At 32.1% G+C, this 72,089-nt stretch overlaps 1 protein-coding gene and 1 non-coding gene across 2 annotated transcripts; one reads left to right on the top strand and one right to left on the bottom strand.

The window, feature by feature from the left end:
• Positions 1–35,916: 35,916 nt before the first annotated feature.
• On the bottom strand, positions 35,917–57,539 carry LOC143076006 (SH2B adapter protein 2-like). Its single transcript, XM_076251612.1, has 7 exons — positions 56,710–57,539; positions 51,562–51,663; positions 44,760–44,893; positions 39,878–39,915; positions 38,302–38,451; positions 37,250–37,458; positions 35,917–36,450 (listed from the first exon to the last, which is right to left on the bottom strand). Exons 1-7 carry the CDS (start codon positions 57,415–57,417, stop codon positions 36,052–36,054), a joined length of 1,740 nt encoding a protein of 579 aa, XP_076107727.1. The 5' UTR covers positions 57,418–57,539; the 3' UTR covers positions 35,917–36,051.
• LOC143077118 (U6atac minor spliceosomal RNA) lies at positions 36,875–36,995 on the top strand. Its single transcript, XR_012978886.1, has one exon. It is a non-coding gene; the product is annotated as a U6atac minor spliceosomal RNA (small nuclear RNA).
• Positions 57,540–72,089: the final 14,550 nt, after the last annotated feature.

The raw sequence follows: 72,089 nt of genomic DNA, 5'->3' as shown, positions 1-72,089 counted from the left end.
CCTTAGAATTACGCATTTTAATTTAAATTTTGAAGAGTTTTCGATAATATTTTTCTGTGTCTTTTCAGAGTCTGCACTATCTTTTTTGGGATCATGTGTTCGTTGGAAAACAAGTATGTTTGATTAAGTAATTGTTTTAGAATGTAGTGTACAGGTTTCACATATTCTAAATATATTTTTATAAAATATGTAAATGTTGTATATGCGAAATTTGTTCAGGGAAATTGGATAGGATTACTCAAGTTGCAAATCCAATATTGATTAAACAGCACAAAAACTACCTAATAATACTTTTAAAAAATTTGGAAAATAATAAAATCTACAATGGTAACAATGAAACAACAAGTTTTGCTGACATGATGACTAAAGTGTAAAATATAAATTCAACTTTTTTTGTAAACGTTTAAGATGATGAATTTAAAACAAAAAAGCTGAAAGTAAATAAGTTTATCAGTATCAAACCGTGTTATTCTCAAAAGTGTTCGGTCTAAATAAAAACTTAAAACATCTACGTGAAAGTCCTGCAAAAATGTATCATACTGAGTTGTTTATCGTAAAACACATATCGAGGTCACAGTAACAAAACCAGGAGTATTTATTACTGATAAATGTTAAACGTGCATACAAATACTTTGTGTTTGCTTTGAAAGAGTGGTCCTTATGGTCTCCTGTGTATTTAATGAATGGCTATTATCTATTTTGAATTTATTGAACCATAAAACTAATTTTTGACTCTTCACATTGAATATTCGCGGATTATGTAAAATGTGAAGAGTCAAAAATTAGTTTTATGGTTCAATAAAATCAAAATAAATTATTGCCATTCATTATAAATAAATTTCTATAAAAAAATAAGGCTTAAAGAACTTTTTATATTATTTATATTAACAACAACGACGTACACACATGTTGGCGTATGAATACACAACGTCAGAGTGGACGTGTCGCCATCAAAATTGACAACATTGAAAATAAAACTAATAATTTTAACCAATCAGAAAACAGTAAGTACACCAAATTTATTTATTATTTTTCAAAATTAGTCTAATAAAATAATACTATATGGTTATTGATATTTGTGCTTTCCCGTTCAAGCATTCTCATAATTTGATAATCCAAAGGAAACACCAATGTAACATATAGGTATGTTTACTGAGTTTAGATATTACGAGTTAAACCATGGTAAATTGACTTGATATAACATAAGTAGATTAACCATGGTTTAAAAAAAAAAGGTAAAACTCTGAAACCTGTTAACAATTTCTACATAATATCATAAACTGGTGCTAACAACAACTTCAGACAATTGGTTCGAGTTCAACGTTGAGACAACAAATAAACAAATATTTCAATTTGATAAAAGAACAAATCCACTTTTCACCTTAAAGGCTTGAGTTTTCGAATACTTTTGAACAGCATACTGAAAGGTACAATCTAAGTCTCCAATATGCTCTGCACAAAATGTTATGATGTCTGCCGTCCATGTTGCATAGCTATGCTTTATGTTCAAGAATATTATTTCTTATAGTTTTGGTTCTCATTTCATCATGTTCCGGCTAAAACTTTTGATATTGAGTTATGGTTTTTTGAATAAAGTTGTTTTGTCAAAAGACAGCGTTTAAAATATATCACGACCTTCGTTTGAGCTTTGCATGTTTAATGATGTATAAAATAATCAAATATCATCGTTTTATACATTGTGCGTACAGGGCTAGCTTTTCTTCTTAGCATTACGGGTGTGTCACCTCGAGACAATGACTGATCTACTAGTATATCCACTCCACCACCGTACATGCATATTCTAACATGTTCTAGCATGTTATGTGCTTCTATTTCATCATTTATGTTGACTTGAGCAGTTATTGTCTTGCAAAACATATCATCAACAAGCAGTTGCTATCTCTAACAAAACTACCAATTTACCCTTTAATATTGGCAATAAGAATACCTTTTCAAGTTAATGAATGTCTTTAGTGCGCTGATAATTACCGTAGTGACATCTTTACGTGCATTAGATAAAAGGATACCTGACTGTGTATTCGTCCAACCGCTCCACCTGGTAAAATTTATCAATTTATCAACATTTTCATAGAATTAAAGTGAAAGGGAAAACAGGGGTTTTTTTTGTGACAAAGCATTGTCGTTATTCGCCGTCTTCTGAAACATTGTTTTATATGATAACTTTGTAAACATAGCCTTTGCTGGTTCCAAAATAAGATAGTTTCCAATATAGGGAGAAGGTCAAATAGTAGCATATTAATCTATAAAATGTAGGAAAGGCATGTCGTTGAATTTGATGTAGGATATTTGGTTCTGAAAATGTAGTAGCTTAATCGATATCTTCCCAAATAATGCCAGCCTTAATGTTAAATTGATTTAACAAGCCCTGATTTGTGAATCTTATTTTCAAATTATTTTCTGTTGTAAACCAATAAGGCGTGCAATCAATTATAAATGCACTTCTATCTCATTTACTCATAATAGATAAGGCATATTTTAAGGTTTTTTCTTGTTGTAGAACACACCTCGGGTTGTCAGGATTGTTCAAAGAAAGACCTCCCTCCGGTCGGTCTTTCATTTGATCAATCCTGACACCCCTCGGTGTGTTCTACGACAAGAAAAACCTTAACCTGACTTATATACCGTCAAAAAAAGAGAGCCGTGGTGTAGTGGTTAGTGCATCGGACTACTAACGCAAAGGTTCCTGGTTCGATTCCCGTCTGGGATGAAAATTTCAGGGACTGAATTTTCGGCTCTCCCTTGACACCATTTGCGAGTATGGTCTTGAGGAAACGATGATAGTCCGTCGGACGGGAACGATAAATGGCTGACCCGTGTTAAGAGAGAGCCATATCTCTTGCACGTTAAAGACACCCTTGTAGATTTCGAAAAAGAGCAGGTTAATGCCGCTACAAGGCAGCACTCGCACCCGCAAAGTGGAAAGGGATTAATATAAGTTGCAAAACGTGTTTCCCAATCCACTATAAATAAATATGTTTAAAAAAAAAAATATATCAATTTTATAAAGATTTGTAAAATTTAGTATCCTATTTTACCGACAACACTTAAGTGGGTTATTCCTTTCTAATGCGTTCAGGTTTTAATACGCCCTGCGGCTCATTTAGAATGTGAAATAAAACTCACTAAATAATTTAGATATAAATCTTTTAAAATGTATTATCCATACACAATAAAAATATTACTGTAACTGCTTAAAGTAAGACACAAATGTATTGTTACCATCCCATAACGGTGAATGACAAATACAAGACACATTGTAAGTAATTTATTGTACCACTTAGCTTATGGAAAAGGGGGAGGGGGTATGATTTTTTTCTATCTGTTATTTTATTCCTATCGCGGAAAAGTGGTTATTTTTTTAACAATTTTACTTGAATCGAATGAAAAATTCAGAAAGATTGTCTTTTGAATAGCAATACATTTTATTAAAAGATAATCAGGATACTGTAGCAGGAACAATTCTGCCTAAGATTCGGGGATGCGGACCGCAGCTAATTCTAGTTTGTAAACTGATGTGTGCGGAAAACGACTGATGCCAAAAGTGATGCGCTATAATATATCTAAGTAAATGAAAACCAAAAACTGAAAACAATATATAATTTAATCAACAAAGTACAACTTTTATTAAGTAAAGCCAAAAGTGTATAGAAATGGAGCATTCAATGACTTCATATTAACCCGTACTAAGGAGGAATGTAGCAAATGCACTAACCTAATGGATACTTGGTTGGAAAGCCTGGCTTTCCTTGGTTGGACTGAATGTCAGTCCTCAGAGGATTCAACAAAATGATCTAAAACAAGTTATATAAAATATATAAGTTTCTCGCAGAAGGTAACCAAAGGTTTTGAGATGATGCAAATATTCAACTTTACAATATCAATAAATATCTTTAACCAATGACTTCAAATAGCAAAAGCTATGTTATTTAACAAATATGTACTGAATAAGTTTCATGTAAATCCTTAAATAAAGAAATATGAAATTTATAGTTTTAAACAAGGGAAATAATAATAACATAATAATCCTAACTGCCAAAATACAATTATATTTCCTCCGCACCCGACCCTTTCGGGGAGTTTTTAGTGAGTTACGTTAATGTTATTCAATAGAATATAAGATTATTTTATTAGTTGATCATTTGATAGAGTAATAGGTTTACATAAATTTTAAAAAGTTAAGAACTGACACGAAGACGAATATAAATACATGTAGGTCACATGTGGTATGATTTCCTATTCAGTGTGTATCGTTCTGAACATGCATGAAATATTTGCCACTGGACGTTAAGCAAGCAACTAAAAATCAAACAACCTATTCAGTTTGACTCAATAAGATTTTCAAAATCTTACACACGAATATGTTAAATCTGGATTTATTTTATGAAAGTCTACATTAAAATTCATCTGACATATATGATAATGTTTCTTTATTGTAGCGATAGATTAACAAAACTTCACGTACTTCGATCACGTTATTTGTTTCTAAAATTAAATACCGGGACTTCAATGACGTTTTTTTTTTACACCTATCATCGATTGAACTTTAAAAAATAAATTTCCAAATCGGCAACAAAAAACTATTAGACGAATAAAGTTTTGAAGTAAACCATAGATTGCATGTTTATCAAGGAAAATAATGACCTCACACAGGTCATTATTTTATGCCTTGGAGCATAAATCATTAAATAAAAATAAAAATAAAATATGGTATCGTCCGGGTTGATTCTGAAAAAGAATGACCTGTCGTTTTGAAAGAAAATAACTCCATATAGGTATATAAGGAATTTAAATTCATGTCGTTCGGTTTTTTACATTTGTCCACCGTGGAGAAAAAAAACAGGCTACTATCTTAATTAACTTTATTCTTTTACGGTATATGTTTTACGTTTAGCCAACACTCTTTCATATCAAAGTGTCTCTCTAAATATTTTATCAATTGCTTCAAGTTGATCCACTTGTACATCTTGTCGTGAATATGCATTGCTCTTTAGAGCCTCTAGTTTTCAATTACGATTGTCGCAAAAGTCGCAAAAAATTTGTTAAAATCAGTCGTGCGATTTTTTTGATAATTTAGGTGTTTACATATTTTAATCATTTAACTTCTGCTTTGGTCGTATTTCCTCCTTAGAGAATTATTCAAATGGTTCTTAAATATATAGATATAGATATCGTGGAAATCTCAATACACCAAGCATCTGATATACAACATTTATTTCTCGACCGTACAAAGCTGCGTATTTATACATCCGAACAGCAAAACAGAAGCAAAGGTATACTGTCAGACGGGAGAGGTCCAAAGATGTTAATATTTATATACCCAGGTCAATCCTTTGGTTTTGAATAAAAGGAGATAAAGGTATACATCAATGAGACTGCAAGCAAATGACAAAAAAAGAAAAGCAATACATGAACCTAAGACCGCTGACTGCCGTGTCACCAAAAGATTGTTGCTGAATTTGTGTTTGCTTTTGAATTGAAATAATTGACTGTGAATAGAAGAAGCCAGTTGAAAGTATATATTTACAGCTTCTACTTCAAAAGTTATTTTAAAGCTCGACTATTTTATATATTAGTTGGGAATGTACATAATTTTCCCGATTATAACCATTTGGCAAATCATAATTTCTACTAACCGGATGACTTATGAAAATTGCACAAACCTATCGCAATATAAATTTATGCACTCAGTTTGCTTTGTAATCTGGAATTCTGGATGCAATCATTCATATCTAGCATATCTTTATATTTTTTTCCCTACATGAATGCCTTTATATTCTCAACTCGCATTTGAAGCTGTCTTTACTGATGGTAGATATTGTATGCGGTGAAACCTGTGGCATGCAATTGATTTGGACCCATAAAACATCTCAAATTTTAAGGGTTTCCTGATTTTACTTAAATCCATTCAAACATTCTACAGGAAAACTTTGTTTTGCCGAAGAATTTCTTAATTCAGAAGTTTATGAATACCTGTACACACTTTCAAAATAACCAATTTATATAAAAAGGTATGTAGATGTAAAAAGATACCAGAATTAAAATGATGTACACCAGACACGAGTTAAGTCTACAACTGAAAAAGCATCAGTGACGCTCGAATGAAAAAAGTTAAACGTCTAAATACATTACAAAGTTAAGGAATCTATTCCTTGGGTAGACAATCCTTAGCTTTTCGAAAAGGTTAAAGTTTATAATAGGACAGTGACTCAAAAAAGAAACAAAGATAAACAACTCGAAATCAGAATACCGTGAGTAATGATGACCGTGCTTGAAAGTCACATGTAAAGCTCATTCTGCCGTGTCCTGAATTTAGATAACAAAAACGAAAATAAGGTTTCATGAGTGTTATTGCATGCAAATAGTAAATAGAAAGCATCTCATTGATACTCAGGAAAAGAATACGCATTTGCGTCATCACATATCTTAATCTAATAGTTGTCAAACGGCCTACATTTTTTAAATGTTTTGACTCCGGATTCATTGACATTTTATCCGGAATTTTTGAGAACGCAAACCGATAGTGTGCTTTTGAAATATGATCTGTGAATGAATTAAGACGTGCAGGATAGTTGGTCAACACAATGAATACCATTTTCAAAACCGTACCATAGTACAAATATGTAGATGCTATAAGGTTAAACTATTAAAACAAACAAACAAAAATTGAATTAAATCTTTATAATAAACTAACATTTCTGTTAGTATTTTTTTTTCAAATTCTTTTGAATATATATAATATCAATAAAGACAATAACAATCAATCAAGGAGTAAACAAAGACTCACAAAACCAAAAGACATTTACATCAACAGTTATAAATATTTTTTAAGAAACAACACGAACTCCACTAGAAACCGGGAGTGAAATCGGGTGCTCCGGAAGGGTAAGCATTTCCTGCACCGTATACGGCACCCGTCGTGTTATTTCTTTGTTCAGTTTGGTAATGATGGAAGGTTATTATGACTGGATAGAATATCAGATATGATTTCTGACACACTTTTCTCATAATGGCTAATCAGCTCATGATGGCGACCGTAAATTTTCTTGAGTGATGACCTTAATTTGATTGATTCATAGCCCTGTCTTAAACACAAACGTCAAGTATTTATGGATGGACATTTTATTTATCGAATGAATCTATTTTTAAATTATAACATTCCACTTTGTGAATATATTACTATACAAAATATATGCAAAGACTTCTAAATCCATACTAAAACAGTATGAAATAATCAACATTATGGTTGTTATTAAATTTTGTTGTGATTATTGTAAATTATTTTTACGGTTATTGTGAGCTGCAAGGATTTAAAATCATGCTTTATGAATTGAAAACACACAAGTATTTTTATTCACGACCGTTTTAAAATTTAAATATTTAAAACATTTATCTTACCTCCCGTTTTATTGATATATTACAATACAAAAAATAAATAATAATTACTCATAAAACTTAAATACTAAAATGGTATGAAATAATTAACGCAGAAGTATAATGATTATTGTTTATAAACATTTTTTTTGTAGGATGCAAGAATTTATTTAGATTTAATTTTTATGTTTCCTTTACAAAAGAATATTTAAAAATACCAAAGCAGACGATCTTGTCATATAAAATACTTATTTTTTAATTGCAACTCTGAAAATATTCTGATTTCAATCATTGTTAGTTTCTTCAGAAACATAGATACAGTATATATTTTATATATATATTTCTTTGATTCCGATTGAATTCAATACTTTTGATGATATTATTATCGTTCTGTTTTCCGATCTAATATTTTAACCAGAATGTTCTCTCCCGTAAGTCTATGATGAAATACACAGTATCCCGTGGTTAAATCTTCAAAAATAATTAGTTTACATGTTATCAAAACAACAGAAAATACCACGTTTTAATTGACCCAGATACACATAGTGTACAGTGGTCGTTTTAAAATAAATATAATTGCGTAGTCAAGGGCCATCAAGGGACCGTATCAAAGACGTAGATAACAACCAGTTAAGACCTGTATAAATGACCGAAAACTTTCGAGACGTTCCGAGAATTTTATTCTGACTTCCGGCCGAGAGATATCGAGTGGCCCATAGACACATCCAAAACTCGCCAATATATAAGCATGAACCCCTCAGGGGGTTCATGCAAAAAGGTGGAGTTAATTTAATAATAATTATCGCCAAAGATATCCCTAAAGAAACATTTGATTTAACATTATTTGCCGTTAAAGAAATCCCAACAGGCAAAAATGTTTAGTTGAAAAATATCATCTGCCCTTTCTTTTAATTTCGATCGATGTAAATTGAAGAAGCTGTTATACATTGTATAAACCAGTAGAATAAAAACACTCCACTTTAAAGTATAGCGATAAAATAAATGATGACAACAACAGACGTCAAGAGGCAAACTAAATGAATATTCAGGTCGATAACATTTTCAATATAATATGAGTATTAGCCCTGTTTTGTACTAGACCAATACGCTGAGCCAGTTTTTTTTAACGCGTAAGATAACAAGATATCAGTTTGCTGGAAGAAAGGTCAAACCCGTAAACATTTCTGACTCTGAGCCGACAAGTCTGTGCTATTACTCTTAAACGCCGCTAGTTAAGTGTTGAAACAGCAAATACCAATCTTAACGTCTTTCGTTTGACCCGGTCGGGATTCGAACCAACAACCTCCCGCTCTCGAGGCGAATATACTCCCACAAAACAAACAAAAAGAGTGGAAGTACAGAATGTCCTACTAAAACTACTGTTTCACAGCATTCTCAGTTTTTTTAAGCGATCTTAAAGTATCTAACCTACACCAGATGCATTGAATAAAATCGGAAACTACATTTAAATATGGCTGGCCAATTTCAGAATAGATTTCATGGATCAACGCTCTATTAAAGCAAAGTAGAAGCTCTTGTACAAATATATTATGGTATGTTGATACAGCCGGATGTGACCATTTGTAGCAAGGCTTAATTTGTGTTCAATATGCCTTCAAATTTGAGTGGTATTCCAAGTTCCATGTCCTACCTCACTGTCGAACTCCTACATATGTATTACAAGATGTGTGTGTTCTCTTCATGAAAATGCATGAAATATTTGCCACATGACGTAAAGCAAGCCATAATACATTATTTCATGTATAAAGTACGTACATAAAAACGAGATCTTGTCAAATGATATTATGTAAAATGTCATTTAAATCACTCAATAATAGTGCAAATTATGTAATGGTATTGCAATGAACTACATAACTGAACGTTTATATAAAAAGAACGTAAAATTATTTCTTAAAAGAGGGACGAAAGATACCAAAGGGACAGTCAAACTTAAATGTAGTTCGGAACTACGGTTTTATTACAATTTATGATATATGATTTGGTCAAGCGAATTTAAAACTAAGAAATGTTAAAGCTTTATTTTCAATTTGTTTGTCTATGCTACATTTAGACGTTAAAGAACAAAAGGACGACTAAAGTAAAAGTGTTTGTTTTCATAAAACACGAATTTTAATGTATTGGATTGAACAGGCAATACCTATTTTATTTGTATTTGCATGTAACGTATTCACGACCGACACTCGGCTAACCGAGAGTTTGGTCGGTTAATCTATATTGAGTATGCGGCTATATCGGCGGTTGGTCTGTTAATCGGGTTGGCTAAAGTCTGTTAATCAGGTGTTATCGAGAAAATCATTGAAAGTTCAGCATGTTTCATTGTATAACTTTTTAAATATATTTTTATCATAAAAAATATTCATGTCTAACAAAACAATTCAATGCACTGAATCTAGTGCTGTAATTATTATTTTTCTAGCTTCAATGTACGATCTATAAAATGAAAAGCGGGTTACTCATCAATAAATTTATACACATTTTACACACACAAACTGTACACAAAATGACACGTTGGTTGAATTTACGTGCATGCAATATTTTGAACACTGAAAAAAGACAGGCATTATGTTTGTTAACCATACTGAAATCATTGTATAAAAATCTTCACGAAAATCTGTATTTTGGTGAAATAAATCAATCTTTATTTAAAACCAGGTCTGTTAATGGGTCGGATGTATAAAACCCGGTCTGTTAATTGGTCTGTTAAGAGTTATGAATGGCAATAAAAGTATAATTGTATTGCTATATGGGATGTTATCGGATCAAATGGGTAGGCTCAAGACGAGCGGCTAAAATATATGGAAACAACACATGAGCAATGAAACATAAAATATACGTAAACAACACATGAACAATGAACAATGAACAATTTAAACAATGGAAAGTAATGTTAATTTCATTCAAGAATGGTCGCACATGTCATGTGGAATCTGTTTAATTGTCATGAATGACACCAACTTGTCATCTACATTGGTAACCAGTATATAAATCAGAGATAAACGTTGTAATGTAACTAAACATCAGTAAGTAAAGTATATTGGGATTCTAAAATATAAAGAATAGAAAAAGAATAATTAGTAAGATAAATAAAAGGTAAAAGGAAAAAAATCACGGAAGAAACGTGACATAACAATTTAAAGAATACAGAAATTAACAACACCCCCAATCCGAACCCTCATGGTATACACGATAATCTGGATGGAGTAGCAGAATATAGAATAATAGATAAGGACAGTAGAGAGTGATGCATTGCTAAAAAAGAGAGAAAAAAATAATAATTGTTTAAGAATACAGACATGAAACACCCCTGGGTGTTGAAACAGTAACGGATTGCGATGTACTCATATTGGTAACAAATGCTAGAAGTTTACATGCGGACAACTGCCGTTCTCCTCTACACTTATGAAGAAAGGAACTAAACGGAATAAATGTATTAAAACTTAGGATGACCAAATGTAGATGCATTCGCTCCTTTCCATTTACTTCTTGAGAATGATTTGTAAACAACATATGATTAAGTAATAGAAATAAAGAACCAATTGGATATCATGATGCTTACGAATTAGGGTTTAACGTCCAGTGACAAATATCATGTACATATGAGAATGACAATTAGTTATATGCACTGGACAGATGTACAGTTTATATTTATTTTACCGGTACCCTGTGTTGTATTAGAAAGACACTTTCAGTCGGATTTGAGAACGTGCTACTTTGAACAGACACAAAAATTGAGGCTGATTGAAAACGTTAATAATAAATTCATGCATATTCCAGCGGCCAATCCATATCTCGCTATATTGAAGTGACACACCCTTCAATAAAATGCAAGGAAAGTCAAAATAAAAATGCTCTTACTAGTAAATCACAACCGTAATGAATGACAGACGTTTATTTTTTACAAAACTTAATGAACAATTGAAATCAAGATATTTGAAGTTTGCGTTATTTCGCAAAGGTTTGCATTACAGCGCAAAGGTCTGCGTTTTATCGTAAAGGTTTGCGTTATAACGCAAATATAGGAAGAAAAATTTAAAAACAAATGTGTGGCGCTAATTCGCTTCCGTAGGATACTGTTGCACCGTATTATCATTTTTTTTTACTTAGGAATATCTCATTCTTAACTTTTTCTATGGGAAAATATAAAGGTAGCAAAAATAACTGTGGCTAAATAACTCTTAACTGACACAATTTCAATTGTCCAACCCATTAACAGACTTTATTCCCATAATTTTCACTAAAACGTGGTAATATTCACGTTATATTACAATTATGAAATATTTACCAATGTAAATTTATTTTTTAGACCCAAAGTACTATTTTGTGTCCTTTAAATGATATCTAAAATTGTTTGTTTCGACTTTTATTAAAAAAAAATTGCTATGCGTATAAGCATAAATACTACATACTTGCGCGACGCCTTTTAATTTTACTGAAAACTGCGTAGACTATGAAATTTTTTAACAAGTGGAAAATGTTCTATGATAGATATCATTTTGTCAGACACTTTTCTTTTTTTGATTTGGTTCTTATAATATGCCAAAAATATGTATATTTGATAGAGTTTAACATTAAATTGTGCGTTTTACTCTTAACAGACGTATAACCAACCCGATTAACAGACCAATCTCCCATATAGCCGCATACTCAATATAGATTAACCGACCAATCTCTCGGTTAGCCGAGTGTCGGCCGTGGTATTGTAGGCAAATTACATGTACAGGAGCAAAAATGTAATTTCAACCGTTTGAAGGAACTGAATTAGATTGAAATTAATTTCTTCTAGTTGTCTCCCATAGCCCGTTAGTTGTTTTTCCGCGCTTCATGGGATATAGCCATTCAGCACGACAGGGCCGACTCGACTAGACGTGTTTCTCAGTTAATTTTTTTATCTTGCTATGTGAATTTATTTGATGTTATATGAAATATTTGATTTCAGTAGTAATTATGGATTACTTGACTATATTTTGTCGACGTGATATTATGAATCATAATGTGCAATTAAAATCAGCACCTGGCACTGTCGTGTGGGTATTCAATTTGAACTTTTAATTAGTTTGGTTTTTATTAGTATTATGTGCTTAGAGGTAGTCTATGGGCGTAGTTATTGTAGAAGAACGAGAATGAACATTTACCTGAATAATGGTGAAGGGTTTTATGCGTCGAGTTCTGTTCGATTATAAGTTGTTGAAACAATCTACTGAAATAGCTAATTGTTGGAATAGTTCACTTACTTTTTGGTCTGTTTTTTACGAGTCTATAGTATGATTATGACAGATTAAAAACACCACATATATATAACAAGAAGTTATTGTGCAGAACATTCATTGGTAAGATGTAAATGAGGTCTGTATATGGTTTTTATTTCTTCATGTATAAAGTAGAAAATCGTTATACATGTATCGATATTTACTAAAGAAAATATGAATTTACCGCCTAATTTTATAAAACTATTCTATGCTGGTATTATATTGCTTAAAAACAATCATCAATAAATAAGTAAATATGATAATGCTATTTGAACGGTCCGTTTTCAATGCAATTCGGTAACTGTGCTTGTCTTTGTTAGTCTGTGAACTGTTCGCTTAACTATTATTTGAGTTGAATATATTTAGACTCGTTAAATTAAGGGGAATTAGGCTTTTGCAAGTGTTTTTTGTGTACTTTTCTTAAGTTTTTGACGTTTTGTAAGTTATTAAAAGTTCAGTGATTAAGTTAATATTGACATTGAAAGACCTCCTCATAAAAAAGGGCTGTTCACATCCCTCACCCTTCGTTCCCTTTCTGCTCGATTGACTTTTAATATCAATATTAAATTATCATTGAGCTTATATTATGACATAATGCATATTTATCTTGCCCTCATACAACCTTTTCAAAAGCAACGTTTTTGATTTCGGCGTGTGACATTTGACTTGAAGAGGTTTCAACGGAGGACGGCGGGTCGGTTATCATCATAACCTTTAACCGATCATGACCTTAAACCTCAGGTCAAAATAATACATTTTTATGACTTTTCTTGACTTACGTTTCTTTGACAAAGACTAAAGTCCTTGGTTTTAACTCTTACAGACAACGTGAAGCGTATAATCATTACAACTTTGAAGTTGATCTTTAACCTCCAGGTCAAATGACTGATTTTTTTTATATGTTCACCCTATTAATATAAAAATAAGAAAATGTGGTATGATTGTCAATCAGACAAAAGAGGAGCGAGAGATACCACAGGGACATTCATACTCATAAATCGAAAATAAACTGCATCGCCATGGCTAAAATAAAAAACAAACATACAAACAATAGTACACAAAACACAAGATAACAACCATCACTCGAAGATAACCAAACAAATTGTCTTCCCTTTTCTGTGTACAGGTTTTAGTAACCCTGTAACCTCTAATTTCCAAAATATTCTATAGATACACCAAATAAAAAAAGAATGGTTGAAACACACAAAATATATGTTTATGACTCAGAATTTGTTGACTGCAATGACAGGTAGAATTAAATTTTTAGAACTGCCAAATTCAAGGGAATATTATTTTCGTCCCTTTTTCGTATACAACCGGATGTGACATACTATGATTTGGTGTTAATACACATTAAGAACCAAACACTACAGCATTTGTATCTGTATTGATTTGATGTGTACCCTTCAGACCTTCCCAGCTCTCTTTTGATAATCAATTATCAAATATCTTGAAAACTAATCATAGTTTAACAATAAACTAAATGCATGCATATCTGTTATGACAAAAGCTTAAAGGTCTTCTAGGGTTTTGCCCTTCTAGGTTATGGTTAACAGATAGGATTATTGAAAATTATAAAACAAATATCAATAATTGTCATGATCCAAATCCTTAAACCATCTAAGTTCTGAACTGTCGTGCCTATTCAGGACGAGAATTTCTTTATTGCACCTTATCTTTGTGCAAGCCGTAAGGACTATGTGTTTTTTCTTAACATAACTATCAGCTTGAATTTTTACATGGAATTTCTTTTAGAAATATCTGACAGCCTTTTTTCAATTAATGTCACGCTAGGTTACCTGTTTTCAGTCTATAAGGGGTTCAAGGGAGCAAAACTTACACTGCCAAGTGGTGAATTCTCCTATTACTTGGATGCAATTTTGACTCCTTGTTGCTGTTGACTAAAAATAAATGGAAGTTTGTGAATAATTTATATATTTAATAACAAATTATATGTACGATACGTACGATTGGTAAATATTTTATGTGGAAGAAAGACACGTCGAATTCTAGTATTGGAGCACTGTCGTCATAGTCCATCTTATGATTTTATGATTTCGTGTTAACTTTATGAACATAACATGTTTTATCACCAAACAAAAGGTTTGTCTTATTTCACGAAAAGCGGACGAAGGAGTCGAAGCAGTGTTTTCGTTTGTAACTTTCTTTTTCCTCAAATGTGTTTGATATACTTGATTTAATTCTCTATCAAATGTTTATCTTTGAAGCTGAAGTATAATTTATGATTCTGAGATTGTAAAGACTCAAACGGTATGTTCAGCATGACCGTCAACTTTATGTTGAGTTTATTTTCATAAGACCTGGCTGCTTTCGTCAAATAATTGCATGATTGTTTCTGTTGTCAGACTTAAAAAACACTATTGAACTGTAAACTTCACATAGCTTGGATAAAAATACAACCTCTGTGTTGCTGTTGACTAAGATTGATAGTAGCTTGTGGACGAGTTGTCTTTGTTCACGTTGCATATCTGAAAATACAATTTTATCATTTGTTTCATTGATGAAGCCTACTTTAGTCAAAGATTCTAGGAAAAATGCAGTCACGTTTTCATTTTAATGCACAATAATTGCCTTTAGCAAAATCTAGTTTATATAGCTGTCAAACAAATATTGTATTTGCATTGCGCGTCAGTATTGTATGCGCCTTCACAACCATTTGTTATTCTGCACTTAATGATTAAAAAATATGCAGTGGCGATGATACTCATCGTTAAGAAACATGACTATCTAATGGCAGTTATTATTCATAAAAAAAACCTTGATAGTCTACAGAAAACAAGCTTATTTATACTACTATCAACATCTGAATAAAATAAAAAATGTTACTCTGATTCGTCACGGCATATAAGATAAATAAAAAAAACATCCCACAGCGAATCCTTTTCAGATCAGCTGTTTCGTGAATATCTACTCAATCAATTATTTCGACTGAAATTATGTTAATTGAATAAAAAGAATATTCGGCAAAAACAGAGTAATGTTATCAAATAAAAAAATCATGGTGAATTCTTATTACCTTTTATACTAAAGATTCTTAATATTAAAATACTATTCAATACAATGCAACATAATTAAAAACAATTTAAATTGAGTAATGTTTAAAATCATGTCTATTCAAAATATACAAACGATGTCAAGAAATACAATTGTTTGATTATAGAACTTTCTAATCTCTAAAATAGTTGGGCTGCTCCGACAGTATTTTTTATAGTACAAAATGATGAAGCATATAACATAACCCATCTGATGCTCTAACACCTTACAAGCCGTGACCAGAATATTTAAACGAACAAAATGAAAGATCTAACATTAAAGTGGCACTAGTTGTCAAATTCATGTTCACCAATTAGACTCAAATTCTCATATGTGATTTATAACAATGTAAAACATTTGTCCAAATTAAAAATAGTCTAAAATAATCAATTTACAGGGCATCGGCTCGATGATATGTAGCTTCATTTCGTGTATAATTTAGTCTAGACGCCATCTAATGAACTATCGTGTTGGCATCCGAACACCTCCGATGGCCATATAAGCGATGTTTTCCAGGTCTGTTTAATTTCATATAATAGATTAAAAATACATGTTAATCATAGTTTTTACCTGTATAAGAATATTGTTTGTTTTTTTTTATAGTGGATCGAATCAGTCAATCAAATTATATACCTTTCTTTCACTTTAAATGCTGACATTCTTTTCCTTTTAATATCTGAGCACGCACGATTCATGCGTTATCAGCTAAGGGGTTAAATTAAAGGTCACATGAATACGGATTCAATGAGGTCGAATTATTTACTTGCAAGTGAATAATTCACCATCAATGTATCTTAGCTTAGTTTGACAAAATGGTATCATGCTGGCTGCTACAAGCTACTTGTTATTTCACTTTTTCACTTTCGTTAATGATTGAAAAATAACATACTTTAGATTTTTAATATATCTCGTAGCTAGTGCCCCTTTAATAACACTGATTACTATTTCTAATAATAATAGTTCATCTTTATTTTTATGTGGAAAAAGGTACCAAATATCATGCATAGTGGTTTTAACGCCACAAATGAAATCCGACACCAAGTTTCGAGATAAGAAAAATAATGTATCGCCTAAACTGTAAATCACTATTCTGACTGATGAACCAGTTAATATGTTCTTCTTTAATACTTTTGTTTTCGTTGTTGCTTTTATATGTGGTTTTCAGTGGGGAGTTTACTGATAAACATGCAATGTAATTGTTAATGTTTTTTTTAAACGGAATGAGGTCCATTAAAGGACTGATCAGCATAAATTACGTATTAAGAACAGTTTAATATTTGGAATTCTATTTTAGGGGAAAAAGTATTCGAATTGTTTCCCTGATTTAAATAGTGCTATTATAAAGGTTGCCTTTATCTTATATACCTGTAAGATTATACATGTTATATTTTAGGTTGTTCTACTGATGAGGATAAGGATGGAAATCAGGCTGAGAAAACAAATCTAGAAACAACAGACATTGGGACCGAAAGAAACAGCCGGTACGAAAGATCTGAACCGGAGCGTATTACAGATAAACATGAGCAAAACAATAAGTCAAATCCAGACATCGATAACCGACAACAGGTACCTGTTGAAGAGAACAGTATGAAACCTTATACATTTAACGACGATTTCAACGTCTGTGAAAAAACGCAAGCTCAATGCTTAGTGACAGAAGATCTATCCGACACAGGTAACGAGAACAGTAAAGTCATCAGAAAAGAAAAGAAAATAATAAAAAATGGAAATGCTTGCATAGACAAAGGGATTAGGGAAAAGCATACACTTATAACACCAAAACAAGAACAATTAATTAAAAGCAAAGAAATAGCAAAAAGGCAATATCAATTTCAAGGGTTCATAAAATCTCTTGGTTTAGACACATTTTTCCCTGATGAAATCAATTTAATGGACGTACTTGTCAAAAATCCCGTAAAAGTAGTATCTTATACGGATATACCATGGATAGTTTATAAAGGTCTTATAATGGGTAATTTCAATTCGCGAGATAAAATGGTTCATGAATTGTTACAAAAAGTTGATGAAACAAAACCAAAATCTAAACTGTCTGTTTCTGGAAACTATGATGACAGTTTTGAGAGCTTACTTGGTGAAGATAACAGTAGCATGCCCTTAAATCCTATGGACCTTTTGGTTGTTCTATTCCGTTGTAGTTCGCCTATCTTGAAAAATATTCTTGCACAGAAGTTGTTCATGTGCAAATTAGCGGTTCCAATTTGCTTTTCTTCATTGACATTGGATAAAGTTTTATTTTTACCATGGATGTTGCAGACTATTATTATAGATTTGCCAACAGAAGAAAAAGGACCACAGCACAGCATTATCAATTGCCCTTGTCATTTTGTTGGTTTTATTCGTCTAGGTAAAATTTCTCTTTCTAAATCAAAAGTTATCAATGATATTCTCACGGATCAATATCATAACACATTTTTTAACAAAGATTGTCCGAATGGGACATCTCTAAGAACTGTTAGTGAAGGCACAATAGAAAGTGCATGGTTCTTACCTTCAAAACACTCAGATTTTTCCAAAGATGTTGTTATGTGTATGAATTTGCGGGGCGATGGGCTAACGCATGTTAATCAGTTTGAAGTTTTATCTAATATTTCGGCAGTTGTGGTTGTTATGCTAAATGTTTTATGGTTAAAAGATGAGAAGACAAGAACTGTTTTATTAAATCTGCATAAATCAGTCAAAGGTGTTGTCATAGCTATAGATGCAAATGCAGTGGATCTGGATCTGGTGAAGACTATTTGCAAGGACTATTCTAGCATTATCGGGGATTGTAGGAAACAGACTGAATTTTGCATTTTGTCAAGAGAGGGTAAAGAAACAAGCTTTTCTAGTATCAAGATGTCGCTTCGAGAGTCTATTGCAAAACTGACAGCAGATATGAAACCTTGCACTTTATCAAAACAACTAAAAGAAAAAGGATACACACACTCTGATGTTGATAGTAAATATAAAGAATGTAAGGAAAAAGCAGAATTAATTCTCAGCCATATACCAACTAGTCATTCCATTGTCAAAGATGAAATTGTCCCACTACAAGGTGAAACTTGGAAAATGTGGACTAAATGCTCTAAAACCTTGAATAAGACTAGCCAGTATACGTCGATTTATGAAACAGACAAAATAAGGCAGCATATGATAGAATTGAGAGAGACGGAATTACGTATTTGCACCAAGTTAGGACCGTTCATGAAATCAGTCATTGAAATATTGTTTAAATATTTGAATAATGATCTCCACTTCACGTATCTCATTTGGTGGCTGAAATTATTATTAGATGAAAGATCAAGACGTATTCTTCCAAAATTTCTAACAGAATACCAACGAGATTGGCAGGCACTTAGATCAGTTAAAAACATCAAACAACATAATGAAATTGAAAAGTTAAAGTTACAGCTCAACACAAGTGAATATAATCTTGCAGGGGCCTCATTTGGATTAGAACATGTGGTTCGTGAAATAGGACAAATGTATGAAGCTATGATAGAGTGTAAGAGAGAAAACTTAAGCAATGTGAGTCCAAACAGTATTACGGCATGTGATCTGCCAACAATTGGTGCAAGAATGCTTTTGAACGGACAGCCATTTGAATTAATGGATGGAGATACAGCTAACGTACCTTTGATTTGGGTAAAGGCGGTGATAACTGAATTAAAAAATATGATTGGTGACAGGAAGTTGTTAGCATTGTCTATTCTTGGTGTTCAAAGCTCTGGGAAGTCAACATTACTCAATACAATGTTTGGCGTGCAATTTGCTGTAAGCGCAGGGCGTTGTACACGTGGTGTCTTTATGCAGCTTGTCAAAGTAGAAAAGTGCAGTGTTCCAGTTGATTACATAGTTGTTTTTGACACTGAAGGGTTGAGAGCCCCCGAACTAGCCCATCAAAAATATAGTCATGACAATGAATTGGCAACCTTTGTTATTGGTTTAGGTGACATCACCATAATTAATATCAAAAGTGAAAATACTGCAGAATTCAAAGACGTTCTACAAATAGCAGTGCATGCCTTCTTGAGACTTAAGCTTGCAAACAGAAGATTAAATTTAAAACAAAGTTGTGTGTTCATTCATCAAAACGTTCCTGCTTTTGATGCTAATAATAAAATGATGCAAGGAAGGCAGAAATTTCTTGAAATACTTGATGAAATGACAAAAGAGGCTGCTGATCAAGAAAATATAGCAGATATTCACACTTTTAGTCAGGTTATAAATTTTGACTGTAATACAGACGTTTGGTATCTGTCAGATTTATGGCATGGGGACCCTCCAATGGCCCCCGTTAATCCTGGGTACAGCAGACGAGTCGATGAAGTAAGAAATACCGTATTGTACAAACTAGCCTCAGTTCGAGAAACATATTTTACAATTACGGATACAATATTAAGAATAGACGATTTGTGGAAAGGAATACTAAAAGATGATTTTGTATTTAGTTTCAGAAATAGTTTGGAACTGAAAGCATACATCAATATAGACAGAAAATATCAGGAATTATCATGGAAGTTGGAACAGTGTGTTTCAGAATTTGTTCTTTCAAAAGTTAAAGTCGAAATATACAAATATTTGAATGAGGAAGATTTCGTAAATGTTGTGCCTAAAATTTTAAGACTCTGCTCTCAAAAAGTTTGGAAACAGGTTGCCGATTCGAACCGTGAATTGAATGAGTTTGTGGATTCAAATTCCTTGAAAGACATAATGATTCAATGGATAGAAAAGAAAAAGAAAAGACTGGAAATTTTTTCGAAAGATTTAATTGACAGATCAAAGGCAAGCATAAAAAAAACAAAAGAAGAGATTCGGATTGAAAAAAAAAGAATGGAGGCACAGAAAAAACATGAAATGGAGATAAATCAACGTGTGCAAATATTAGCTACCGAATTGAGAGGAGAAACGCCTTCTGAAAATGTTTTAAAAGACAAATTTAATGTTTTTTGGGAAACCTGGATGACAAACTTTATGTCAGAAATATCTGAAGACCGAGTTTCAATCAAAGATGAGATTGAATCTCTTCTTTGTGAGAAATTTTGCTCTGATGCTGCATTTGTGAAATGTGAAGCGCATGATTCAGAATCAAACCCAGATATAATACATGCTGATGCTTATGAATTGATACAGGAGTCTATAAAATCCGCTCTTGAAGAACAAAAATATGAATCAAAGCTGGCTTCAACTATTGTACAAATATCGGATGATGAATTCAAGGTTTTAAATAAGTTAAATCAACTTGAAAAAAGTATTGATATAACCCGTATATCCGATAGCCAATTGCAGATAAAGGCATGCATGTACTTCAAGTTAATCATTGGAAAGACTACACAAACAAGGAAGCAGCAAGTTGTTGATCTAATTGATGCATTGTTGCACAGAATTGATGAATACCTCTTCACAATCAAAACGACGGACGTTAAATTTGATGTCACGCATGCAAAGAAAATTGTAGAAATGATACATCTTCACATTGCAAGTCGAAATACAAATCATTTCGATTTCACTTTGACGGAACACTATGGAATAATGGTGACTACTCATATCATTAGATATGCCATCATATGGTTTACAAAACTTAACGCAAACCATAGAAGAGTACATAGTTCTCAACCTGCTGAAATAACTATCTTAGGTGATCAATCAACGCTTAAACCACAAGAAAAACTTGAAGGAAGCATAACAACCTCTAATATTCTTCCAAATCATATAAGCATGATCACCTCATACGAAGGACAAAACTGGAAATCATTTACGGAAAACAGGAAGGATGCACTTGAGGTAACTAACAAAATGTTGAGGAAAATGGACTCAAGACTTGCTGAATATACCTCTCAAGATGTTCGATTTGATGTCTCTTTCGCAACAGAAATACTGATGTTGATTTCAAAAGATATAGAAATACATAACAACCACCTGGTAAATACTTACAGATTTAATCTGTTGCCGCCATACCGAGCAATGATTGTCACCCACGTGAAACCTTTCATCACTGATGTTTTTGTTCGTATGAATGAAAAATATAACAAAAAAAATAGTCCCAAAAGTCAAATGGAGGAATACAAAGGTACTGTTTGGACATTATTTAAGAATGTTTTCGATGGCAAAACCGAATGTATAATTGCAGCAACATTCTTCAGAGAAGCTATCACAAAAGCTGTCACTGAGTATATAGATGATCTTCTACCAATCTTAGTACAGGAGCACATAATGACGTCTTTTGCACACGAAAAGTATGCGTTGATGAAAACAATCATGATCGATCTGGTTAAAAACAAGACCTTTGTGCACTTCTCTCAATTCGTTCAAGACCCAAGTGAGTATACAAGGGTATGGTTGAATTGTTTTATTAACAAAGATATATTTTATCGTGGAGCAGATAACTGTACAACCTACGGAAGACTAGCGAAATGTCAAATTATAAAGGTGCTTAAACAAGTATCAAAATGCATAGATAAAGCATCCAATATGTGTCAGGATTCTGGTGTGAAGGATATATCAAGTTGGATACAATTTTTTATTCAACATAGCAGAGATATTGACGCATTACCATTTCCTAATGAAGTTTTTGTCCATGTGAAAAATAGAAAGGTGGAAGATTTAGAGGGTTATATTGAAGTTATCAGGAATGACTTGAACGGAATGAAAAATGACATCTGTAAGACTTATGATGATACTGATAACAATAATGTACAATGGAAGACAAATCCAAATTTAAAAATAATGGACAAATTGTGGGGTTGTACGGAAAAATGTATGTTTAGCGCCGAACCTTGCAGAACTTTTCCAGAATGGGATATTGTACCCTCATCTGATAAGTCAAAATACTGGATGTGGGTAATGTGCAAATATCAAGATGAACTAAAAGAAAAATATCAAGTTGAGGAACTTGTTTTGCCTGAAACTTGGAAAAATATTACAGAAAAAGAGGCAATAGAAAGTCTGTCATTCGTTTGAGTCTTAAAATAAACTGTCTCTTTAGGATTAGAAAAACTTTGAAATTGTTCATATTAAATTCACCTTCCCTTTTAAATGGTAGAATGTTCGGATTTGTTTTTGTATTCAAATGGTTAATTTTGTCAAACTTTCAGTGTGTTGTCAGAAGTTACCAAGGGATTAAGTCAAATCAATAATCCTTTTAAAAACTGTCCACAGAGAGGTGTATTCTTATTATGGTTTAAAGGTAATTGAAAAAATAATTTGGGGTCCCTGTCAATAAAATAGGAATTAAACGACAAGACATGTCGTCAAACTATTATTTGGCAAGCTACATTCAAGATTGGATTTTTGAGTATTTTTCTACTGAGTATATACCTGTAAATATAAAAAAAAACTGATGAATAATGCATGAATAAATTTGTAAGGTTTTATCAGATTTTCTGAAGTAGTGTACCATTTCCCTACTTGCAAATATATACGTGTGTCCATATATATTTGTGTCATGTTCATCACTTCAGTCATATTACACAATGAAAGGAAGATACACAATAACAATTTTAATCATCGAATCATGTACCTTGTTGAATGCGAACCTTTCTGAGTTATATGTTGTCACTAATTGATTACATGACCACATTGAAACTGCTTTTTTTCTTTTAATTTATTTTACATATTTTATCTGCAAATGTGCGTTTCAAGATGTACAAATTGTTAAACGGTAGTATATGAGTCTATACATAATATATTCATCTCGATGTAAGCAGAGCCTTAACATGTGAAACCAATGCAAATGTGATTTATCTAAGCATGTACTCCTTCAAACACAATCTTCATAAAAAGATAAACCGAAAGTAGGTTTGAGTTTAAAAAAAACAGCATTTTTTCGAAGAAGAATTTAATTGTACTTTCAATTTTTTTTCAACAAATTGACATTTTACTGTTTCAAAATAAGATTTACATGAAAGGACCAATTGTTACTTAATAAGAAGTGGCATTTGTTCTAAAGTTTAGATACATTTATCTTACATCGTAAAAGAAGACAAACCAATCAATCTTTAGAAATGAAATTAGACCATTCTGCCACAAAAACATGTTTTAAATACTATGTTACTTTGCATGAAAAATGATAAATGTATGTTTATGCATTGATTTGAAATGAATAAGGGCAAGTTCCTCATTTAAGTGTGAACTCTTCAGTTCTTATCCTTTCATGATATACGATAAGTCATCCTCTAACATTTTAGATAAAAAAAAAAAAAAAAAAAAACGTGTTTGCAAACCTTTTTAAACTTTACAAATCAAATCGATAAGGAATATTTATTGTTAATATGTGTTAAATATTGCTGATTTAGTTGGTTTTTTTTCATTTAAATCCCCTTAATAAGTTGTACTGACAGGGTATTAAAAAAGGATAAAATGAATATACAGAATGTGTTAATAAAAGTATTGTTTGGATGTAGTACTTGTATTATGTTTTAGCTTTTTGCATTTCTTTCAACTTAATATCATAAAGTATCACGATGTATGTAAACTAATTATTTAATTGTTTATATTATTATGTTTTCCTTTTTATTTTTGTATTTGTGTAAGTTACACATTGCTAAAGTTGTTAGATCCTAATATTCGGTTAAACAACTATAATGAGGACTTTTAAATAGAAGCAAGTTTTCGTAGCAACAGTATTAGTAGTATCTAATGGTTCTCACTATGGCATTTTTCATAAAGTGACAAATCTATATAAAATTGAGAAATTAAAAGTCTGAAATTCAATATCAAAATGATTATTCTTGTGTTTAGTCTCCAAACATTAACAATGTTCTTATTTGCAAGAGTCCCAGCATTTATAAAAATATCTAAACACATGCTTCCAAATATTTGCCGCCAAGACTTTACACGACAAACGCTTAGATTTAGATAAAGCCTTCATTATCTTAGATGTACATTGTATATACATTCATCTCTGAATAATTTAAGTAGAATTGGAATTCCTAGTGTTTATTATTATATTGTTTTTACAAGAGTCATTGTGCTACATATGTGTATAGATCATCAAGTAATATAACAAAATCTAGATTAAGGAGACCACTAAAATATATATATAATGTCAGAAATAAAATTGTAGATGGATCATAAAATACTTAACACCGTGAATAGAACAGATGCTAAACACAACATTCAACTTTCAATTTAATTAGTTCGCAACACTACAACTACTATAAGAAAGATACTAAGGGGACGTTCAAACTCGGAAGACGAAAATAAACTGACAAAACTATGGCTAGAAAGAAGACAAAAGACAAACATTTGTACGCAAAACACATCGTAGAAAACTAAAGGCTGAGCAACATGAATCCCACCAAACACCGGGGAGGATCTCATTTGCTCCTGAAACTAAGTAGACTCAGCTCTACATGAGTCACCCGTCGTGTTGCTCGAGTGAGAACAAATCCGGTTATGAGTCTAATTGACTAGGTGACATTCAGGGAAAAGGAGTACGGGGTTAGTGTAAAGACGATTGGGTCATGTCTGTCGTCAACTGTGAATTAGATATACCATACTAGTCAATTAAATCGATCGTGATCGTGTATATATATATATATGTAACATAAATGTATCGTCATACAAGATGTAAGCATGGCATGCAACACTCACCTTATTGTCCTATATGTCTGGACCGATAGAAATGTGATTTTAAACCAGTTTGTGATATCAACTTCTTAACTCATGCTAATTCGTAATGCTAATTTAGATCTTATGCCGAACATCTGATATCAAAACCTTTTATAATTTTTTCATGTTCAGTTCTTAATCTGCGTTTTCATTCCGCTTACATACTTTCTCATTACACATGCAGTTAACAATGATTCCAAACATGTTTTTTTTTGTATTAGGTCTGTCTATTTAAATGCATAAGTAATGTGTATTAATTCGTTATGCTAATTGCCAGAGTGCAAATGTAATCATTTGCTATATCTCCATTCTGATATATTTTACTTTGATAAGCGATAATAGAAAATCGTTGTCTTACTTTTAGATCTAGTAGTTTAGTTACATACATTTGGCTATCAATTGCTACTATCACTAAACGAAAAAAGTGTCTTCAAGTCAGGAGACAATCAAAATTTTGTTAAATGTAATTATTCGATATTTCAATTAAGCATCTAGTGGTATCAGTTTGTATATGTAGGTAAATTGTTGTCGATCAGTAGACAAATGATGCGTGTTATATGTAAAATAGTCGATTATAGTAATGTTTCATTCTTAAAAGTGCATGAATTTCGTAACCTACTGTAGCTGGTGATAAATATTCTACAATAAGAATGTTGTAGTACAATAGCATCTACTATTTAATTGTATTGTGAACAAGGGGAATGCATGCACTTTCCATAGATTATTAGTGAATTTTTGTAGATCTTTTTCTGTCATTGTATTAGATGATTACAGTTTTGAAATTAAAAAGATGTATAAGTGTAAAATGACTTTTCTTATTCATGATGATTTATATATTTAATGTAGTATAAACTTCTAATACATAGCCTCGTGGCGATTTTCAACTAACATCAAAAGAAGATGTGGTATAATTGGTAATAAGATAACTCTCTGAAATAAACCAAAATGACATGTTACCGTACGGCATTCATCAATGAGCAAACCCAATACCGCATAATTAGCTAATAAAGGCCCCGAAATGAGTAAACTTACGGCTTTATTTATGTTCAAAATGAACGAAAAAGCAAATATGTAACACAGCAACAAAACAACAACCACTGAATTACAGGTTTCTGACTAAGGATAGGCACATAGCATTGACTCTATAGTACAGTGAAAGTAACCATACAATTATGTCATAAGGACTATTTAGTCCAGCAGTATGTTTGAAAACGTGCCGAAGTGGGATTGGATTCCGTTTTGCCTAATTATATGATATAACAAGCTTTGGAACTTTATAACCGTACGGATCTTAAGTGACAGCAAAAGTGTACCAATCACCAATGCCACAGCTATTCATATACAAGCCACTGGAGAAACAATAGCGGGTTATCCTTCTTATTTCAACAATGATCAAAACAAATGTTGTACAGAATTTAAAAAAAAACTAGTATACTAAAAAAATGAACGACCTGATTTATAATACAAAAATGAGAAAATAAGGCTATTGATATAAGTTGCAAAAATTAGCAAGATCTTCTTGCATTAAATCAAAATTGTAACTGGGATAAAAAAAAGAGTTAAGTAGGCTCTCAGCCGTCGACATTGATGTCACTAGTAAACATAGTTATAAACAAACATGGTAAATTAGTTCGGATGTGCCTCGCTGATCAGATCAATTCTCATAGTCGCAAATAACAAGACAAAACACCCAATGAAAGTATATATTTAACACATCTCACCGTTATATATATAGATATAGATATAGGAAGATGTGGTGTGAGTGCCAACTCTCCATCCAAATAACAATTTAAAAAAAAGTAAACCATTATAGGTCAATTACAGCCTTCAACACGGAGCCTTGGCTTACACCGAACAACAAGCTATAAAGGGCCCCAAAATTACTAGTGTAAAACCATTCAAACGGGAAAACCAACGGTCTAATCTATATAAAAAACGAGAAACGAGAAACATGTATAGATTACATAAACAAACGACAACTACTGTACATCAGATTCCTGACTTAGGACAGGTGCAAACATTTGTGATATGCACATTTGTGACTCTACAATATGTCGATACCTGCATCTTGGTATTGCACAAGGTCATGTTTTTCTCTCTGACCGTTTATGTCGTCTTTACACTAAATATATTGGATGTTGGATGTGTACTGATAATAATTTAGTCTTAAATGAATTATTTGTTTTATCAGTTGTTATTGGCTTTGAACTAGCTGTTAGTAGCTGTGAGAACTAATTATTTATAAGATATGTACTTAGTATCGACTGTCATACAGCCGAGAGGTTTAGTTGGCTATAACATCAGGTTTTATTCATCATTCCCGACATAAGAAAATGTCTGTACCAAGTCAGAAATATGACAGTTGTATATTTGATTGCTGTGTTAAAGCTTTGATTTTGCTGTTTGGTAAGTGACATACTTTCAGTGTAGAACTTTCCTCATAGCTCGGTATTTTTGTTATTTTAATTTTTTTCGTAGTTTGGGATGTACAAGTACCCGGTCGTCCACTCTATGTTTTGTTAGATGTATTTCTGTTTTCATCCATCTGATGAGCTAAAGCCTTTTTCAACTGATTTAAATAGTTTGATCTCATATTGTACTGTTACACTTACCACTGTCCCATGTTAGGGAATGGTTGGGCGTCCGCTAACATGTTAACCTCGATACATTCTGCATATGCCTGTCCCAAGCAAGGAGCATGTAAGTCAATGGTTGTTTGACTTAGGATAGGCACATAGCATTGACTCTATAGTACAGTGAAAGTAACCATACAATTATGTCATAAGGACTATTTAGTCCAGCAGTATGTTTGAAAACGTGCTGAAGTGGGATTGGATTCCATTTTGCCTAATTATATGATATAACAAGCTTTGGAACTTTATAACCGTACGGATCTTAAGTGACAGCAAAAGTGTACCAATCACCAATGCCACAGCTATTCATATACAAGCCACTGGAGAAACAATAGCGGGTTATCCTTCTTATTTCAACAATGATCAAAACAAATGTTGTACAGAATTTAAAAAAAAACTAGTATACTAAAAAAATGAACGACCTGATTTATAATACAAAAATGAGAAAATAAGGCTATTCATACAAGTTGCAAAAATTAGCAAGATCTTCTTGCATTAAATCAAAATTGTAACTGGGATAAAAAAGAATTAAGTAGGCTCTCAGCCGTCGACATTGATGTCACTACAAAACATAGTTATAAACAAACATGGTAAATTAGTTCGGATGTGCCTCGCTGATCAGATCAATTCTCATAGTCGCAAATAACAAGACAAAACACCCAATGAAAGTATATATTTAACACATCTCACAGTTACCGAAAGACATAAATTATATATATATATATACATATAGATATAGGAAGATGTAGTGTGAGTGCCAACTCTCCATCCAAATAACAATTTAAAAAAAAAGTAAACCATTATAGGTCAATGTACAGCCTTCAACACGGAGCCTTGGCTCACACCGAACAACAAGCTATAAAGGGTCCCAAAATTACTAGTGTAAAACCATTCAAACGGGAAAACCAACGGTCTAATCTATATAAAAAACGAGAAACGAGAAACACGTATAGATTACATAAACAAACGACAACTACTGTACATCAGATTCCTGACTTAGGACAGGTGCAAACATTTGTGATATGCACATTTGTGACTCTACAATATGTCGATACCTGCATCTTGGTATTGCACAAGGTCATGTTTTTCTCTCTGACCTTTTATGTCGTCTTTACACTAAATATATTGGATGTTGGATGTGTACTGATAATAATTTAGTCTTAAATGAATTATTTGTTTTATCAGTTGTTGTTGGCTTTGAACTAGCTGCTAGTAGCTGTGAGAACTAATTATTTTTAAGATATGTACTTAGTATCGACTGTCATACAGCCGAGAGGTTTAGTTAGCTATAACATCAGGTTTTATTCATCATTCCCGACATAAGAAAATGTCTGTACCAAGTCAGAAATATGACAGTTGTATATTTGATTGCTGTGTTAAAGCTTTGATTTTGCTGTTTGGTAAGAGACATACTTTCAGTGTAGAACTTTCCTCATAGCTCGGTATTTTTGTTATTTTAATTTTTTTCGTAGTTTGGGATGTACAAGTACCCGGTCGTCCACTCTATGTTTTGTTAGATGTATTTCTGTTTTCATCCGTCTGATGAGCTAAAGCCTTTTTCAACTGATTTAAATAGTTTGATCTCATATTGTACTGTTACACTTACCACTGTCACTTTTTGGTAACATGTTCTCAATTGAATTTATTATTACATCTTTTCAAATAGTTTTTAACTCTTTCCCTGTCATGCTTTTGTTTATCTTCTTTCAAGAGTATATAATAAAAAGGATGCCATAAGAAAGATAATTTAAGCATCACAGTTTTTATTATTACAATAACATATATATGACATATATCAATAAAACAATGATGTAAAGTTTTTATGTACAAATGATAAAATCTAGTACAATAACATTAAAAATCATAAAAACATAAAAAGACATTTGAAAATAATTTGGAAATGTAATTACCTTTCTATAAGCTTGCAAAATAAATTATTTATCTAATAGTATGTAGTATTGCAATGTGCTTTAAAGACGTGACATTCTCAAGTTGTTTTTCATTCATGAATGATAATGATGATTTTAATTTTTAATTTAAAGACATCTTTAAATCTATTTAAAATATTTGCTTAAATTCAAAATTTCCAAAAGAGGGAGGATTTTTGTATGATTAATTTCTTTTTTTCAAATTTAAAAATGTTTTTATCACAATTATTTATAAAAGGAAAAGCCTTAACTAGAAAAAAAAAAAGATCCCTGTTTTTAATAACTATCTGTAAGCCAGAAAACTTAAACTGTGTAAACAAGCCACGATTGTGTAGCCCAGTAGTTGTCGTTGTTTTCTGTCTGTCAGATTTGATTTTTGTATAATTCTATTAGCTCAAATTAATTTTCTCTTTCTCTATTGTTATCCTGTTTCTTTAATAATAGCTTACTATTCTGCATGGGTTTGTCTTGTTAAAGGCTACACAGTAAACTGTATAAAAAAATGTATGATAGCCAATGAGACAACTATCAATCAGAGTTCAAATATAGTTGATGTAAGCAATTATAAGAAACATTGCTACCTTTGACAACGACACAAACCCAGTTGTTGGTAAATTCATTGCCAAAAGTTTAAAAGGTTTTTAAAAAAATTCAGACAGTATTTCAATATATATATACATTTGTATTACTAGCTCTGAATGTTATATAAACTGTTTGATGTTGTTATTTAAAGTACTAAAAACCAATTCAAACATTGGACTCTGATAAAGTACTCATAATTTTCGTGATAGATTCTCTGTTTCAAAAGTTTTTTTGAAAACAATAACAATTCAAACATATTTAACAAAGAGAATAAAATTAATCAACTATATACTGACAATATCATATAAAACAAAATCTGTTCAAAAACTTCTAAAAATAAAAAAACGTAGTTGTTTCAATCGTATGATCCTGAATAATAAAAATAAAATAATTAAAATATTAAAGCATGAAACTTCAGCAATGTGTAAACTTAAGTCTTATTTAACTCCAAAAGAAACATATCCATTTTTTGGTAATTTACAAGACATATCGACTTTTCAAAAGGTATTCTGTATACATTTATCATAAAATATTGACACGTCTTGTCAATTAGATAATAAAATATTTTTTAAGCATAGGCAATGTGTCGTTTCATAAAATAAACATAATTTTGAAGTTCCAACATAGTTGAAGTTTTCACATTTTTTTGTCAAATTTGAATACACAAATTACATGACAGAAAAAAAAATGTACCCAAAGGGAAATAACTCTAGCTGAATTAAATTACTAACAAAGAATCTACAATTCGCCCAACATTATCTAGATAACATCATCATGATCATGACTACACTTCAGACCAATTCAGTTTAAAATAACCTAACTTGATTTAGATAATGAATTATAGTTATTCCAGGAAAGGTTGTAAGAGAATAGTGAAAATTCTTAAGACAATACTTTATGGAAAAATATTTTTTGTTAGTTGAATCCCATTGGTCAACTCAGGTCAGTATACAGTATTATAAAAAACTTGATTTTCTGTTCATGTAGGTTCCCATAGGATCGTACTTGCAGCAAAGGAACTTATCTTGATGTTTAATGCCTCGTTCACACGGACATTTAATTCAAATTGAATTCTAATGGAATGCAATTGAATTTGCAAATCGCATTCACACTCTTTTTTTTTTAATACGAATTGATTCGAATTGGCTAATTCGAATTATCTAATTCGCATTAGAAATACGCTTTTGTGAATGTGAATTAAAAGTAAACGTCGTTTGGACAGTAAAGCGAATTTGACGCACATTGTAATTCGAATTTGAATTGACGTTAGGTTGAAAAACGTTTCGAATGCGAATTAAACTAATTCGAATTAGTTAATGCATATCGAATTCGAACTACGTGTGAACTCAGCATAAAAGTATCATTTGATTTATGAGGGTCTGGATGGGGTTTACAGAATAGGAAATAATGGCAAAATAATATAATGACCATAAAAAATAATCGAGATAAAAATGGGGTGCAAAAGTATAAAGAATAACTGTAGAAAATTAAAGACTATTTAATACAATAAGGATAATTCAGAAATGAACAAACTACAGAATAAAGAAATCATATAATTAATTTCAGAAATAATTAACAGCAAAATCTGTTTGTACAAGAATTATTACAAAATTGTCGTTATTTGTATAGATAGAGAAAAATGGCCTGAAAAATTTAACTATACAGAAATTCAGGAACCCCCCCCCCCCTCTCTAGATCCTCATATATATCAGTACTATTCATCAAATAAAAATACTGGGTCAATATTTTTGAAATTTTTCCAATCAAAATAACTGTTTCTCAGATTTTATTTCCAAGAAACAAAAAATTCTATTTGTTGTTATGATAACCATTTCAATTGACCTATGGAGGTCAAATATCAAATGGTTGTTGTTTGTTTAATGTCCAGTGGCAAATAATTAATGGATATGCAGGATGAAGGAACCTGATAACATAATCAAATGATATAATAAAGCAAATACTGGTAAAGTAAAGCTATGTTATTGCATAAAACTGATCAATTCAATCTTATTACACTAAGTCCATAATTATCTTGAAACCCAGTTGACTTGATGAACTTAAGATGGTACCCAACACCTTGACTAATATTAATTTGGCTCGTTTAACTTTCATAAAATTTTGACAAAATGTTTACTTTGACCCTTTTACAAAAATATAAAAATTTCAAAAAATTTGGACCAACCATTTTATCAGAAAAATTTCATTGGTTATATAGCAGTTTGACAAACACTAATTTTGATCATTGAGAAGCTTAATATTCCTTAACAATACAACATGATTAAAACGTTTAGCTGATTTTTACAGAGTTATCTCCCTATAGTGTTAGGTACCACATTAAAATGCAAAGTTGGGCAGAGTCTATTTCTGGCAGAGCTAAGAGTAAAACAAGACACATGCAATTATTTAAGGGATTAAGATCAGTCATTTTAAATAAAAACCTACAAAACCCTGAAATGACCCACATTAAAAAAAAATCTTCAACATTCATTGCAAAACATTTGTATAAAGAATGTAAACTTTGTTAGTACTGTTGCAACCTTGTAAGGCCTTATAGGCCCCTTCCCTAAATCTGCTGCTGTATAAACTGGCTCAAATAACTTAGTTTGAACCTTGTATCTAGTTCAAAAATATGTAATCACTAAATAATATTTGAGCTGCTTCTGATAGAAACAACCTTATGCAAGTGCTTGTATACATATAAATGTATAAAACTTTAGTCGATTAAATTTTTTAAATATTCAAATAAGAAATAAATGATGAATTTTGTCTGTTTTATAGGGTTATTATAAAAAATTCAATTTTGACACAGCTAAATTCAGACTTTCCGTAGACATTTTTTAAATCCAAAATAGGTTAACAGATGTATAAATATTCATTTGCATAAGATGAGGGTCTGGATGGGGGGGGGGGGGGGGGGGGTCTGTTATTCTGTAAACATTTAATTTTCACCCCTTTTTACTCTAATCTTTAAAAAATTAACCCCTTTTTTCTCTAATCTTCAAACAATTTACCCCTTTTTTCTCTAATCTTTATTTTTTTTGTCCGTTATTCTCTAATCTTCATTTTTTAAGGGCATTATTCTTTGATCATTTAACCCCATCCAAACCCTCTAAGATAAGTTTCAATCCGACGCAGCTCATTTTAAAAGCAGATTCAAAACTATCCCCTGAACAAGGTTACAATATTTTTAGTACATAAGTTATAGTTATAATAGCAACAAAAGTTTAAAAGCATACAACCAAAGACATGATATGAAAACTTAACAAATACATCTATATGTAAACTTGAATACATATTGTTCACCAAATCATTAAAGACAAAGGTGAACATAAGAATAGCAGATAAATAGTAAATTCAGACATCTTGGTGAAAAATTGCTGCAGGATGTGTGTGGCAATGATTGCATTATTTGTAAACAATATTTCCCCCATTTTTTTTTCATCTTTTTAAAAATTCGAAATAATAAATGCACCCAAAAAATTTGAATTTAGAGAAAACTGAGCAGAAATCCAGATTTCAAAATCTAGTACCAGACTACAGTAAACACTCCATGATCTAGTAAAAATCACTCTTTGTTGTAAAACCTAGAAAATAGTGTTTCTAGTTGAATCTCTCTAATACTGTAAATCAAAATTATTGCCATGTTTTAATTATTGCAAAAATTGCGACATGGTTATAATCACAATAATTTAAACTAACATTTTGACATTTTTTGTATATGAATTAAACAGAATTTTTCTCAAAATCGCAAAAATCAAAAATTGCATTTTAGTCCAAATTGAAAAAATCACAATAATAAATGAACGCAATAATTTCTAAATTTACAGTATATGTATGTACAAAAGGGTTGTAAATCAGAGAATTTTCATTCCTCAAAAATAATCCTTTCATTAAAAATCTTACCAGATCAAATACTGAAAATTCAGAAATTATTGCCAGATTTTTATTAATGGGAAAAATTTAACTTCATGATTAATCGCAAAAATAAGAAATTGTATTCTTATATCTGATACATTTAATTGTACATAGATTTTCTTGGTATCGCAATAATTAATCTCGCATTTTGTTCGCTCTTAAAAAATAACAAATATAAATGCATGCTATAATTTCTGAACTTACAGTACTTGTAAGTCATCAACGTTTCAGTACTAACAAATCATTTTTTACAAAGAGCCATTTGTATGAACATTATTCAATAAAACATAAATAATGTTAATCATGATCACTTTGTGTGAACTGTATAAAAAATATTATCTACTAAATTCATAAACATAAAATCATAGTAGATATCTGAAAAATTCATTTCTGTAACATTCAATATTTGTACCTATATAAATATATATATATATCTTTGTGTTTCGTGAACATAAAACCCAGAGAAGACATTTGAAAAATTCATTTCTGACACATACAATATTTGTACCTATATAAATATAAATCTTTGTGTTTTTTTTAAACATAACAGTAATTTAATGAACTGCACAAAAAGTATATATGCATATAAGAGCCATTTTTTAATTTGTAAAAAAACCTTACCAATACTATACATGATAATTTCTATTAACAAAATACATGTAACAAGCAAGAACTCAAATTTAAGGTTAAAAATTCTACCAATAAAATTCTAAGTTACTGCTTGAAGGGATTGATATTCTAAAGTTTCTTATATGGAAGGTTAATAACTTCCTCACATTTTTTTTTTTACAAAAGAATGTATGTATCAACAAGTGGTCACATTAAAAATTGGGTTTACAAGTCTTTGGAGTTTATGTGCCATTTCTTTTCTATCTATCATAACAAGTGAATAATAATTCCATGCAAAAAAGAGAAAAGTATTTTACTTCAATAGTTTGACAAAATCATAAAATAAATATAAATGAAATTGGGTGAGCTGTCAATGGTAGGCAGGTAGAAAAAACAGAATACAAATGTCACCTAAAATGTGTTGCCAAAAGCATTAAACAATAAAATATACTTAATCAGTAAGAAAATATTTTCTTACATAGAATATTTCAACATCTTGTCTGGCATACATAAATTAAGAAATAGTTAACAATATACAATAATTGAAATAATTCACTCTTTTCCAGAGTTATTCTTAAGTTAATTATTAGTTTGTAATAAACATGATAAAGCCAAATAAATTATATTTGTGATTCTGGTAACATTGATTTTCCTTATATGGATATGGAACATACATAGAACACATTGTGACTTAAACAGAGCTAACAAAAATGCTCCCCTCCCAAAAAAGGTTTGAAACCACACATTATTGTATTTTGCATACAGTAAAAGGGCTAAATAAAAGAACAAAAGCAAACAAGTAATTTAACTTTAAAATTTTCATAAAAACATAAAAAAACCACTTTAACTAGAAATTTGAGGAGTCATCCAACAAGTCTGTAGAGAAAGACCAGCAATCTAGACTACAGATACCTTTATTCAGAAAGAAGCCCCCCTCCCAAAAAAAAAATATAAGTTTACAGTAGTATATATTATGTATATTAAAGAAATAAAAGACTTAACATGATTCTGCCAAAAACATATCTTTTCTAAAAGTGTGGCAGAAAACAATGATGACAATCATACGAATGAGTACTGATTTTCAATTGCACGTCCGTGTTGTCCCTGTTCACGCATCACATTCTCTATTGATTCTGTCCGTGCTCTCACTGATCCATGAACAACAACTATATCACGATTTTCTTGACTGCCTCCCATAGCTCCTAAGGAATTATTACCAAGATTTGGATTAGACCCATGATGGCCACCACCGCCGGATCTAGGCGAACCACGCGGGAGGTTAGGAGTCACAGGTCTCTCTATTGCCACCACATAATCTGTTAAAGTCACATCAGATGTCCCTCCTGATTCTAATGGAATCGGATGAGTTCTAAAATGTTCTAACATATCGAAAATAGACTGGAACCATAAATGCTGTACACGACACTGACCATCATTATTTAAAGTCATTCTTAAATGCTGCAAAAAAGTAAAAACATATATTAACTAATTATGACATAATTGGTATTATAAAAAAATGTAACATTCTTATTTAAGATAAAAATAATTTTATGCTAAATGTATTTAAAATTAATATCAGAAATAAATCAAATTTAGTTATACTGAGACAAAATATAAAAGTTTAAATTTATCATATTGAATTACTTCCCTTGAAATTACATGTAAAACTATTTTTAATTTCAGACTTGTAAATTTCTAAAACTTTCATTCACTATAATAAATTGTTACATTTTACTTAAAATCATTCATAAACAGAGGATTAGAAATTCATAAATATGAGGATTTTGAAAAATTATGCAAAGCCAATAAATTTATTTTACCCTTATTTGTCTTCTGGTAAAAAATGAAGGGTATATATAATACTTTCATACCATAAAAGTGTGTGTTGTAAGAAAGGAGAGAAGGTTAGCACTCCCCTAGATAAGGACGGAAGAGACCCTTGTGGTCTATACAATACATGTAAGGCGCTGTCTCCCTACTTAGGAGGCAACACTTATTTTTTTAACTACCCAATTGTGTATTTCAAATAAATTACCATCCTAGGCCTGTATAATTACAGTAGAAAATAAATGAGAGTTCTTACAATTAAGGTAGTGACTTAACTTTGGATAGGTCCTTGCTTAGCATCTAGAGGTATGGAGCCAGTAAGGATACATGTACATTTCAGTATAATTTGGTGCAAGCCGTTCATAAAGAGAAAAATTTTGGTGACTTTGCATCCTGTTCCCCCAAAAACTTTATCATCAATGTAAAATACCTTAGCTTTTCCTTGAAAATTAAATGTGAGAACACTTTCTCCTTTCCTTGTTTCACTGGGTCTAACTAGAAACACCCCATGTCCTGTTGGGCCTTGCTGAAGGACTAACTGAGCTGCTTCAGATCTTGTCAGATTTTCATGAAACCATGGATACTCCCGTAAAGTTTGTTCTATCTGTATGTCCCCTGATGAATCCCGATTATGTGAATCTGAAAAAGAAAGAAAGGATTCAATTTTTATTTAACTTTGAGTAAACCAGGAAAATGCAAATCTTTAATGTTTTATGCATGTTTATATGCATTTAGTTTATTTGTACTTTGTATTTTGAGGTACGCTCCTTTCACCTGTTAATTATGTTAATTCTTATGTAGTGCTGTTGCACCAGTTTGGGGAGCTTTGAGAGCAGGAAAACTTGTTTAAACTGTCACATTATGAATTTATGAATGTGCCTGGTTCTGAACCTGCTGTTTAGTGGTTATCTTTGGTTGCTATTAGTTGTTTTATCATAAATCTGAACTTTCGTTTTCTCCTATGAACTGTTTCATATTTTGCCGAGCCTGTTCCTCTATAAATTATAATTACTATATGACTTCAGTTTTTCTTATTGTGACCTTTAGGGCTATTCCAGAAAAAAATGTATGGAGTGGGGGAGGGGGGAGGTTGGAAGGCACATTATACTAATAATACATGGGTGATGGGTATCAGAGCAACTTTTCACACTATAATGCACTATAAGTCTCAATTACAATTGTCTGGGTGACGGGTGCTGACAAAAAGTGCATTCCAACCCCAACCCCTATACATTTTTTTCTGGAATAGCCCTTAGTTGCTAACATTGCAATCCTTTGGACTGTGTGTGAGAGTGTCTCTTTAGCAATCACACGACATATCATAAAATAAAAAGATGTGGTATGAAGTCCAAATTTTCAAAAGGGGACATATTTCCAGAAAACAGAATGTTGACCACAGTGTAGAGTTAAGGCATGGATTTAATGTTGAATAGACAGAAACCCCAAATCACAAATATATCCAAAATACATTTAGATGTGTACCTAAATGATCCCCTATATGTCTGAGAGAAGTTGATATATGCTCTGTCCTAGGTAATGATCTTGGACTTGGTCTTGGAGGGACATCAGGAGGGTTACTTGTAAGACTTCGCTGTGATGTGCTGGACTGGATAATTCCAGGACTAGGAGATTCTGTAACATAAAAGGCTTATATCAAGTACAGTGACAGATACCATTGTGACAGAACAAGAAATAATGCTTTAATACTGAGTGTGCTTTCACTGAAAATTATCTAAAAGTATAAGGTTCTTTCTGACAGTATATTATGTAATTGTGTGATTTATTTTAGCATTTGGTATTTTGCTACACTAACTACATACCTACAAAAAAAGGCAAGATTTTTTCTTGTTTGAATTATTTTAAATTTGTCAAAGCTTACTATGTGGTAAAGGTTTTGCTCATTGTTAAAGGCTGTGTAGTGACCTACATGTTACTTCATTCTACATGGTTTGGTCTTTGGCATATAGTTGTCTCTTTGCCTTCATAGTACATCTAGATCTTCTTATTTTATTTTGTATGTATGTGTACTTTTAAAAATTTCTAATATCGTACACTTTCAAAGCCAGATGAAACATCATAATTTGACAAAACAGATGTATCATTAATTATCTTGATAACACATTGATTTCTATATTTGGGCATAAAATCTACAAATTAATATTGTTAATATATTTCATCAGTGGGCACAGTTCACACATTGATAAAATAATTAAATAAATGATGTTACTTTTATCTTCTTTGACAGCATTGAAACCATAATACAATTTTTTCGCAAACATCACGAATATCATTAGAATTTGTCAGTGACTCTACGGTCATTGTCCATCAATGCCATGTTCTCTAAGGTTTTGACAGCAATACATCTCTATTGTCTCGACAGGGAAATGCATGAAATATTTGCCACTGGACATTACACAACTAACAATCAAATTGACAATTTATCTGGTCAAGTACTCTCACATCTGTTCCTAGTGTCTTTTTGTTGTTGGGATGTACAAGTACCTGGCCACTTCCACTTGTATTTTAGTCCATCTGATGAGTTAGGCCTTTTCAACTGATTTTTATACTTCGTTCTTATGTTGTACTGTTATACCACTGTCCCAGGTTAGAGGGAGGGTTGGGATCCCGCTAACATGTTTAACCACGCCACATTATTTATGTATGTGCCTGTCCCTAATCAGGAGCCTGTAATTCAGTGGTTGTCGTTTGTTTATGTGTTGCATATTTGTTTTTCGTTTATTTTTTTTATATAAATAAGGCTGTTAGTTTTCTAGTTAGAATTGTTTTAAATTGTCATTCCTGGCCTTTTAGTCGACTATGCAATATGGACTTTGCACATTGTTGAAGGGCATACAGTGACCTATTGTTAATTTCTGTGTCATTTTGGTCTTTTGTGGAAAGTTGGCATTCATACCACATCTTCTTTTTTATAAGTAGGTAATACACATCAATATATGTTTGATTCCAAAAATACACACATATAAATTGATATATCTATGTAAATCAAATATAAATTTATAAACTCCTGTGGTGAACCTCAATTGATAAAGGGACATACCTGTCCTTCCACTCGGGGCTGTGGCAAGTCTTGGCCTCCTGCAAAGTAATAAATAGACATGAAAGTGCATATATACATGTATACATTTATATACCAATCAACGAAATCACTACAAGGAAATACTACATATCAAAAGGACATCATGACTGAACGAACTTCTTATATGTTACGTTAATTAACCAGTTGTCAATTCAGTGATCATTTCCTATAGAAGGTGTTGTTCTTTTTATTTCAAGGACGTCACTTTTTTAACAGATTCACATATGTGTAGAAAATTTCCTATAGTGGAATGTACATGTTGGTTTATTTTTATTTCAAGGACGTCACTTTTTTAACAGAATCAAATATATGTAGAAATATGTTTACACAGAGGTCATGAAGTTAATATATCTGTGTAAACAGTGTTTTGAGTGTCATTGTTATTATTTAGATCAAAACTTTTCTTTTTATGACATTTTCTATTGCTATTCTTTCAAACAAATTTCTACAAAATCTGTAGAAAAATGTTTTCACAAAGGATATATTACATTCAATTTCATTTTCATTTTTTGTTCTACTTGCCTTTAGAAATATTTCCTTATCTGTAAGTGTATGCTTTTGTTTTCAATTCTTGTTCAAAATCTTGTTTTATAACAATTTTAAATGCAAAATTTATTGAACTGGCATATGTAAATTCAGTAATTTGCATACCATGTATGCTCTCAATACGTTATAATGGGTACCGTTTCTGGCCATGGGGGGACAGTTAAGTTCACAATAAGTTATAATGGGTACCGTTTCTGGCCATGGGGGGACAGTTAAGTTCACAATAAGTTATAATGGGTACCGTTTCTGGCCATGGGGGGACAGTTAAGTTCACAATAAGTTATAATGGGTACTGTTTCTGGCCATGGGGGGACAGTTAAGTTCACAATAAGTTATAATGGGTACCGTTTCTGGCCATGGGGGGACAGTAAAGTTCACAATACGATATAATGGGTTCCATTTCTGGCCATGGGGGGGACAGTTAAGATCACAATAAGTTATAATGGGTACCATTTCTGGCCATGGGGGGGACAGTTAAGATCACAATAAGTTATAATGGGTACCGTTTCTGGCCATGGGGGGACAGTTAAGTTCACAATAAGTTATAATGGGTACTGTTTCTGGCCATGGGGGGACAGTTAAGTTCACAATAAGTTATAATGGGTACCGTTTCTGGCCATGGGGGGACAGTTAAGTTCACAATAAGTTATAATGGGTACCGTTTCTGGCCATGGGGGACAGTTAAGTTCACAATAAGTTATAATGGGTACTGTTTCTGGCCATGGGGAGACAGTTAAGTTCACAATAAGTTATAATGGGTACCGTTTCTGGCCATGGGGGGACAGTAAAGTTCACAATACGATATAATGGGTTCCATTTCTGGCCATGGGGGGGACAGTTAAGATCACAATAAGTTAAAATGGGTACCATTTCTGGCCATGGGGGGGACAGTTAAGATCACAATAAGTTATAATGGGTACCGTTTCTGGCCATGGGGGGACAGTTAAGTTCACAATAAGTTATAATGGGTACTGTTTCTGGCCATGGGGGGACAGTTAAGTTCACAATAAGTTATAATGGGTACCGTTTCTGGCCATGGGGGGACAGTTAAGTTCACAATAAGTTATAATGGGTACTGTTTCTGGCCATGGGGGGACAGTTAAGTTCACAATAAGTTATAATGAGTACTGTTTCTGGCCAAGGGGGGACAGTTAAGTTCACAATAAGTTATAATGGGTACTGTTTCTGGCCAAGGGGGGACAGTTAAGTTCACAATAAGTTATAATGGGTACTGTTTCTGGCCATGAGGAGACAGTTAAGTTCACAATAAGTTATAATGGGTACTGTTTCTGGCCATGGGGGGACAGTAAAGTTCACAATACGATATAATGGGTTCCATTTCTGGCCATGGGGGGGACAGTTAAGATCACAATAAGTTATAATGGGTACCGTTTCTGGCCATGAGGGGACAGTTAAGTTCACAATAAATCTCTTTTCTATTTTTTTTAATTTCCTACATTTTAATTATACAGGTACATTAGGTAGAAAGTCAACATTATCAGTTTTGCTTTCAGTTTTAAAATTAAATGGAACAAATTATAATTCTTTCAACTTCCCTATTAGGATCTTGACTTCTTTATTAACAAGTATCCCTAAATTATGTTTTATTATTGTTACTTATATATATATATTATATTACATTGTAACTAGTAGAAGCACACAATTTTCAGTCAGAGCTCAAACCTAAATAATTCAAATTTTGCTTTCAACTTACACTGAGGTTTGATATGGGATAAGTTATGACATGTATTATGACTAACTAGAATATGGTGTTTTTTGTTTCAAACATTCATAAAAATCAGAATATTTTGCTAGAAGCATTAAGTTCAGTTTAATTTGGTAAAAATGTTTTAGAACAAAAAAATGACTGATATTCGAATGTATCCTTGGCTTGCAAGTCAACAATTCAAACTCAATTGAACCCTCGTTAACAACTTATTTTGACCATAATAGACTAAGAGGCGTTTTGCATGTACTCAGCAGGTTCAATTCTAAAAAAAATTAAGTGTTCTAGTGTTTTCCTTCTGTTTTATGAAACATAACTTAAGTATTAAAGAAGTCTGTCACTTTCTGACTGTAATAGACATTTCTGAAAATGTAAACATATTCTTATTATTTAACACATAATAAAACTGCTATAATAGGTCAGAAACAATAACGGACTGATTTCTGAGATCTGACTGTTATTTATTTCTTCCTATTATGCACATATTTATAAAAAATCTTTTTCCTGTATGGCACCTCCTATTTTATTGGTAGTCCAGATTAATGTTTTGTTTACCTGATTTTACCTATGAAGTGACAATAAATGTCAGCTGTACAATTATTTTTGTTTACAGTCATCAAAATTTTACACCTACATTCATATATATGTACAAATTCTCTACATATCCCATCTTTGTGAAGGAGATTCAAATTCATCTTAAATCCATAAAATAATTTGAATGAAATCATGTTAACTGATATTTTTTACTGTTTGACAGATTTTTAAGTCACTGTGTGAGGGCAAATAGTCATATTTTTTTGGTTATTTTTTCTTAATTGAATAAAAAAAAAAAAAGACTTACATGAGTAACTTTTAGTATCATTTTTTGTATTTTCTTTAACTAATTTTTATTTAAGGAATGACTGTAATATTTTTTCCTGGTTTTCACCTGTTTAAAATGGAATTTAGAATTCAATTATAAGAAATTTAATAACTGTAATATTTTTATTTTTTTATTAATTATATTATTAATAAAATAAAACTAGAGGCTCTAAAGAGCCTGTGTCGCTCACCTTGGTACATTTGTATATGTGAATATTCAACAAAGGACACAGATGGATTCGTGACAAAATTGTGTTTTGGTGATGGTGATATGTTTGTAGATCTAACTTTACTGAACATTCTTGCTGCGTACATATATCCCCATCTATAATGATTGGCCCAGTAGTTTCAGTTGAAAGTGTTAGTAAAAATTTACAAATTTTATGAAAATTGTTAAAAATTGACTATCGATTCGTCTGAAATTTTCAGGGCAGATAGATCTTGACCTGATTAACAATTTAACCCATGCCAGTTTTGCTCTTAATGCTTTTGTTTTTGAGTTATAAGCCAAAAACTGCATTTTATCCCATGTTCTATTTTTAGCCATGGCAGCCATCTTGGTAGGTTGACCAGGTCAACGGACACAATTTTTAAACTAGATACCCCAATGATGATTGTGGCCAAGTTTGGTTTAATATGGCGCAGTAGTTTCAGAGGAGAAGATTTTTGTAAAAGATAACTAAGATTTACGAAAAATGGTTAAAAATTGACTATAAAGGGCAATACATGTAACTCCTAAAGTGGTCAACTGATCATTTTGGTTGTGTTGACTTATTTGTAGATCTTACTTTGCTGAACATTATTGCTTTTTACAGTTTATCTCTATCTGAAATAATATTCAAGATAATAACCAAAAACAACAAAATTTCCTTAAAATTACCAATTCAGGGGCAGCAACCTAACAACGGAATGTCAGATTCATCTGAAAATTCCAGGGCAGATAGATCTTCACCTGATTAACAATATTACCCCCATGTCAGATTTGCCCTAAATGCTTTGGTTTTTGAGTTATAAGCCAAAAACTGCATTTTACCCCTATGTTCTATTTATAGCCATGGCGGCCATCTTGGTTAGTTGGCGGGGTCACCGGACACAATTTTTAAACTAGATACCCCAATGATGATTGTGGACAAGTTTGGTTAAATTTGGCCTAGTAGTTTCAGAGGAGAAGATTTTTGTAAAAGTTAACGCCGGACGCAGGACGACGACGGACGACGACAGACGACGGACGCCAAGTGATGAGAAAAGCTCACTTGGCCCTTTGGGCCAGGTGAGCTAAAAAGTTGACAAAGTGTCTTGTTAATTGACTGGCCCCATAGACTGTCATCAAATAAATCCTTTGCACTCCTCATTAAAAGAGCTTATATAATAAGCAATCGCATAAACCAGGGGTTCATCCAGCCATTTCTAATAGGGTCAACCCAGGGTAAAACGGTAGGATGCCAATGCAATTGGGTCAATTAGAGGTGTTTCACCAACAAAAAAATGTCTTGTACTTGACTTTATCAAAACCTATATTTTAGAAAATCTAAGAAAAAACACTTTTTGTTCATATGTCAAATATATGTAATCTGCAATTGGTTCAGTAAACAAAATTTCATTGGACCAGACCCATTATCCTTTAAGTCTCTACAAATAAAAAGAGTACCCTGAGACTTTTTTTCCCTATAATTTTCATTGACGATACTCTTTGTTACAGTTATCTCTTACATTGAAGGAGTAGGTTCTAAATCATCCTCAGGAACGTCCAGTGAGGTATTGATGCGTGTACTTAAAACTTCTAACCATGAATGTACTTCACTCATAGTCTGAGCCTCTATCACAAACTCACTTGTACCTTGACCCTGAAAAAGACATTTTCAAACTACAGTTACATTGTATGTCGTTTCATTTATTTATGTAAAGTATCATTTCAAAAGAACACCATGTGTTTTGTACATATATATACATATTATTGTTATATATTTCATCAAATGGGATCAAACTATCATGATTATCTCTATAAACTGTAAAATTGTGTCAAATTTCAAAATTGTCACCATAATAAAATAATAACAGATAAACTTGACAATGTCATCAATAAAATTCATATTTTAGCATGAAGTTGTTGGATGCCCTTTGCATGAATTGTTATAATTCTTGAGCTCTATGTTTTAGTACAATAATTTTAGGTCACTCACTGAAGTGACACCATTCTCAGCAACAACAAAAACAAACCATGACAATGATTATTTTTCTTGATGCAAGGTTGAAAATACAATATGTACAACTAAGTGCCTATCATAAGTTCCCTCTCTTACATAACAATGTAGCAACTTGTATACATATAAAAATATACTTCATAACTGTCATTAGACAGAAAGCTTTAAAACTTCAATTTGTTGTATAAATAATTACACCAAGTTTAAATATACCATTGAAAGTTGGAGTGTTGTTTATTCTGTTAAAAAATCAACATAACTTCATTCTAAACTTTTCATCAGTTATTGATTAACCTATTTATTGACCCTTGTTGTTATGTCCAGCTTAAGCATGGTTGGCAATAGTTAAAATATTAATATTAACCACATTGGAATATGTGGCTAAAACTACAACCATGACAACCACTTATAATTACTCATCATAATTGATAATTTAAATTTAATGTGATAAGCATATTGCACTTTTGTACTTTTAAGAGGCAATTCAAAATGAAGTATCTCTTTAACTATACTTCCTCTTTTTAGTAAAGTTAATATGCCAAGGGTGACTTGGGAATAGAAATATGGTCACTTGGTCTTCTCCCGACCGGCAGTAAAACGCTTGCCGAAGTGGGGCGTCCGTTTGGCTGTGCGGGATGTATCAAGTTCGCAGTCACGTCTGGTCAGAAGGGGGACGTTAAATCCGATGCTTCGTGGAAAGAGAGTGCCACGCTCTTTGCACGTTAAGAACCCTTGCAACAACTCTTTGAGGGGCCGTAGGTGGCCTGTTGCAAGGCAAAATTTCTGTCCCTATCCAATATATCCTCATTTTCCAGTGGCTTTCCAAATTTCCCCGACCATCATCCCAGATGGCCTCTATTATATCAACCTACCTATTGTATTTATCGTGAACTTGTTCTCGTCCTGAATATGCATGAAATATTTGCCACTGGACATTAAGCAACCAACAATCAATCAATCAACTAGTAAAGTTGAATATGTGTAATTGTTTACAGACCTGGGACTAAATGGCTCTCTGAGTCCCCCTCATCTAATGTAATTGTTTACAGACCTGGGACTAAATGGCTCTCTGAGTCCCCCTCATCTAATGTAATTGTTTACAGACCTGGGACTAAATGGCTCTCTGAGTCCCCCTCATCTAATGTAATTGTTTACAGACCTGGGAATAAATGGCTCCCTGAGCCCCCCTCATCTAATGTAATTGTTTACAGACCTGGGACTAAATGGCTCTCTGAGCCCCCTCATCTAATGTAATTGTTTACAGACCTGGGACTAAGTGGATCTCGGAGCCCCCCTCATCTAATGTAATTATTTACAGACCCGGGACTAAATGGCTCTCTGAGCCCCCTCATCTAATGTAATTGTTTACAGACCTGGGACTAAGTGGATCTCGGAGCCCCCCTCATCTAATGTAATTATTTACAGACCCGGGACTAAATGGCTCTCTGAGCCCCCCTCATCTAATGTAATTGTTTACAGACCTGGGACTAAATGGCTCTCTGAGCCCCCCTCATCTAATGCAAGTATTTCAAGAAAATGCAGGAGGCAAATCAGATGCCATTCTTTTCAATGGCTCTTCTCTTCTCTTGATTTGTAGAAAACACAAAAAAGTAACAACCATTAATTGACTGTTTTTCATTTCTAATCAATATGCTTTTTATAAAATAGGGCTGATTTTTAAAATTTTTTACTGTTATGATATAATGTGGACTCTTATATTATTACATTATTTGCGCAAAAAAAGTAGCTCTGTATAAATTATCTTGTAGATGACATTCTTTTTTTTATATCTGGAAGTGAAAATTAAAACTACGTTATTTTTTTTTTTTAAATCTGTCATATTCTGCCCTTGTACTGAATTAACCAGGATGCATGTACGTGTAGTCTTGTCATCTTATGATACATGTACATGTAGTAACTTTTTGTAGGTGTAGGAAGAAAAACCTTAATGATAAATAAACCACAAGGATGTCAAATAATTAATTTTATTATATATCATTGTATATTGAAAATACTCATTTGCTTTATTTGTAATAATGAATGATAAGAAGAGGTACAAATTAGGTTTTCAGAAGAAGAAAAACATCACAAAAATCACAAATCCTTTGTAGAATATATACATGTATTCAAATAAAAAAGTTAAATTATCAAGTTTAGCTGACTGGAATGTTCACATTAAAAAAAATATATATATTCATTATGATGATAATTAAACTTTGTTACTAGAACAGTTAAATAGACGCTATCAAAATTCAAACTTGATTTGTGTTTTGTGGTCATAAGCATTTTGAATAAGTTTCGTAACATTTAATTGTAACCAAAGTTAGAAAACGGAAACCAACTTTGGAAGGTCTGCACGAACAAGGGTAAAACTTAATGCCCCCTCCGCTAAATGGCAGGGACATAAAAGTGAAAATCTCTATTAATCCTGAATATTGTTCATAATGTTTATTCAAAACTATTTCTTTAATTCATCAAGATACATTGACATCCCCCACCTTGTCTTAAATACACCTTATATATTGTTTAATAAAAACTTTGGTTGAGGCAGTTTTTACTGTAACATATAAACAAAATTGTGAGAATCTTGGCATATACATAATTGTCCTATCAGTATATTTATATTTGTCACATTTCTGCACTCTACAAGTATTCCATTAACATATATTACAAGCATTCCAGTTTATTACAGGGGCGGATCCAGGATTTCCAGTTAGGGGGGGCGCAATGTTTTTTTATTTTCGCCAAGCGGAGCGAGGCGAAAAATTTTTGGAGGTTTTTTTTAGGTAAAACTATTGAAATATTCTTCTAAAGGGGTGAAATGTAGATATCACGAACTATTGTGTGGTAAAATTAGCGAGAAATTAAAGTTTCAAGCTGAAACCGCCTTAATTCACACCTGACAACAATCTACAGATAGACGGGCGGACAGACGGACGCAAAGTGAGACGAGACAGATCACAATTGCTCACCTGACCAATATAATTTTCAAACGAAAATTTCTACTTTTACCAGCGATTTTTAATTGTCCTTTCATACTATCTGTTTTTTTACTTTTATGATTTTCGGAGGTCGTGCCAGACTTCACCGTGTTGGCCACAAACAACTAAAACCAGAATGAGATGCATTTACGCAGTTATATTTATTTTCTTGGGATCCCAAGCATACAGTAATACGGTACAGAATTCGTCTAAATATTTAGGTTGCAAGTGAGAAATAAATATAGACACAGAGAAACAAATTAATAAACTAACCTTTCGCTTGAAACAGTATTTCTATCTTTCATTACGCCGGGATATTATAAAAGAATCTCACTGTTTTCTTGAACGTGTCATGATGAAATTGTGAAAGTGAGTAAGGGATGTTTTGGAACTTCGATTATCAAACAAATTGATTATAAAAACCGCAAATACAATGTAACATTTGTTTTTACTTTAACTGCTAAAAACCTATTATATTTGTCATCAAACGCAGCTCCGCGTTTGACACCTTCCTTTGAAGTTATTTATAGAACTTTAATAAAGCGTAGGTCAGTTGATAAGTAATAACGTTGATTCTGTTAAACTGGCTGTTTTATATACTTTGAATGTTAAAAAGATTGAATGGTCTCTTCTGATACTTAAATATGTTGAAGTCAACCCATGCTTTGCAAATTTTAGGGGGGGCGCACGCCCGCCACGCCCCCGCCTAAATCCGCCCCTGGATTATCTCATCTTAAAACTGGATCACAATTATACAAACTATATATACAAATGTATATTGTACACAACTGTGTACATTTGTATGTTATTGGTAATTTAATTATGTGTATGGACAATTTATATACAAAGTTCATTATTATCATTATAGAATACATATATTTAAAAAAAAAGAAGAAAAAAAAAGAAATTAACATTCAGTTTGTACGGGTTGTTTTCATCTTGAAAATCTATCTGGTTTAAAAATTAGTCTTTACCATTTCAAACTTTACAAATCACATTTGAAATGACTTCTCAAAAATATTTGTTTAATTCTAAATCTATAAGAACTATGTACTGAAATTGTCAGTTTTTGTGCATTATCAAGTACTGATTGAGTCATATCTTTCAAAAGAATCCTATTTGTTGTATTGACAATTTAGTATTTTAAAACACACAATGATTTAAATTCCTTGTAGTCACTCAAGTCTGAAATACTGTCCTACAACAACTTTTTACAAGGTCAGATTATGTGGTACCTGAACATTGTATTTACACAGGAACATATCTTCAACTAATTTGTGTTGGTTTTTTTGTTGTTGTTGTAAATATGCATATTATTCTAATCAATCAAAATAAAGTTTGTACTTGTTGTACAAATGATTATATGTTCTTTCACTATGATTACAGTTTTTTGCTATTAAGACTGATTAAAAAAAATTTTGGTAGTGATTTTCAATAGGGAGTTCAGTAATTCCCTATATTATCAACAAAATTGTTCCCAAAAAGGGGGGTCTGGTTCCTGTTAATCCCTCTAAATCTGCCTCTGTTTGGTCTTACAAATAATTTCATATCTGAACTTAACCATATATATATATATGTACATAATATACAGCCCCGAAAACTTGCACCTTCTGCTAATTCGATCATTAGTCAAAATACGGTTCCTTTGTTCATTTGGGTCAATGTCAGCAAAATATAAGTTTTATAATATGTTGTTGTTTTTTGGTGTTTATTATGACATGTCTATTGTCTAGATTGAATAAATTATCATGATTAATTATTCTTCTACAAATGTTTTAATATCATTGTTTATTTGTTTATGCCCTCCTGGCTCCTGGGGTCTTAATTTGGTTAAATAAAATATTCTACCGGTACTCTATTCTGCACAAAAGACAATATTCAATAGAAATTACACATTATTTCAAAAGTATGTGTATGTCATTTACTCAATCTTCACGATGAACTGTTAAATCTACAGGCTGGGAGCTCAATTTTTGCAAATGTTCAGTTAGATGCTGTTTGCCTGTAAATATGATTTTTACAGGCCCGAGAGCAATTTCACAAGCCTGGGCTGTCTGGGAGCTGCCATTTAGCTTGAAGACTGATTTACTTATTCAATATTCTTTTCAATTTCCCAAATGCTGAATAAAGAAAACCTCATGCAATTATAACAATTCAAGATCTGCTTACATTGTAGCTCCCTTTCAGTCATTTTTCCCCGAAATACAACAACCGATATGTTCTTTTTCTTCCAATAATTTGCATACCACCTCTGGTGTATTATTGCAAATGACTATTTATAATAACAATGTATTGGAACTTCAATTGTGATATATATTTATTTGTTGGTTAACATGGTTAAGTTCAAAACTTATAATTTTAGTATTTTCTTTAAGGTTAATAAAACTGTGTCATTTGTGGAGGTGTAAATTGTACTTAATTTTCATTTATTAACATTGTAATTTAATCAATTTGACTTTGTAATTGTTGACTTCTTATTGGAATTTAAACTCTATTTATAATCTTATTTAGATTATTAACTATTGGTTATGTTTATAAACCATCCTTTGTTGACACTAGTATTCTTATACTTGTTATTGTTGACTTTACTAAATGTGCTAAATTTAAATCAAATCGACTTGACTTGATTAACATAACTGACTACTTACTACATGTATTTATAACAAGGTGTTAGTATCATTGTATACATATCTGGGATCGTTACCCCTGTGAAAAAGAATCCCAGATAATGGATGTACATTTTACAAAGGTATCCTAGATTATCACAGGATTGTCCCAGCCTTTATTTATATTAATGTCTTAGTCCCAGTATAACATGTATAACATATATATATACTGTTAATTCAGAAATTATATACAAGTCTAGTTAACATGCATAATATTTACTGTTAATTTAGAAATTATATACATGTATCAGTCCAAGTATATAAATACATTTCTAATTGATCTATTGACCTCTTATGTGTTCTAACTGAGGTCTTAATCTCATATAACTGGTACAAATCCATTCAGAATTAGTCCCAATTTAATTTTAAATTCATGAATTATCATGATTATTGTGTGCATTTATGGTGGTGATTTTTGACAAATGAACAAAAATGTCAGATTAATTTTTGCAATTTGAGCAAATACACATGAAATACTACAAATATTTATGTATCAGATATATCAGAATGCAAGTTGTTACTTTCATAATACTTTTCTTGAGTAAGTAAAAAATAATTTCTGAGTTAACAGTATCTTTGTTATGCATGGGACTATCATACTTATAATAGTACCAGGTTATGCACACAACATTAACTTTGTACACATATCTAACTATACACAAACCTTTAATACAAATGTATATTCATGGTCAGGCATCTCTAGGGATGTTGTCACCCTGGCTTGTGTGATCAGGAAACAAAACAAACCGGCTTTGGGTTTTACGGACTGCAAGATAAAAACAAAAAGACTGATTAAGATGAAGTCCTTATATCAATCATGTTAATAATAACTTATTTTTTTCTTCTAATTATTGTAAATGACGGCTATAAGTAACTATGTGTTAGTAATTATCCATAAAAGTCTCATTTTAATGTTATATGTATACGTATTATTGTACACATATACATGATATATATTATATATACAGTGTACAGTCATGACAGTGAATAGCAATCTGAAACACAGATCCAATGGTATTAAATGATAGCCTGAATAGGGTGTAGCTTTTAGATAATTTCAAAAACAGTACCTAGTGAGCAAATGGTGAGACAACATTTGGGTTGCTCTGATTTAACAAGTAAAAGTGTTTTTTTTCTTCAAATTTTTACATGTAAATATTGCTCATCTAATCATGTCTTTTAAATACAAATTTAATGTTTTTGACATCTGGTTATAACACTGTCTAAGGTTATTACTTATTACACTGTCGGTTATTACTTATACACTATCTGAGTCCCCCTTTTCAGGACAAGTACTAGTAACTAGACAAACTTTGCTTACTAATATACAAATGTTCATGTGACAACTTTACTTCACGTTAAATGCTAAATGCTATCATATTCAAGACAGGTTGATCAGGAATTTACATTTACAAAATCAGACATTCATGGGATAAGCTTTGTTATAAATTAAAAACGTGGGATATCTTAACAAACACTTTGAAAGATGATTTAATCGATACATTGTTCAGAGCAAAAGTACATTTTAATTGAAATGCATTTATATATATATATATGAAGCTATCAATAGCAATGATCAATTCCTAGGTGTTTGAATTAAATCTCTCTTTATTCATGTTCAATAAAAATTGTTTACAGTACAATGTAGATAGAATGACCTTGACTGTAAACAAACATATTTTCAGGGACATTAATCAACTTAAAGATAGCATTTGGTGTATTCCCTCAGGCATATACTTTCATTCATAGTTCTGTATGTGGAATCTGAGGCACAATAAGGGGTAATTTGATAATGATTGTTGTACAGTGCTATAAAGTCATAGTGAGGGTGACCAAGTTCTGTCATTGAACTGTACTTAATACTTATTTTTAAGATTGGAATTAACTGTTGTAATATATAAATGTGCACTATAAATATTATAGTAAAAAATCCTTATCACAGCTGTTATTCTATGATATTTATCAATTGAATGTCAATGTTCTATAGGGCAGCTATATATTTATTCATTTTATTGCAACACTTAGTTAAAGTTTACATAATTATTACAAGTCATCAATCGTGCTAAAGTTGATGATGTATAAGAGAGCCTTGTGTGTTTATGAGTCTAAATTGAAAACTACGTTCAAACCTATGATTGCGTTGGATAAAAACCGCAATTTTTATACGTGTGCATGTAAAACAAATTTTGTTGTAGAAAGGTATAAATACAGCACAACAACATTTTCTAAAAGACCAAAAAAGTGAAGAAGTATGTTTAAACAAAACGCATTTGACTAACAGGTCGAACAACTGATGTTCTTTAACCCGGCTGACTGCCATTGGCGATTGCCAAATAAAATTGATCACAAGATGTAACAAAATGGATCTTAATATAAATTTAATACTAAACAGAAAACAATTAACTTGTGGCCACAATGTTATGTCACAAACATAAGGTGTTAACATTTTTTTGTACACCAGATCCGGATTTTAACAATAAATGTCTCTTCAGTGATGTTAGGGATCGAAACGGTATTTGGAAGATATATATATATATATATAGCATTTAAATTGTTGAGTTAGATTGCTGACAAATAATAAAAATACATTGTGTATGAAAATAATAATATAACATCTACACACGCTTAAAAAACACGTGTCTCATGTCTATCTCTAGATTCACCTTCCGTGACAAGGTAACGCTACGACTATTGAAGTTATATTTTTATATAGCGGATGTGGTCGAGTGGTCTAGAGCGCTGGACATGAGGCTAGAGGCTAAGCGATTGGTGCTGTAGTGTATCAAAGGTGTGAGTTCGAATCCCGCTGAGGGACGGACAAAAATTTGTCAGTATAAAATCTAACTCTAACACTGTTTGGTGTAATTTTCAGACTTATATATATATATATATATATATATATATATATATATATATATATATATACATGTATATGTATATCTGTATAATCAGATCTACTCTAATATCGTTAAGTTGATTTTCTAGGCACTTTATACACATGATACATGTACATAAATATATAATTGCACGTAGGTTATCTTAGTCTTAACAAATAAATTTGTTGTCCTTTTTTTCCCTAACAAGTCACTTAGTGTACTTCTTCAGATTGCTTTTTATGTTTTTCATTTGTTAAAAAAATGACTTGTATCATGAATATGTATATCATGTACAATTGTATATTGAGTGTTAAACAAAAACCTTCATAAATACATTTTGTAATTAATCAAACTAAGTTAAATGAGGTCAAATTCTTTTAACTATATAGTCAGTGTCTTTAATTGTCCACATGACATTTATAACTTTTATAACTGAATTGAGTTTCTTCAATACACCATATACATTTTGTACATGTATACATGACATGTATACATACCATACTTCATAAGGTAAACGGACAGAAAGTCACAGGACAAAAAGTCACAGGACATAAAGTCACAAATTTGGTCATTGTTGGTAGGACAAAAAGTCACAAATAATTTGTTGACAATTGTTTGAATATATAAGAGAAATATCTTCAAATATATTTACTTTTTAATACATAAATTCATATCAAAGTTTATGGGAAAAAAAATCAAGATTTATCTCATTTTAATCATGCAAAAGATATTTTTTGGCACTATGAAGCCATTTAAGTGCAAAGCCACTTTGACATTTTGTTTTTTTAACAATTATTTGATCATCTTTGATATTTTTTTGATAAATTTTGTTTGCAAAGTTGGTTTATATACAAAAGTTCAAGAAAAATACAAAATATTTTTGTAGAAATAAGCGGTTTTTATTTAAAGTAAATAATCAGAAAAAATGAATTGTGACTTTTTGTCCTGTGACTTTTTGTCTGTGACTTTTTGTCCTGTGACTTTCTGTCCTACATTCACTTCATAAATATTTTAACCTAGTGCATTTTATATCTTGCATGCAACAAGTACATTGTACAAAAATGTTGTACTGAGAGACAATGCTTCAAGGCTAAAAGATTTCCCAAATCAAAGAAAATTATATCTGATTAGAATGAAACAAAAGACTATCAATTTCCTGTTGTAAATCATTTTCCCTTTGAAGAGAGCTGTGTAATTATTTCAATCACCATGATGATTGTGAAAGCACATTATACAGGTAGCTACATCAAAAGGATTAAAGAAGCAGGTACAAATGTAGATCTCACATGTATAAAGTGATGACTAATCTTTAGCACCACCTGAGAACATTGTCTTGTGTATACATGAGGGTCTGGAATAATCAGGGTTTTCACTAATGATTTTAGATGACGAGTCCAGGGACTCATCATTTTTGGCCATGGTGAGTCCAACAGTACGAAGATGATATTTTATTGCAATCTAATTTAATATTTTAGTCTCCATGGTCTAAAAGAGCAATGAAATTACATTAAAATGAGTTTTCTTTTAAATTTTTGCCATAAAATGATGATATACATGTACATGTATCTATTCAGTGTATAGTTATACAATATATTTTAATACTGATGCATCTTTAAATTTGGACTCACCAGTTTTAAAAATGGTGAGTCCAGGCAGATTATCATTATAGTCAAGGACTCATTGACTCTTCTTAGTGAGAACTCTAGATGTGGGTTCTTCTTTTCTGCATTCTTTATTCTTTTAGGCCATTTTCTCTTATACATGTACATAATTTATTGTTGGCTTATTTTTCTGGGGTTTTTTTTCTTTCCATTTTCTGTACAATGGACCTCTTATCCTTTATAAGCCCATCTATGCCCTCAATCAGGTACATTCTGATGGAGTTACATTGTACATGTAACTTCAGCTACAACAGGGTTTTAAGCGACCTTGACTACCCATGAGGGTCACACACAGTCTTCTCGGGCTTACACTTTAAGGGGCACCTAAATCCTTAATTTTAACCTTATCATTATTATGAATTCCCATGTTGTTAATACTAATATAATTTTGTGAGACAAATATATAACATACATGTACATGTAGATATTGTCAGATTGTAAAACAACAAAAAAAAAACAATAACTTGTTAAAAATATGAATTAACATGATATCGATGAACTCTGAAACTTATAAATAAATAAAATTAGGAGCAGGAGAAAAAGCCAAACAAGTGACAAAGACTGACAGAAGCATAATCAGAAATGACACCGGCAGCCAAGAGTGGACAAATTTTCTATGCCAAATTGTGAACATTGTAGAGCTCTGATTGTTACTGTACAATTTTGTATGTGAGTTTAGTTGCCACATGTGATACATGTACAATATAAACTCAAACATGTCAAACAGGCCTAAATATACAATGTAATGTGTTATGTAAATTAAAATGAAATCCTTGCAGAAACTTTCATTATCATACATAGTCATCATGTACATGCTTGCATAAAAATCATGTAGATAAGGCAATTGCTTCAATTTTGTGTGCACTAGTAATGCTAGTACTGTAGAATAATTAAACAAAAAATTCATGTTCTGAACAGTTCATTGTACAATCAGTCATGTTTGTGTTTGATATAATTATTGATAAAAATTAATAATAATATTACAATGTACATTTGTGACTTAACATGTACAGATGAACAGTGTATACATACAAATGTATATGCATGTTTGTTGGAAAATAACGTAAACATGTACACATTTGTTTCTCAAAATACTTGAAAAGTTGTTGATGTTCTTCTGTAAGTTAAGCATGTTCATTTAACTTTAGTTTCAGATGCATGTGAGACTACATGTATGTATACAAAAATTTATAACAAGCTAATTAGCATACAGTACTTTCATGTGTGAAGTTTCTTGTCACATCAGGCTGTCTCAAGTTACCCTAAAATTATTACCTTTGGTGGTGAATAAAATTCTAATGAGCTGCCTCCATCTTTTGTCAGTAATACTAATCTTGTTTTCTCCCATCGTGACTTCCCTTTGGCGTCCTCTCCGGTCAGAACATGAACTATTCCTTCCTTGACACAGTTTTCATTAACTTCCAATAGTTTTGATTGTTTATGTACTTTCTCGTGTTTTAGTGGATTAATATGTTTATGTTTTTTAGAATCTTGAGTCGGCTGGTCATTATTCACGTCTTCAACCTGATGTTTACCTTTCTTACGTATTCCCCTGAGTGAAAATTTTCGGAGTAAGCCCCCTTTCCTGTGATGTGGACTTTTAACAGATTTTGATGTCTCCCCATTTCTTGACAAATTAACCTGGGGGACAATTTGTGGATCATCGTCATAGTCATCATGTAAACTAATCTGTGGTGCCAGTCTGTGTGGAACTGAACTGAGACTAAGTTTTGGAACTGTTTGGTTTGACTCCTGATAATATGAACTTCTTTTCAATTTTTCATCAAAATACTTCAGGAAATAGTCCACAAACTTCCTGGCATATTGTAAGGGATCATTTACCTGATAATTGTCATTCACACGTCGAAAATCCAGGAAGTCTTTTACAAAATTTTCCGATGCAGTTTCGGCCCTGCTGTCACAGAAATCTTCCCACGATGTGCTTTCTGATGCACTTGAAAGTTCGCCGTTCATCGATGCCATTTACAAATAATCCTCATTGTTTATTTTCTTATTAATTTTGAACTTCCCTTTACCTTTTATGTTGGTTTTACTTTCCATACCTTAGGGTTTCGTACAGAGTTGCACTTCAGTCATTGTAACCGGAAGACAAACATATATATTATGCGTAGACGTCATGCGCACAATTAAAGGGGACCCGAAGGGAAATTTGTCATGAACTTTATAAATATAATTTGTAACAGAATTAGCTGGTTTTGAAACCTGTAAAAAAGTAATCATCGACGTTCATATTCACTACTTCATGCTACTGCATTTGTCATGGATCACACTGTTAAACAAGCAGATAAAAAGAAAAGCAATACGTGGACACTATAAACGTATTTTATCGGCGTTTTAACATGTTTAAGAGTATTTAGACACTATGTACATATAGCTGCGAAATAGAGAAAATGCATGTTCTAGAAAGTTAACTGAATCAGTAGAATATATTGGAATACCCTCCAATAAGCATTGTAATATAAATTTCAGACAGTATTAAACTAGAAGATTTTCTACAAAAACAAAATTATATTTGAACTGTCCAAAATAAAAGATGGAAACTTCTTAAATATCCAAGAAAAACCTAACTAGTTTAAGCATGAGTGCAATATCACTAGCAATAGAAACTGGGAGGTATGCAATACCTTATACCCTCTAATCGGAGAAATTTTGTAAATTTGGCACAGGACAAATTGAAAATAAGATATGCATATAATTAATTTCCGTATGATTGTTGCATTGACCTTAATGTCATTTATATTTCATTGAATAAATAATTGCCTGTATTTTAAGAGAGGGGGTAGGAAGGGTCCTGATCCCGAAATCCCAGGCTTAAAACACCAGATCCCGAAACCCCGGGCTTCAAAACACGAAATCCCGAGGTCCCGAAATTCGAAAAAAAGAATTCCCGGATCCCGAAAGGGTCAATCCCGAAATCCAGTGCTTAAAAACACCCGATCCCGGAGTCCCGATGAAGGTCCTTCCCCCCTCTTAGGAGTAAGCCTCTATTATGCTATTTTCAATAAAATATTGAACTGAATTGATAGTTGTTCAAATGTAACAATAATTTTAAAAAATAATACTACATTGGACATGCATTGATGGAATGCTAAGTTGAACTAGGTACCGAGGAATTATTAAAGAACGTAACACTAATCGTTGTGTCGTTGGTTACGTTGGTGTAATAGACCAATTTCGAGTTCATCCGTCACCGGAAAAAACTCGTCAATTATACGCGCCTTTGTGACGTCATTTACCAGATAGAGGGGCTCGCCTGTATCCCTCCACTATAGACGTTCATCAAGCGTCTTAGTGATTGTCATTGTGCAGGATAAACTGGAAATAAAGTTTGTTCGGTAGGTGCTCAATTACAATACCCTAATGACAGCGGTGCAGATTGTCAATTATCAGAATTTAATTTGCCGACTAATTCGTGCAATATAGCTTTTATAGTTTTTCAACCACTCGCTCAACATGGAAACGGAAGTAACGACGCACCTAAACGCACGAGTGACGTTCACTAAAACCAAAGTTTTTGACGGCAATGCATCAAACTCGAAAGTTGTCTTTATTGAATTACAAAAATATGAGAAGAATGTATTGAAGCATTTTGGTCCTCAATGCTCTTCAACTTCGTATTTTATTTGGCCTTTTTAACATTTTTGGATTCGAGCGTCACTGGTGAGTCTTTGTAGACGAAACGCGCGTCTGGCGTAAATACAAAATTTAATCCTAGTATCTATGATAAGTTTATTAACAGGGGCTTGTTTAGTGGGTCAGACGAGGTTTTACTGTCAATGGCGATCGCTATCCTATTTAAAAAAAAAAGGTTGTCAATGGCGATCGCTATCCTATATAAAAAACGGTTTTTTATATAGGATAGCGATCGCCATTGACAGTAAAACCTCGTCTTACCCAATAAACAAGCCAATGGCGATCGCTATCCTATATAAAAAACGGTTTTTTATATAGGATAGCGATCGCCATTGACAGTAAAACCTCGTCTGACCCACTAAACAAGCCCCTGTGGTTTATTTGATGGAAGCTGAATAAAAAAGACAAGAGTGTAGCAATGGTGGCCAATAAAAATGAAATTGCGAGCACAAAACATCTGGACTCTGAAAATGAAAATAGGTTCATCTTCAGCTATAAACACTGCTGATACCAGTCGGCATATATTAAATGCATTTCTTAGCAAACTGTTCGAAAAAACCGTTCTCATGGTCGTAGAAAAAATCGCAATCAAAGAAAATTTCGGACCAATCATACCAATATTTCGGACCTAATTTCTATTTCAAAAAAATAACGGCAGACATTATCTGTTAACAAAACTCTGTTCATTACCGATTAATAAGTTAAATAAAATTTTAGAGGATTGCAACACAATTTCATATAGCAGTCCTAAGTGTTTCCTAAAATTGATCGTCCTGAAGATCATAAAAAACATTTTATTAAAATAAAGTATGTCAATGGTTTTGATTTTGTAAATATTGCTGGTATTTTTAACGACCATTCTGTTAAAGAACAAATTCCTGGATATTTTGATAATACTGAGCTCCCTCTTATTTGTTATATTTACAAGAAATCTACCCGGAAATGTTTGTTTAATTATAGCCAATTGTGTAAAGATGTTAATATCAGTGAAAATACACATACTTCATGTAATTGTAGTTATTCCGAATACATTTATGGACCCATTTCCCATGTTATAACAGGAGATTTTAACATAGTTTAAGACCGAGAGTTAAAATCATTCCTCAGTAAAGGACCTAAATATCGTCCCTCGTCAATTATTTATAATTGGAATGAGTGTCGTGATATCATCAACGACTCACTTCGCACTTACTGCTTGAAATGGATAAAACGGGAAAAAGCTGACAAAAAAATCTTTGGACTCTTTTTTCTAATTCAGTAATGAACATAGTTGATATACGTATTCAACATTTTAAAGAACATTTTACTCTTAACAATAACCACAATAAACCTATTTCTCGTATCAAACATAACCTAAAAGAACTAGCCAAGAAATTTGTTTTTCCCCCGGCCGATAAAGCTGCTAACAATATTATTATTGTTTGACGTAAATTTTACATTGATCATGAGGTTCTACAAAAAAAAAAATAACCAATTCACCAACATTCCAACTGACTCCATTTTCAGAAAACTTTTAGCTACCGCTTTACAAGCAGAACCAAAAACAATGAAAGTCCCAACTATGTATTGGCTTCCGAAACTACACAAAACACCTTACAAATATAGATTTATTTCGTCTTCAAGCCATTGTTCCACTACTAAATTATCTATTCTTTTTACCAGTACACTTGGTGCAATAAAAAATCTGACAATAAATTGTTCAAATAAGGCCTTCGAAAATAGTGGAATTAATTACTTTTGGAGTGTCAAAAACTCGTTGGAAGTACTTGATAAATTGCATGCTTATATTGGTGATTTTGAATCTGTTCAAAGTTTTGATTTTTCTACCCTATATACCACATTGCCTCACATTCTCATTAAGAAAAAATTCACACACCTAATTAAATGGGCATTCAAAAAGTCAGAATGTGAATATATATATTCAAACTCTTTTAGGTCATTTTTTAGTAGCAATAAACAAATAAACTATGTCAATTGGACATACTTTGATACTATATCTGCCCTTGAATTTTTACTAGATTACATTTTTGTTCGCTTTGGAGATTCCGTATATTGTCAGGTTATCGGAATTCCAAAGGGGACTAACTGTGCACCACGTATTGCGGACCTGTTTTTGAATTGCTATGAGTTACAATTTATGACAAAAATCAGCAAAGACACATCGAAACAAGATCTGATACACACATTTAATAATACTTTTAGATATTTGGATGATATTTTGGCTCTCGATAATGACGACTTCAGTATGTATACTAAAGAAATTTATCCTGTTAAACTTACTTTAAATAAAGCTAATACTAACAATGACCACTGGCCTTTCCTCGATCTTGATATATATCATTAACGGAAAGCTTAATACTAAAATTTATGATAAGAGAGATGATTTCTCATTTCCTATCGTTAATTATCCATTTTTAGATGGTGACGTTCTCTTGTCACCATCTTACGATGTTTATATATCACAACTTGTACGATTCGCTCGTGTATGTAACAATGTTTTAGATTTTAACGAGAGAAATTTATGTATTACTGAAATATTATTACACCAGGGTTTTCGATATCACAAACTAGTCAAAACATTTACTAAATTTTATCATCGGTATAAGGACATCATTCGGAAATATAGCTCAACATGCAGACTTCTTATACGTTCAGGTATTGCACATCCAATATTTTATGGAAATATTCTTTATAAAGCACACAAATGTCAGTATTCACCTCAGAAGCTAACAAAAAATAGACTTATTAAGAAGGGATATAGTTACGATACTGTTGTAAGGTCATTAAAGATTGCATATTTTGGCGTTAATATTGATTCACTTATAGGGTCTTTGCATCGGAACTAAACACATTTATAATAATAAACCAGTTGTTGGCATGACACGGGTTAAGTTCTTCTCATATATGTTATGATGGTATGATACTAAACCCCTCACGGGGAGGATTGTGCCTGATCTTCATATGATGAAGACATAATTTTTTCAATCAGTTTAATTGAAGTCTGGAGCTGGCATGTCAGTTAACTGCTAGCAGTCTGATGTATTTATGTATTATTGTCATTTTGTTTATTTTCTTTGAGGACATCTTCTGACATCAGACTCGGACTTCTCTTGAACTCAATTTTAATGTGCGTATTGTTATGCGTTTACTTTTCCGCATTGGCTAGAGGTATAGGGGAGGGCTGAGATCTCACAAACATGTTTAACTCCGCCGCATTTTTTCGCCTGTCCCAAGTCAGGAGCCTCTGGCCTTTGTTAGTCTTGTATTATTTTAACTTTTAGTTTCTTGTGTACAATTTGGAGTTTAGTATGGGGTTCATTATCACTGAACTAGTATATATTTGTTTAGGGGCCAGCTGAAGGACGCCTCCGGGTGCGGGAATTTCTCGTTGCATTGAAGACCTGTTGGTGAACTTCTGCTGTTATCTGTTCTATGGTGGGTTGTTGTCTCTTTGGCACATTCCCCATTTCCATTCTCAATTTTAGCCTTCACAACTTGAAATGATATTTCTCGACTTGTATATATAACATGATTATTGTTTTTATTTCCCTTTTCAGCAATGCTAAGTTGAATATAGAAATCATAGATGAACATAACATAAGTATGGACGGGAATGAAATGATATTAAAAGACAACATAAAACAACCTCACATGTTTCCAACAACAAAAAATCGGACGAAACAAACATTTCAAAAATGAAAAAAATATTTTCCCCTGAAGAATGGAAGAAATAAAAAGCTGATAAAAAAGGATATTGCAGAGTGGAACTGTTTAATCTGCAAAGCCGACGTGAACATTGCGGCATCTCTCGTATGTGATGGATGCCGAGAGACGTTTCACCAAAAATGCGTCTGACTGAAACATGCTCTCAAAAGCACATATAGTAGATCTCTAATTTCGACATACGAGTAGTATTACGAAATCAGAGAACTATATTTTAATTAGATTGAAGCGCATACAGTATTTGTAGAAGCTGCCATGAGTGTTTGTTGATAAAATCTTGAAAAATATGCTATCATTTTATAATTGCAGCGTTAGTGTAAACAAAATTTTATTATGAATAATTCAAGCATAATTATACAGGTCGAGAACTCTATATTTTCTGACGTCAGAATATATTTGCATAGTCATTTCCAAAACACAGGGCCAATATGGCCTTGGAAAACTGACCAATCGACTCAATGAACTACAATGCATTGTGGGCTACTACGAGTAAACTACTACTTAAAACACGTGGAACTAGTGGGAAAACAGTCAATTAATATATTGTCGGGGACTCTCATTACCAAAGTTTTTATTCTGCAAATATATTTAATGTAAAATATATAACGTAATCTTCAATTTGCATGCTCAGATTAAAAAAATGTTGTTTATTGGCTTCACGATTCGACTTTCTTTTTCGCCTTGCAAAAGTAGTTGAACCGGTTTTGTGCATTGTTATGAATTGAACCTGCATTAATTTCACGACATGACACAGTGAAATATCCAATGAAGTGACCACTGTCCAGTAAGAAAATCATTTGAGCTCTTTTAAACCTGTATAATGTCATTGCAAAATCATTCCTGCCTAGAAAAACACGAAACTCATTGAAACACTTCTCTCTGTACTGAATGTGTATTTTTTTTTATCAGGACCTGAACTAATAGTTAGAACATCATAATATTCAGTATGCTAAAAAGAAGTGTTATGAAAGCGGCAGGGGCGGGTCCAGTCATTTTAAAAAGGGGGTCCTAACCCTGGACAAAAGTGAGGGAGTTCCAACTACATGTCCCCATCCAAATGCACTGATCCTCCAAAAAAAGGGGGTCCATCCCCCGGAACCCCGCACCCTGGATCCGCCACTGAGCGGGTACGGTATATAGCTCAATACATTTTTTTATAGTTTCATCCATCGATAATATCCGTTTGTTGCTTATTTTATCACAAAATATACCTCAGAGGTTTTTTTTTATCGTTCGGCTGCTGTCCTGTAAAATATCTCCAATATCAAAAGTCTCTGGATCATAGTGGGTGCCATATTACATATTTTTTTTTCTTCTAAAACGTGCTTTGTATATAGAAATAAGAAGATGAGGTATGAGTGCCAAACGAGATATCTTTCCAACAAAGACATAATTTAGTAAAGTAACCAGTCATAGGTCCAATGCTGAAAAGTAAGCTATTAATGACCCAAAAACTACTTGTGTAAAACAATCCAAACAAACAAAAAAAAGGCCCAATTAAATATATAAAAGGACAAGAAATCTATCCCATCAAAAACAAATATATTGTATAGGAGCCTGTATTTCAGTGGTTGTCGTTTGTTTATGTGTTACATATTTGTTTTTCGTTCATTTTTTTTTATATAATTAAGGCCGTTAGTTTTCTCGTTTGAATTGTTTTACATTGTCATATCGGGGACTTTTATAACTGACTATGCGGTATGGGCTTTGCTCATTGTTGAAGGCCGTACGATGATCTATAAATGTTAATTTCTGTGTCGTTTTGGTCTCTTATGGACAACTGTCTCATTGGCAATCATACCACATCTTCTTTTTTATTATAGATCCAACGCTGCAATTTTCACAAAACATATCAAATTTTCCACCTTGTCGCACATACATATGGATAAAATCATTACAGCTTATTTCCTAATGCATGTGGAGCAAAAATTTGGTTAGCTTGCTTGATTTGTTTGTATATTGTACAAAATATAAAATTTACAAGTTAAACTATGCCTATATATATATATATATTGTTTAAAGATGGCAATCTTATTTTCAAAGCTTGTAAAAACAACTATACAAACAAAGCAAGCAAGCCAACCAAAGTTTTACTTTGCAGGTTTAAGAAATCAGCTGTAATGATTTTATTCAGTTTGGCAAATGTCCGAGCCAGTTAAAAAACGAACAAACTGAAACTACAGTTGCTGACTTCACTACCTTAAAAAAGGGAACAGTTTGGAAGTCCCATATACTGAAATGTGACCAAAAAAATACTTATAGATTTTGTTAACACTGCCATGTATGTAAATATTTCTTCGCCTTTTTTACGAACACAAAATTCAAGGATCCCACATTTGTCTTTATTTATCTATACGAACATTGCTGTACTCTTGAATATCAGCACCGGCTGTTATCGACGGCTTACTTTACACCAGTAAGTTTGTCTCATGGGTATTGTATTTTTTCGCTGTTGTGTCGTTGCTTCTGGACGACAAATACATGAAATATCTGTGCCATCATGAAACATGTTAATGGCTATATATCGGGTAATTCAAACCCTTTTTTCTTCGCATAGAAACAACTCTTCGTTAATCTGAGCATGGAAGTAATACTTTATATCACGAACTATAAATGAGGATACACAAAATGAAAAACTAAGCGAAATTGTGAATCCCGCATTGCACGAAAAAATGTGTTGTATTTCAGTAAATAACACGTGTTCTTGGTTGATTGTAAACACGTAGTAGTCCATCATGCATTGTGACTCATTTAGTGGATTGGTCAAAAACCTAGGTAAAAATAAATTGCGTCACATGTAAATAAACAATTACATGTGCGAGAACATAAGTATGCTAATTTATGCATTTCCATATAAGGTAGTGGTCCCGACCTGTTATAAACACATACACAATTGTAGCGGTAGCGAATAAAAAGTTTTATTTTAATACGTATTACTTGTCCACGCATACGTTGAAGTGTATTAACGTAACAATGGCACTACGTAACCGTATATATAGGACAAGAACATTAATATTGTAACGTTCATAATTAATCCGTTCTTTTCTCAATAATGCTCTCCAGCAATCACTGTTCAATTTAACAATAACTTTGACCATTATTATTACATTTCCACGTAATTGTAGCCATTGCCTTTAGAAAACCAGAGACATACGATCATTTTCATAAATGTCGAATTTGTATGAAAAATTATAAAAAAAGTTACTAGTTTTAAATAGAGACATATAAAACGCTTGTTTTATTAAATTTACCAGGTTGAAACCACCCTTTTTCAGATGCAAGCAAACCTAGGCAATTAAGAGGCCGTGCCAATAAGCATAGAGCTTCGTTCTGTACAAACATGGAATGTGCAAAAATTTAGACTCAGTTTAAAGTGCTCTTAATTGATTTGTTATATCACAAAAAAAAAAAAAAACATGTTAGAGACAAAGATTTTTTTCGATCACATCATTACAACTCGTATCTAAGGAAAAGGTTTCCTTAGTTACGAGTCCAAAGAGAGTACCATAATTGGACAAAAATCAACACATTTGCAGGCTACCTAAAGCAAAAGTGTGACTAGGAGTGTGTTTTTTGTTACAAGTACAAAGTAAGGTAACCATAGCAAATCATATCTATATAAAACATTGTTATCAGTAATGATGTTTTTGTAATACGTTGCTATGGCAACGGGAAAATGCAAAAGAATTGAAATGGAAACATTAAGGAATAAGATCCAATTTCTATCATAAGGAATATAAAATTCTGAACTAAAAGTGATATGATGTATTATGTCATCCTAATAATAAATATCAGTACTGTCAATCTAAAAAATGAAATTGGGTAGACTCTTAAGAGAATGTTTTTGTTGACGGTTTCAAAATTGCCATTTTATCCCATTTTTTCTAAGTTTTTCTTAAAAGTGCCAGATATGGTGTGTAGACTGAGATGACATGGTGCCATCCTACTGCTGATCTGCTAACATTATTGCACTATTTTGGTTCATGATAAAATTGTTTATAGATGGAATATGCCAATTATCAAGTGTTGGGGACTAATAAAGGCGGATTCGGGGTTTGAAAAAAAGGAGGGGGACATTTTTTTAAAAATTGCTCAAATGCCTAAACATTTTACCATAATCAATGGGCATTTAAAATTGACGATTTTAAACCCTCTTCTATATTTCACCAACCCTGGTTATACCCCTTTAATGTGATAATAAATCCGGAATTTTATAAATGATTTTTATTATTTTTTAAATATTCAGTTCATTCAATTCATTCAGTTCAACCTGTCCAATTACACAAATGAGATTTTTTGCATGTTCAACAGTTGATAACTTTACAGAGTTGGTCTGATTAAAATGCACTCTAATTATTGATCTAACTTCCTTTTCTAAGCAAAGCACCCACAACCTCCTATGAAAAAAACCTTAGTTTTAATTATTTGCTTTTTATTTATTTCAACTATGGTGAAGCATCTTTAGTTCAAAATCTGTTGTCTTACATCAGTCAATTTACATGTTATTTGCTGGAAGTTTCAAGACCAGTTTTGTTGCGAAATTTTACACTATAACTGTTTGTTCAAGACTAGTAAGGTTAAGCTTGTAAACAAATTACCCACTCGCCTCACACATTAGTTAAGTGCCTGTCCCAAATTGGGAGCATGTAATTCAGTGGTAGTCATTTGGTTGCGTTGTTGTCTCTTTTACATATACCCCATTTTCATTCTCGATTTTATTTTTATAAGTTACTGTCTGCCATAATTATTTCTTAGTTTGTTGTTTAAACCTAAATCATGCATGGGTTTTCTAATATATTTGTTATAATGCTGCTGGCTTTTAACATTGTTGACAGCTTGCTAAATAGTATGGGGTTTGCTCAGTGGAAAAGGTTGTAAGAATACCAATAGTAGATACATCAATTTTGGTATTTTGTATATATTTGTCTTATTGGCAATTATATCACAACTCCATATTTGAGTTCATATGACACAAAAAAAATCTGTCATTTTATTAAATCTTCTCTCATTTTATAATTGAAATATATCCATGGAAGAAATATACCTTAAACTTTAACTGCATTAATGTTGTATCTATTGTATAAGCATAAAGAGGGGGTAGGAGGGTCCTGATCCCGTAGTCCCAGGCTTAAAAACACGGAATCCCGAAGTCCCAAATTGAAATAAATTTTAAATCCGGACATCCCGAAATTCGAAAAAAGAATTCCCGGATCCCGAAAGGGTCAATTCCGAAATCCCGAGCTTAAAAACATCCGATCCTGGAGTCCCGATAAAGGCCCTATCCCCCCTCTATAAAGAATTGTTTTCTTATTTCTCCCATCTGGGACGGTTTTGTATTGTGTTCCAATATCATACATTCTTTTCTATACATGTGATGTCCCTTGTTTCTGATTAAAATATATTTGCGAAGATTACAAACTTTTCATTGCAGTTGTGTCCCTTTTCATCGATGCTAACTTGAAAGAACATTGATCAATTTTGCGGGACAAGGTGATGCAGAGATTGGTCCCTAAATGAATTGCAAATATGAAGAGATTGTCAAACATTTATGGATCCCTTAAATGCCATGTAAATAAAATAGATATTTTTATTTGCCAGAAATTCAATTTGATGCGGATCAGTTTAAACTTGTGTACAAATTTAACTTTAACTAAAATGATTCGCCGAGCGCAGCCTGATACGAAAATTTTGAAATTGGCAAAATCCAGCTATCATGTTTTAACACGTTACATTATGTATGTATGTGCCTGGAGACCGTTATTTTTCTCTTTTGAATTGTTTAACATTGTCATTGCGGGGCCTTTTATAGATGACTATACGGTATGGGCATTGCTCATTGTTGAAGGCCGTACAGTGACCTATAGGTTTTAATTTCTGTGTCATTTTGGTCTCTTTTGGAGAGTTGTCTCATTGGCAATCATACCACATCTTCTTTTTTCATTTTTATACAAACTATTTTGTTTAATTTTCAATTAAAGATTTCTTTTCTTTGTATTGCACAATATTTTGCAATCTGATATTTTTTGCTTATTGCGTAATACTGTGCAATTGAAGATTTATTGCTATTGTGCAATATTTCTGCTTTAATGCAATATTGTGATAATGTGCAATACTGTGCATTTGGATATTTCTTGTTATTGCACAATACTGTAGAATTGAAGATTTCTTGCTATTGCGCAAACTTGTGAAATTGAAGATTTCTTGCTATTGCGCAATACTGTGTAATTGTAGATTTCTTGATAGTGTACAACATTGTGATATTGCACAATAATGTGCAACTGAAGATATTGCGCAATACTGTGCAACTGAAGATATTTCTTGCTATTGCGCAATACTGTGTAATTGAAGATTTCTTGATATTGTGCAACATTGTGATATTGCGCAATACTGTGGAACGCTTAACACAAACAAAAATGATAACGCTGTTTATCTTTATTTAGACATGTACTGTTCATAGCGCTCAAAAGTTTGTAAGACGACAAAATATTCTTAAGTTCCATCTGAATATAGACACTCCTCGATTAGCGATAAAAAAGTGTTTCTTTGCTTCTTTTGTGTTTAAATGGCTATTAACAATACTACTATTCTTCTCATTTCTCCTTCCCTAGTTTCGTCATCTGTATCGTATTCTCCATCCACTCTCTGGTCATTTGAAACTTTCTCCTAGTTTTGCCGCTGACTCAACACAAGAGCGAACCCTTCATAGTCCTTATACAAATACATATTTGATGGCGAAGTGCGTCACTTGTTTATAGTTGTTTCTCATCGCACTTGCCCCGCATGTAACATATTTTTTTTGCCAATTCGTAAAACATTTTTGTATGTTCTGGTGTTATGGAGCGAGGATCCGAATTTTTCAATTTAGCTAGGTATGTCATGCCACATCTTATATCTATGTCCTTCGATTAGATTGCGCTGTAAGGGATAATACTAAGGTGAGTCTTTGGTATAGTAATGAGCAGACCAGTAAATGATTCTTTTATACATTTCAGTAAAACTATTTACACAATCCCGGTAATATTTCAATTTTAGGGCAGATCTTGTTTGACATGACTTTTTTTATAATTTTGTTTATCTTTATTCAATCATACTTCATATTTACACACTATACAATTATTACACATATTCATCAACTATTATATCATAGTTTGAAAATATTCCATACAAAACTACGCGCAAATATATTCATACTTTAAATATTGCAGCATTTTCTCTTTGGTATTGATTCTGATTTTTTTAACTTTTTTTCTCATAAAATCAAAATCAGAATTGACAAATTGTCTCGATCCAAACAAAAATGATATTCTTGTTCATATTTTTTTTTATACAAAATCACTTATAAGTTAAAATAGATATGTTGATATGAAAACAAAAATTGCATGTATGTGGATAGATTCCAATTCCTTCACACATTCAACTTCATTTTAGCATTGTAAGTTATTAACTCAAGAACTTGTTAGTCTGAATTAAACATAAAACTATTATTTCAAGTCATGGAATAATCAAAATTAAAAAAAATAAAAACTTTCTCATATACAAATCAAATAATAGGAGATTTTTCTTTAAACACCTGTACAATATACGATAACAACCATCATGATGTTTTTCGGTTGTATTTGACATATTTTGAGTTCTCTTGATCACTGCTACAGAACAACAAGCCATTCGATGGTGTCGTAATAATGCATGGTTTTATGTTTGCACCAAGCTTGAGAAGTTCTTTGGAAGGTTTATCTATAGGACTTGGTCTATTGTTTTGACATTTTGACTTGCATCTTAGAAATGTGTTAATTTTAGACGAATGTACGAGGGAGATTTCGATTAGTTTTAAATTGCTTAGTAGTTTTGAACTATTATAGTTTAATCTTATATAAAAATATGTCTATAGGGGTATTTTCGTTTAAATTCTGAAATGTCTTGAAATAAGAGGTTTCCCAACATACTACGAACGAACGAAACTCTACGAACTTATCGTTCAGAAGGTGTGATTTTGTTAAGGAAACATTTCTACATTTATTGATTGTGTTCAAAGAGAGAGTAATCAATTATACATATATTCTTTGTGCAACCTTGTATCTTATTGGTGGGGAAAGACATTTTTATTCATTTTGTGTTGTTGGATATTGCATACTTTTACGTTGACTTTAGTTTGTTTAAATGTCGTATATTCGTTTGATTTATCTCCCTTATCCCGTTACAACAAGTACAAAAGAACCGTAGTTTTGGTCCGACACCACAATTGTCGTCCCTTGATTTTCGTTGTTCGATTTTCGTTGTTCATAAATACAGCAAGCAGCTGTGGTCATCCTGTTGAGGATTTTTTAAGTGCCCTTTTATCAACGAAGCAAGAGAAATATTGTTTTCAAAATTAGAAAGATCTACTATATAAAAAAGAAGATGTGGTATGATTGCCAATGAGACAACTATCCACAAAAGACCAAAATGACACAGACATTTTACAACTATAGGTCACCGTACGGTCTTCAAGAATGAGCAAAGCCCATACCGCATAGTGAGCTATAAAAGGCCCCGATAAGACAATGTAAAACAATTCAAACGAGAAAACTAACGGCCTAATTTATGTAAAAAAATGAACGAAAAACAAATATGTAACACTTAAACAAACGACAACCACTGAATTACAGGCTACTATATCCATTTTGCTTTTATTGGCTGGTGACGGTGACCTTTCATTTCAGCAAAACAAAGACTTATTGAGTCTGCACAATCATATACACACTAAGATTTAGAACAGTCAATTAAAATTTGGAATTCCTAATTCCCAACTCTTCACTCTAGTGCAGTGTTATATATTACTTTTATACGTTTTGTTTTTAAAACAAGGCTATATTTTGTCAAATGACGAGCACAATAACCCCAAAGCGAATTCGAGAAGCGGTTTCGTATTTCGTTATAGAAAAAAATACTAATAGTTTATGTAAAATAACGACTCTCGTACGGTGTCGCGTTTATATCTTTTTAATGCATTGGTGCAATTGGATGCAAACAAAAAATGACCATAAAATGTCAGGTTTGCGAGATCAGACAGAAACATAACAACTAAAGAATTGAAAACCTAGAGATCAAAGTTTGAAATTCGTCAGCAATGAGCAATTTTCATAAATAAAGCATGGTTTAGTCGAATACTTTGCGAGTAAAGAGTAAGAGACTACCATAGATTTGTTATTAACCCCAAATGCTTGATGGGTACAAATCAGTTTTCAGGAGTTACCTTTTTTGCATTACACCACATTACAACAGATATTAGAAAATACATG

This window comes from Mytilus galloprovincialis, chromosome 5 (genome assembly GCF_965363235.1).
Source record: "Mytilus galloprovincialis chromosome 5, xbMytGall1.hap1.1, whole genome shotgun sequence".
Classification (NCBI taxonomy): Eukaryota; Metazoa; Mollusca; class Bivalvia; order Mytilida; family Mytilidae; genus Mytilus; species Mytilus galloprovincialis.
Note: the sequence above shows the minus strand (reverse complement) of the source record. Positions and strands in the feature narration are given on the sequence as shown.

What these genes read in the sequence shown, in the direction of transcription:
- LOC143076006 (XM_076251612.1), bottom strand. Translation starts at nt 57,417, where the DNA reads ATGGCATCGATGAACGGCGAACTTTCAAGTGCATCAGAAAGCACATCG. An exon ending in TTAGAACCTACTCCTTCAAT is followed by an intron (nt 39,916 to 44,759) that starts GTAAGAGATAAC and finishes ATTACTTTGCAG; the next exon opens with GAGGCCAAGACTTGCCACAG. An exon ending in AGCCCCGAGTGGAAGGACAG is followed by an intron (nt 38,452 to 39,877) that starts GTATGTCCCTTT and finishes TTTATGTTACAG; the next exon opens with AATCTCCTAGTCCTGGAATT.